The sequence below is a fragment of the Helianthus annuus genome, chromosome 7 (assembly GCF_002127325.2).
Source record: "Helianthus annuus cultivar XRQ/B chromosome 7, HanXRQr2.0-SUNRISE, whole genome shotgun sequence".
Classification (NCBI taxonomy): Eukaryota; Viridiplantae; Streptophyta; class Magnoliopsida; order Asterales; family Asteraceae; genus Helianthus; species Helianthus annuus.
In genome coordinates this window covers 133,678,089-133,749,969 of record NC_035439.2, presented here as the reverse complement: position 1 = coordinate 133,749,969, position 71,881 = coordinate 133,678,089, and the positions used below count along the sequence as shown (strand labels likewise).

The 71,881-nt window shown below is 36.5% G+C and overlaps 4 protein-coding genes and 4 long non-coding RNA genes across 45 annotated transcripts; 3 read left to right on the top strand and 5 right to left on the bottom strand.

The window, feature by feature from the left end:
- The first annotated feature begins 13,525 nt into the window (after positions 1-13,525).
- On the top strand, positions 13,526-17,074 carry LOC110936175. Of its 3 annotated transcripts, none has more exons than XR_002589799.2 (7): positions 13,526-13,798; positions 13,977-14,049; positions 14,155-14,546; positions 14,767-14,927; positions 16,415-16,554; positions 16,642-16,728; positions 16,807-17,074. It is a non-coding gene; the product is annotated as an uncharacterized LOC110936175 (long non-coding RNA). The 3 variants fall into 3 exon arrangements; XR_004862798.1 differs by lacking the exon at positions 13,526-13,798 and having other exon boundaries at positions 13,806-14,049; positions 16,807-16,856; positions 16,964-17,059; XR_004862797.1 differs by lacking the exon at positions 13,526-13,798 and having other exon boundaries at positions 13,806-14,049.
- A 2,133-nt stretch (positions 17,075-19,207) lies between these two features.
- Positions 19,208-20,706, bottom strand: LOC110936173 (UDP-glycosyltransferase 90A1). Its single transcript, XM_022178515.2, has one exon. It carries the CDS (start codon positions 20,673-20,675, stop codon positions 19,275-19,277), a length of 1,401 nt encoding a protein of 466 aa, XP_022034207.1. The 5' UTR covers positions 20,676-20,706; the 3' UTR covers positions 19,208-19,274.
- A 10,296-nt stretch (positions 20,707-31,002) lies between these two features.
- LOC110936172 lies at positions 31,003-34,013 on the bottom strand. The gene is made up of 6 exons (XM_022178513.2): positions 33,617-34,013; positions 32,712-32,976; positions 32,506-32,612; positions 31,779-31,911; positions 31,503-31,697; positions 31,003-31,408 (listed from the first exon to the last, which is right to left on the bottom strand). Exons 2-6 carry the CDS (start codon positions 32,967-32,969, stop codon positions 31,118-31,120), a joined length of 984 nt encoding a protein of 327 aa, XP_022034205.1. The 5' UTR covers positions 32,970-32,976; positions 33,617-34,013; the 3' UTR covers positions 31,003-31,117.
- Positions 34,014-34,112: 99 nt separating this feature from the next.
- LOC110936170 lies at positions 34,113-40,686 on the bottom strand. Of its 35 annotated transcripts, XR_004862778.1 has the most exons (15): positions 40,446-40,685; positions 40,093-40,210; positions 39,923-39,967; positions 39,762-39,827; positions 39,467-39,537; positions 38,710-39,349; positions 38,503-38,596; positions 38,369-38,416; positions 37,024-37,143; positions 36,846-36,927; positions 36,579-36,750; positions 36,348-36,492; positions 36,173-36,274; positions 35,979-36,083; positions 34,170-34,523 (listed from the first exon to the last, which is right to left on the bottom strand). It is a non-coding gene; the product is annotated as an uncharacterized LOC110936170 (long non-coding RNA). The 35 variants fall into 35 exon arrangements; XR_004862771.1 differs by having other exon boundaries at positions 37,024-38,416; positions 38,710-39,378; positions 40,446-40,686; XR_004862776.1 differs by having other exon boundaries at positions 38,503-39,378.
- Positions 40,687-49,362: 8,676 nt separating this feature from the next.
- On the top strand, positions 49,363-50,880 carry LOC110934555. Of its 2 annotated transcripts, XR_004862760.1 has the most exons (5): positions 49,363-49,660; positions 49,745-49,819; positions 49,895-50,046; positions 50,137-50,389; positions 50,841-50,880. It is a non-coding gene; the product is annotated as an uncharacterized LOC110934555 (long non-coding RNA). The 2 variants fall into 2 exon arrangements; XR_002588433.2 differs by having other exon boundaries at positions 49,745-50,046.
- A 233-nt stretch (positions 50,881-51,113) lies between these two features.
- Positions 51,114-52,412, bottom strand: LOC118480449. The gene is made up of 2 exons (XR_004862759.1): positions 52,021-52,412; positions 51,114-51,943 (listed from the first exon to the last, which is right to left on the bottom strand). It is a non-coding gene; the product is annotated as an uncharacterized LOC118480449 (long non-coding RNA).
- Positions 52,413-53,659: 1,247 nt separating this feature from the next.
- Positions 53,660-58,817, bottom strand: LOC110936169 (formate dehydrogenase, mitochondrial). Its single transcript, XM_022178511.2, has 6 exons — positions 58,651-58,817; positions 55,530-55,701; positions 54,901-55,441; positions 54,249-54,373; positions 54,056-54,168; positions 53,660-53,974 (listed from the first exon to the last, which is right to left on the bottom strand). The coding sequence occupies exons 1-6, from the start codon at positions 58,744-58,746 to the stop codon at positions 53,861-53,863; spliced, it is 1,161 nt and encodes a 386-aa protein (XP_022034203.1). The 5' UTR covers positions 58,747-58,817; the 3' UTR covers positions 53,660-53,860.
- A 9,006-nt stretch (positions 58,818-67,823) lies between these two features.
- Positions 67,824-69,758, top strand: LOC110934554. The gene is made up of 3 exons (XM_035975300.1): positions 67,824-68,397; positions 68,455-68,757; positions 68,989-69,758. Exons 1-3 carry the CDS (start codon positions 68,209-68,211, stop codon positions 69,487-69,489), a joined length of 993 nt encoding a protein of 330 aa, XP_035831193.1. The 5' UTR covers positions 67,824-68,208; the 3' UTR covers positions 69,490-69,758.
- The last annotated feature ends 2,123 nt before the right edge of the window (positions 69,759-71,881 follow it).

Here is a 71,881-nt window from a genome sequence, read left to right as displayed (position 1 = left end):
TCAACATAGATGGCTGGTCAACATAGCGCCATAAGCTACGCCGCTCGCCGTAGCTTACGGCGATCATTATAGCTTTACGGCACCAACATACTGTCTTACGGCGGAGGATTTGTGAACCATGGGGGGCCGTAGGCTACGGCAACAATAATTCTTCTTTTTCTTGTTTCTTCTTCAAATCACAAATTCTTCAACTTTTGATTCCGCCAACTTCTAGCATTCATCTATGCTTCCTAAATCCCGCATCTTGAGTACTTTAACACCTGCAACATCACACATCTAGTGGTTACCAAGTTCAAGCAATTAACCGTAATAAACATGGAGTGTGCATAATATTAAACCTTTTAAGGGTTGTCCTACGGACCACACGTCATCACGCCCCGCGTAAGCCTTCCTTAAGTCTTACGCGGCCCACGATAGAACAAAAAAAATGAATTTCTTGGTTTTTCACAAGGATTAGGGTTATAGGGGTCCGGGTTTCTACTTACGGAGTGTTGTGGGACATTTTTGCAGGTCCTTACAAGTGCGCAAAGCAAAAAGGGATCAAGTATACTCACAGATAGCGTTTAACAAGTAAACACTCTCTTGGATTGAAGGGAGCGCTGAGAGAGATTAGCCTGAACAGGTAACGATAACATAAGCGAAGAACGGCGCGTAAAACGATGCAAAAGAACCAAGTATCGAACGGTAATCCGATCAGATGGCAATCCGATCGGATGGTCATTCGATCGGATGTCAATCCGTTCGGATGGTCATCCGATCGGATGGCCATTCGGTCGGATTGACATTCGTTTGGTAAGGATGTGTTTGTGTATGATGGCTTTGAAGTTTACGTTGTAGCATTTTGAAAACAGAGAAGTATCTCTACCTTTCAGGACGTTCGATCGAAAGGCCGTTCAATTGAACGGTTGTTCGATCGAATGGCGATCCGTCCGGCGAGGTACTTCTCAGAGAACAAGTTCACAGCAGGATCGTCATCCAATCAGATGGTCTACCGATCGGGTGGCAATCCGTTAGAATTGACTTATGCATTGAACATGTTGAAAATTGTTTTAGTGTTGAACCTCAAGTGTAATCCGATCGGATTGCAGTTCGATCGGATCGCAATCCGATCAGATGGCAATCCGATCGGACGACAATCCGTCCCGCGATCTGACCGTTTTGCAACTTAAAGATTTGTTAAGTTCTGGAAGTTTTGAGGTTTGCTCAAGACGATATGAAAACTCATTAAACAACAGAGCCCTATCAAGACCCCAATGATCCGATTGAACTGGAGTCACCCTCGTCCGATCAGTTAAGTGTTCGTGACGGTTGTTCATGTTTAACCCGGAATCAGTTGTCTCTTAGATAGAAATCAGATCTTGAACCAACACTTCACTAAGAATGAGTAGAAGATTAGAACGAGCTCTGATTCTATCGGTTTTGAGTGCATTGAGTGTAAAAAGAGTTGAAAGAAAGTTGGAAAAGTGTATTTCAATCCTTTTAACTTTGACAATGTTTAGATCTATGCGAAAACTTTGTTTAATCATGTGGAAATCCTTCAGATCTGAGTTGTTCTTGGTGAATGAGGCCAAAACTTGATGTTCATAAGAACTCTATGATGACATCATCCTAGAACACCTCAAATCCACTGATTTCACGGTTAAAAGTTAAGATTCAGAGGTGGAAAAGATGAAGAAGTGTGTTTAGATCGTAGAAGTACAAGATTTAGGTTGGAAACTTACAAGAATCGCGAGAAATCGAGAGAAAGAAAGTCTTGAGTGCGGCTAGTCGAATGAGAGAGCTGTCACATCAAATGATGTGACAGGAGGGGTATTTATAGGTTGCCAAAAAGGGAAAGGTGCAGAAGTGTCGAATAGGAAGTCACCGATCGGATGACACTCCGATCGGATGGCTATCCGATCGGATGGCCATTCGATCGAGTGGTCACTCGATCGAGTGGCTCCGTCGAGTTGAGTTTTGGCGTTTCGTTTCACGTGTGGAGCGTTGCGATGCGTTTGAACGAGTGTGCGATGCGATAGTGTTAGACAATATCTACGATTAGCTCAATCAAAACCCGCTATATCTAACATACAATCATCCCAAGTAAATTGCGTTTAGCGTCTACGATTCAATTGCGTTGCGATAGAGTTGCGATTGCATTTCGATTAATCACCATAAAACATAAACATAACTAAACATGCACAAGTAACACACAAATAGCACACACACACACACGTAAAACAATATCCAGAACGCATAATTCGAGTTGCGAATGCGATTGCAATGCGACTAGCGATAACGCGATAAAACATGCGATTAAACCTCGATTATTCACAGATACTCCACATAATACAACTAAAGCAAACAAAATAAAGATTCGGTTACAAGTCAAAGAAGTCAAATCAGTAATTAAGCATGGTGTGATAGATCGCAATTAGCAATCTTTTCTTCCTTTGACTTCAATCTTTACTTTGACTTTGACTTTCGTAACACGGGGTGTTACAACTGCTACGGTACTATATCTGATCGATTAAAACCGATCCGGTGGATGTTTAAGTGCTGCCTAAATTAGGCTATACTTTGTCACTCGTCGTGAGGGTTTCGATCTCGCGATTATCGTAAATGTTGTATTAAGTTACTAACCTAGTTTCGTTTTCATTGTATATTTAATTAGGTTTACCAGCTTAACCAGTAGGCAAGCTTTGACCGTTTAAACCTGCAATGTGAGTCATGCTATTTTTATTAAATGTTTTCAAAACCCTACTTGCTTTCAAAGTTATAATTACAGTGATTAAGTCTTTGTAATCTACAATTACTGCTGGTATGTGGGGTTTTGTATACACTACTTGATAATCTTCACCATTGGACAACGGGTTAGCCAATGTGTGATATGACCATAGTCACAGATCCGGTCGAATGATAAATACCGATTTGGGGTAATTGGTTGATATAAACATTGTAATAGCTCTTAATACTGTATATTATAACAATGTGTGTTTTGTATAAATTGAATGCACTCGCCAGTATTTTTCGCTGATCAAATCTTTTTAAAACATGTGTCAGGTAATTTACTGTGAAGAAAAGGAAAAGTGCCGCGTCGCACTCCAGCTTAAATAAAGTGGCTAAGTAAATAGAAATAAACATGTTTTCTGTAAAATAAAGGATTTCCCCAGTGAAATTCCTTTCCTGTAAATACGGGGTTTAATCCTGCAATTAATAAAATAATTCGGTGTTTTAAACCTCTGATATTATTTTACTGACAAACGATCCTGATGTAAATTTCGCCGCCAATTAATAAACACCGGTACCACGGGTTTCTGTCTCGCGGCTTCCGAACCAAGAAAACGGGTCGGGGTCGTGACAATAATCATAGATCATATATTCTTCATCCATTCGTAATCGAGTATTCAATTCGTAATTAGGGCAGCACGATCAGAATCATTGAGGAGTGTGGCACAATTAGGGTTACAAGAGGAACAATGGTAGGAGGAACGGTGATGATGAAGCACGGTGGTGATTCTAGTCGCCGTGACCAACGTAGATGGTGGTGATTCTGGTCGTTGGTACCAACTTAGGGTTACGGTACCTTATGACACGCGTTATTGAAAAGTATAATATATTTTCAAGGGTCCCTATTTACAAAGAATGCCACGCGTTCACATTGGTTCTCGTGGTTCTCACAACAAAGGGTGGTTCCTAACAGATCCTTATCACACACACACACACACACACACATATATATATAGGACAAAGATCCGTTAGGAACCACCTTTTATTGCGAGAACCAATGTGAACACAACCAAAAATACATAAAAATAGCTAAAAAACACACAAATTTTTTTTTAATATTTTTTATAAGAAAATCGCTACTTTAAGTAGCCAAAAAAAATTAAAAAAAAAAATTTTTTGCTAGTAAAAGTAGCGATTTTAACATAAAAATATTAAAAAAAATTAGATTTTTTTAGATTTTTTAGGTTTTTTGGGTTTTAGTTTTTAGCATTTTAGCTTAGGGGGGGAGTTAGGTTTGTTTTAGGTTTTTTGTGGGTTTTAGTTTTTAGCATTTAGCTTGGGGGGGGGGGGTTGGTTAGGTTTTTTTAGGGTTTTTTTAGGTTTTTTTAGGTTTTTTTAGCTATTTTAGGTTGTGTTTACATTGGTTCTCGCGGTTCTCGCAATAAAGGGTGGTTCCTAACGGATCTTTGTCCTATATATAATATATATATATATATATATATATATATATATATATATATATATATATATATATATATATAGGGTAAGGCATCTTTATTGCGAGAACCGCGAGAACCAATGTGAACACAACAAAAAATGCCTAAAAATATCTAAAAAACACACAAAAAAATTTTTTTTTTAATATTTTTTATATAAAATCGCTACTTTTAGTAGCAAAAAAAATTTAGATTTTTTTTTATTTTTTTAGATTTTTTTAGGTTTTTTGGGGGTTTAGTTTTTAGCATTTTAGCTTGGGGGGGGTTAGGTTTTTTTTAGGTTTTTTTGGGGTTTTAGTTTTTAGCATTTAGCTTTGGGGGGGTTAGGTTTTTTTTTTTTTTTGGGGGGGGGGGGGAGGTTAGGTTTTTGGGGGTGAGGGTAGGGGGTTAGGTTTTTTTAGCTATTTTAGGTTGTGTTCACTTTGGTTCTCGCAATAAAGGTGGTTCTCGCATGAACCTTACCATATATATATATACACACACTAGTTTGTAGCATTGTGTAGCCTTGGCATTAATGGTTGTACCTACTTGGTTTTCATTTTTTTCTTTATTTTTTTTACTTTTAACTTCAAATTTTTTACATCTTTTACAATTTAATCTCAACACTTTTTTCTTTCAACATGGTCCTTATACTCTTCACCTTTTACAAAATTTTCACTTTGGTCTAAATTTTACGAGTTAACATGCCGTAATGTGCGTGTATTGTTCAATGTTTTTAAGTCTATTCTTTCTGGTTTAATGGCATCGTCGCAACGCAAGAGTCTACATCAACTTAGTTATGGTTTTCTATGTGTTATGTTTCACGTGTGTGGTTTAACGTTTTGACGTCAGTTAGTTTGGAGTGTTCGAGGAAAATAAGTTAAAAGTTGAAAATGGTGTGATACAATTCGTAAATTAGGATTATTATCGGTTAAATAGTGAAAGTTAAGTTTATTTAAATCCATTAACCGTCGATTATTATGTTAAATAGTAAAAGTGCATCATTGTCTAAAACGTTGGAACTTGAAACATAACGAAGAATCAAAGACGGTGTGTATAGAACTCTCGATCAAAAATTATATTTTTAAACTAGGATTATGGTTATTCAAAAAGTAATAAATTAAGAGGGTTTAAAACTTCATATTAATAAAATAATATATATTTTTATCTATAACTAAAAGCTTAATACTACAAAATCTTAGATTCAAAAAAGAGTTAAAAATTATTAATACTATTAAAAGTTAATTGTATTAAAAATATTTAAAATCATAAAATATCAAAACTTACTATAAAAAAAATTATTTATCAACGTTAACTTTTTCGGTGAATATTTTAGAGTGTAAATTATTAAACATAATTTTTTAAAGGTTGTGATGTGATGTAGAAACAAGATTAATTATAAAGAAGGATCATAAGAATCTAATACATGTGGTCGTAAGAGCCCAGACATTTTCTGAGTAATTTTATTTGTAGTTTAGCCCAAGTAGGGGCCTCAATATTATTCATGTGGGTCTAAATATTTTTTGGTCTGAACTTGAATTATTATTATTATTTTTTTTTTTTTTTTACGGCTAGATCACCCGGTTAGGTTTTTGGCCTTTGATCACCCAGGTCAGGAGTAGGAATCCTGTAGTTGACATATTATTGCCAGTTTGAATCGATACCACAGTTCACTCCCCTCAACATTCGACCCTGAGACCTCTCGGACAAGAACCTCACATAAGCAGGTAAACCTTCTCACCTCTCTCCAAACCAATTGGTATGCAGATCATTAGCAGTCTTGAATTATTTATATCTCTAATTCTTTTGCAAACTTAAACCAAACCAATTAATTCTTCAATAAATCCATTAAATACAAATAAATTAATAAAAAAATGTGGTTAACTCTCCGGCCTTGCGTAAGTCAATAAGTTATTATCATGTTAATGTTTAAGAGAAACTAAGATGATGGTACTTAACAAACGATACTTTTCAACCTAACAGTCTGATTTTCTTGTAAAAAAGTTCTTTTAGACGTATAAGGAACGAATGTACATTAAACAAATTCTATGATGACCCTTTAGTTAAAACGTTCTGGTTCTGTAATTGCATATATAACATAAACTTATATCTTAGGACCATTTAAAAACTATCAATCTCAAAATTTATAACTTAAATTCATTAGGTATTAGCCCAATACACATTTTAGTTTAAATACTAACAATAATAACTAATAACAATGAGCGGTAAAAAAATAGTTTACACTTTACATTATCTGTTTTGTTAAGGCCTAAGGACAGGTTTATTAGAGTTCAAACAGGGCATCTGAATTCTCAGGACCGACCCTAGTAAGAGGGTGGTAGTAGGACTTTTATGCCCACCATTAAAATTCCATAATGTGAAATCTATATAACCATGTTATGAAGAGAGGATCTTCAATGGACTCCAATATATATGTACCCCCCCCCCCACACCCACATTAATTAAAATTATGTAGTCTCCCATTAAAATTCCATAATGTGAAATCTATATAACCATGTTATGAATCTTTGTTTCTCGATGTTTTCTCACATTTTCGATAAAACTCTCTCGTCAATGATCTATATAACCATTAAAATTATGTAGCCCTCCCCCCTCACAATTAATGGTCTCTAATGGTCTATATAACCATTAAAATTATGTAGTCATCCATTAAAATTCCACAATGTGAAATCTATGTAACCATATGAAAAGTGGATCTTCAATTGTCTCCAATATATATTGTACTCAATATATATATATATATATATATATATATATATATAGACCCATGTTATATGGCCTCCAAGATATTCAATGGTCTTCAATATATGTGGTCTCCAATATACAAGTAGGGGTCTCAATATTATTCATGTGGGTTTAAATATTTTTTGGTCTGGTCTTGAATTATTTATATCTCTAATTCTTTTGCAAACTTAAACCAAACCAATTAATGCTTCAATAAATCCATTAAATACAATCAAAATTAATAAAAAATGTGGTTAATCTCCGGCCTTGCGTAAGTCAATGAGTTACTATCATGTCAATATTTAAGAGAAACTAAGATGATGGTACTTAATGAACGACACTTTTCAACCTAACAGTCTGATTTTCCTTTTTAAAAAAGTTCTTTTAGACGTACAACGAAAGAATGTACATTAAACTAATTTTACGATGACCCTCTAGTTAAAACGTTCTGGTTCTGCAATTGCATATATAACATAAACTTATATCTTAGCCCCATTTAAAAACTATCAATCTCAAAATTTATAACTTAAATCCATTAGGTATTAGCCCAATACCCATTTTAGTTTAAATAACAACAACAACAACAACAACGAGCGGCAAAAAAAAATAGTTTACACTTTACATTATCTATTTTGTTAAGACCTAAGGGCACGTTTATTGGGGCTTAAACAGGGCATCTGAATTCTCAGGGCAGACCCTGGTAAGAGAGTGGTAGTAGGACTTTTATAACGACCATTAAAATTCCATAATGTGATCTTCAATGGTCTCCAATATATATGTAGTCCCCCCTCCCTTTAATAGGGTGGTAGTAGGACTTTGTATGCCGACCATTAAAATTCCATAATGTGAAATAATTAATGTCACACCATAACTGATGGCGGAAACATCGGCGCGCGGCACTGAGCGAAACAGATTGTCCAAGAGATTCCATAACAATTATAGTTACCAAATATTTAAGCATTACGTCCTATACCGTAACATATAAAGTAGCACAGTTATTACAGACAAATTGTTCTCAAAGACAAATAAAAATTGTTCCGACAACTCATAAATTATTTAGTTTGTTTCTAGACTCCCCTAAGCTTGATTCCATAGCAGCTAGCAAGCAAAAGCATCCTAAACACATGTCACATAGGTCAAAATAAAGTCAATACACATAGTGTAAAGGTGAGCATACAAGTTTAATAGTATAATAGTAGCGAAAGCGAGTTTACGCGTAACCAGCATGTAACACGTAGTAATGCGAAGCAAGTAGGTTATCGACAATGAAATATGCACAGACGTGACTGCGAGTTGTAGAGTGCGCAACACATATCACCACTGTGATACGTGAAGTAATACCCTTAGCAACCCCCGTCCACGACAGGTGTTGAGTCCAAACTATAGTACTATCGTTGCTAAGGTGTCAGGCAACAATCACTGTGTAAACATAACATACAAGCATTCATCGAATAACACGTATAACATGCGAGAGCGGTTAGCGTATAATAAGTGTTTGCGTTGTGTGATCAATGTGATTTAATATAAGTAACGTATGTAACACCCAAAAGTGCGTAAAGCAAAAAGGGATCGAGTATACTCACATATCGTGTTTAATGAATAAACACAGTCTTGGATTGAAGGGAGCGCTGAGAGATTAGCCTGAACACAGTACGACAGTATAAGCATTGATCGTGCATAAACAGTGCGTTGGAGTGAACTGAGTGACGAAGGGTCATCCGATCGGATGGCCTTCCGGACGGATGGTTATCCGGACGGATGACCATTCGCTCGGAGGGTTGTCCGTTTGAGATGGACGTGTTTGTGTATGATGGAACTTTGAAGTTTGCGTTGTAGCATTTCAAAAATCAAGAAGTGTTTCTACAATTCAGGTCATCCGGACGGATGACCGTTCGGTCGGATGGCCTTTCGTGGAAATTGATCTTCTTTAAAGTTTTGTGAAATTTGTGAAAAAGTTTAAGTGTGGAAAAGTTACAAGTCACCCGATCGGACGGCAATCTGTCTGGTAACCTATTCGTTTTGTGAAACTTGTAAAATTTGCTAAGTTTAGAAAACTTTGCGGTTTAATCGAGACGGTATGACTACGTGTCAAACAACGGAAACTCCATCAACTCTAAGTCATCCGATCGGATGGGGTCCACCCCGTCCGATCAGTAACTGTTCTTGAAGGCCTTCATGTTCAACCCGTTAAATCAGTTATCTCGTCGATAGGAATTAGTTTCTCAGACCGACACTTCACTAGAGAATGAGTTGAAGGCCCGAACGAGCTCAGATTCTATCGGTTTTAAGTAAAAGTGAAAAAGGTTTGAAGAAAAGTTTGAAACACTTTGATTATGTTTAGATTTAGGTGAAATCAGTGTTTAAACACTGTAGAAATCCTTTAGATCTGAGTTATCCTTGGTGAGATGTTGTCACACTTCAATGTTCATAAGAACTCTATGATGACATCACCCTTAAACACCCCAAATCAGCAGATTTCATGGTGAAATGATGAGATTTGATGGTGAAAAAGATGAAGAAGTGTGTATAGATCAAGAAAGTACGAGATTTGAGAAGAAAACTTACAAGAATCGCGAGAAATCGAGAGAAATGTGGCTAAGAAGTCGAAGGGTCTGAGGAGAGCTGTCACATCACTGTTCATGATGTGACAGGTGAGTATTTATAGGGGTAGAGGAGAGAAAAGAGGTGTGCAGCGATGGGTCGAAAGACCTTCCGATCGGATGGCCATCCGATCGGATGGTCCTCCGATGGTCATCCGGGCAGATGACCATTCGATCGAATGGTCCTTCGATCGGATGGTTTGTGCGAGTTGGTTTCCGACTTTTCGTTTCGTGCGTTGAGCGTTGTGATGCGTTGCGAGTAAGCGATGCGATAGTATTAAACAATAGTTACACAACTAACCTAACTAACATACCACCACATAAGTAACCTTGCATTTCCAGTTCGCGATGAGATTGCGTTGCGATAGTGTTACGATTGCGTTTGCGATTAACATCCCACAACAATTATAAACATGCACAAGTAACACATAATAGCACACACACGTAAAACAATATCCATAACCTTTAATTCGAGTTGCGATGCGATAGCGATGCGATATCGTTAAATAGATTAGCGATTAACTGCAATTATTGCATTTACTCCACATAATACAACTAAAGTAACATAAACTAGAGTATCGATTACTAAGTCAAATAGTACAATCAATAATTAAGCAAGGAATGACAGATCCAATTAGCAATCTTTTCTTCCTTTGACTTTGACTTTGACTTCAAAAAGTCGGTTGTTACAATTAATGGTCTCCAATGGTCTATATAACCATTAAAATTAGGGTTTTTTGAATTATTTTCGGTATCCGCTTTTTGGCGTTTTTGATACTGGTAAAATACTATGTGAATTGGGGAAATATGTAATGATGGTATTAGAAATGAGAAATATGTAAATATTCATCTAAAAAGTTAATTAAGGGTAAAACAGTAATTTAATAAGAGTAATTTTAATGAAAAGGAGAAATATGTAATATATATGGTTTAGGAAAGGCGAAAATGTAATTGAATTTTTTGTTTGGGTAAATATGTAATAAACCCTCTTAAGAGAGAGAAATATGTAAAAACCCCTTAAAATTATCCCCTTACATTAGAATTCCACAATGCCCCCACCCCCAATTAATGGTCTCCAATGGTCTATTTAACCATTAAAATTATGTAGTCCGCTCTCTCATTAAAATTCTATAATGTGAAATCTATATAATCATGTTATGAAGAGAGGATCTTCAATGGTCTCCAATATATATATATATATATATAGTGATCGGTGCATTTTAGGTAGACTCTAGTTCATATTAATAATAATTAAAATGCATTGATATTTGCTAAAATTATGGTTCTTTGATGTGGTTTTATTATCATACGGGTTAAGGTGGAAACAAGTTATAATGATCAAATTAAAGATAAAAATAGATATTAATAATTAGCCACCAAAAAAGTAAAACTACATAATATTAAGTAATATTCATATTAGATATTTTATGTATATAAATAATATAAATCAAATGATTTGTTGTGATGTAATTTAAACAAAGAAAACTAAAATTAACATATGACCCTTTTGTGCAGGTATTCGATGTCAATTAATTTGACATATGGGCATGGGCTAACTGGCAATATAGATGAAAGTGGGGAATTTATTAAGAGGCATCATCCTTATTTTATTGTGACAAAAATCGGAAGTCAAGGGGACAATTAGAAGCGGCACATGCAAGGATTTTGGAGGAGATTTTTGGGCCGACATCATCATTGAGGGACACAACTATTGGGCCGCAGTTGGGCTTGGCAAACTTTTTACATGAACAAGAGGATTTATTATAAAAGATTATTATCAGCCGTCAATACGGGGGAGGGGGGTTCGATGTGCAGCCGTCAAGATCGAACTCAGGGACGAATTAGATTATTCTCTCTCATTCATTCAAGCTAGTCAATGGAATCTAACCAATCCGGGATGACAACCGAAGCGGCAAAGATCAACATGAGCGGCTAAATCTTTTTATAACTTCTACTCGGATGAACTTTTACGTTGTTTTACATTAATTCTTGTTTGCGGATTCGTATAACTGGTACGGCTTGACCACTCGTGTTGGATTCTTGGTAAACGTTTATTGTGTTTGAATTATTTGTCATTTATTAAGCGTATTGGCAACTTTCTTGCGTTGTTAGCGGGTTGGTAAATTGGCGGGTAGTTGATACAATTGAACGGGTTATTAGGTGGTATAGTGAATCTTAAAAACTATCCTTGATAACTAATCAGATTCATTAATTCCGAGGCCATGTCTATGTGGTGTTTTGAATCGGTAAACAGGTTTTGATGTTAAACGGGTAATTGGGATTCCGGGTAGATGTTATTCTTTCTCGTATTGATTACACTTTATTAATTAGCTTTCTAGTTTTTATAATCAAATTCACAAAACCCCCCAATCTAGTTAATTTAGCTCTTAGTTAAAAACGCGACACTGACCACAAATTCCCCGTGGATACGATACCCTACTTACGCTATCTACGTAGCTTATTTAGGTTTTTGCATGACCCTTACGACAGTCATCATATAACCCCCCTTGTAAGAGGGTGGTAGTTGGACTTTTATGACAACCATTAAAATTCCATAATGCCGACCCTGGTAAGAGGGTGGTAGTAGGACTTTTATGCTGACATTAAAATTCCATAACGTGAAATCTATATAACCTGCCCCCCCCCTCCAAATTAAAATTCCATATTGCGAAATCTATATAATCATGTTATGAAGAAAGGATCTTCAATGGTCTCCAATATATATGTACTCCCCCCCCCCCTCACATTCCCTTGTTTGTGTTTGTTTGTTGTAGTTCGTAGCCATGAACATCTGTAATGAAGAACTAGGATGTCTCTCAGCCACGGAGAAACCATTTAGCCCATAAACTTTCGTATCATCTAAGTTGCACATGATATAAACAATTAATTGAAAACCGAACCAACCATGGAATTTGTCATCCTAAGGTTCACTAATCGGACCATCCAAATCAGTTGGTTATGTTAAAAAAATTGAATGACATATCATTTTAATCTTGCAATATGTATGTGTAAATGCGTGTGAGAGATAGAAGTACATTAGTAATGGGTTAAACTCAATTTTGTGTTTCACTATTATACACTAGGTTATGGCTTGAGAAAGTTATTTACATTTATCATTAATCATTAATATATAAATAAAATAATACAAATAAATTGATCATAAGTGTATAAATAAAATAAATATGGTTTATTCTTAAAGAAATATATAGTTATGTGTTCAAGGTAGGGTATACAATTTCTTTCAAATTCATTAAAATTTTATGTACTCATTCTTGAATACCCATTATGGTAGAATATTCGTGTGAGATTTTCTCAGATTTTGCGCGTGTGATACATGTTCGATTTCTCCAAGCAAAGCTCTTCGCATCGCAATGCCTATTGTCAAGCTCGGCTCAAAATCTAACTTGGCATACTAGTTCGGGGTGGTAAGTCATCATATGCAATGACGGAAAGAATCTAATGTAGTAGCTATAAAGCATATACTCTTAACATTTACAAGGCACAACTTGCCTCAGCATAATATGTACACACTCGATATTATTTAATTCGAGAGTGTGTGGAAAATGATCAAGTAATAGTTGAGCATGTATTCGGAGACGAACAAAGAGCGGATCATTTGACTAAGGCGCCAGAAAGAACCAAGTTCAAGGAAACAAGGGTGTTACTTGGTGTGGAAGACCTATCATATATGACTTAGAATTTAAGGGGTTGATTTTTGGCGAACTTCATACCCAAGTCCCATAAAAGAGACTTCCTAATCGAGATAGGATTAGGTTGTGTAGTTTATTATTAATCTATTATATATAATAAACATGATAAATAAGGGCTTATGTGGCATTAGATAAGAGCTTGGAAAATGACATGACATTTGCTGAGACAACCTACTTTTTGGTTTTGGCTCCAAAATTTCGGGTCTTCTTTTTCTTGATATGGACATACACGGGATCCGAATTTTGACCCGGGTATATATTGTTTCTAAAGTTTTATTTTCATTCAAGAACACGACAGAACTCTTTTCTCTCTATCTTCCATCTCAAAACCCTAGCGCAGCCATGTCTGAAGTGGAGGTTGCTTGAAGTAGAGGTTGCTTGAAGCGGATTTTTACGGCGGCGGATAAACACTAATTAAATGATTCTTCTTCACTCCGATTATACCTTAATCAAATGATTTCTTCATTCGCCTCTCTCAGCTCTGAAACCCTAGATTCACAACTTCATCAACTGCTCTGATTTTGTTGGTTTAGGAAACTAAAGATATCACAAATCTTTTGTATAAATTATATCCCTAATCTATTTTTTCATCTTCTTTGATTTTAGGGCTTTTACTTCAAAACGGGCGGATGTTCACTGTTATTAAAAAATCTATAAACAATGTTTTTTTTATGTTGATTAGATGATGAATTGTTGATTACTGTTATTAATATATGAATTGGCTTATGGATGTACAGGATGACAGAGAAATTGTTGTGAAGAACCTTTCAGAGACATCAAAATAGGGGAATAGAGAATTTACAGATGAAGGTTTGATATTGTGCTCATAATGCAGAGATGGTTTTTTAGTTTTTGTTATGTTTAAACCACCAATTTTGATGACGATGTTGATTTAATATTGTGCTCATAATGCAGAGACGGTTAAGAATGGCCACAATAGGGCTTCGATGGTGGCGCCTACAGATGAGATTCAACTCACCAAAGTTAAGAAATCCCTAAGTTGCATTTTTGGTTATTTTGATTTGTTATTTTTTCAAATTTCATCTCCATTTTTAATTTGTTGTTTATGATGCAGGTTTTTTTTGCATATCGATTCTCTATTTAATGTCATGATTGTAGTGTTAGTTTGTTTTTGGAATCATGAAGTTCTAGGTTTGGAGTTGAAAGTGAACTCCCATTAAGTTCACAGCTTCAAGATATGATCTTGAGCCAGAAGATTACCATCTTCACAAGCATTGTGATATCAGAATAATAACAAGAGGTCTAATGTCTAATTGTTAGAAGAAGACTATAGTCGTCAAATTGTAGTAAGTTGCCAACTATTGCTATTCAACAGGTTTCATCTTACTCTTATGTGTGTTCGTCTTTGAACTTTATGTTCTTCGAAAACTATTTTTATAATACCACTAATTTAGGATTGCTTATTGTTATTATGAATTGATAAGTTTAACATGGCCCTGATCAGATATTCTTGAACATTATCAGAACTTAAGCCTGCATTAGTAATATTGATTTTTACATTTGCAGGGATTAAAGTTTTTTTAAAGATTTTGTTTGTGGGAGATTGAGGTGGAGGTGGATTAGAGAGAGGTTTAAATGGAGTGTCGATGGGAAGAGATAAGCTAAGAAGGAAGACGATGGAACACAAGGCTTTGAACTTGCAGGAAGTAGCTTTTGGTGGTTTAGTGGTAAGTTTTTGAATCCAATCATTAAGCTTTGATATGAATTTGTAGTTATACTCTCACTAATTTGCCGCATAAAAGTATTAAAGATGGTTGCAAAGAGAGGAAGTCAGTGTTTAATTCTCATATGATTTCTAAAATAGATTAGGGCTTTTATAGTTTATCAATTATTCTTTGAGACGGATGAAAATCCAAGTAAGTTATAGCATTATTAGGGAGTGTTTGGATTAGCATTTTTGGAATTTATTATTGAGACGGATGAAAATATCTATGTATTAGTAGACATGCCTGTATGGGGAAAGAAGCGGTGAAAGCATCTGTATCGGTTGAATAGCTTGAGCGTAAGTCTCTGTGCGTCAAAAGTTGTCGAGAGACAGAGATTGAATGGTATGGAGAGATTAAGGTTAAATAAACTTTGAAAGATGCATCATTAAGAAACCAAATTTATGTTTTTTATTCAGAATTTCATTCGGGTCAACTTTTAATTCCTGGTTGTTTTTGTAAATTTGATCATGCAATTTGAGATGCAACAAATAAGGTCTCACTACTCGCAGCTGAATAAAGGTTAGACACTAATTGGTCGCTTAAATTTTAATCGCCGGTTGTTTTCATAAATTTGATGAGTTTATGATCTTAGTGTGTTTAGGTGAGCAAATTCTTGAAGTTTCTAGGGCTCATATGGAACCCACTATCATGGGTTATGAAATTGCAAGTGGGGGAGTAAGAACTAAGAACTCTACTTAAATTCAATACAAGTTAGTCAAATTTGATAAAGAATCAAAGTTTTTTTTATTTTATTGCTTTATAGTAAATTTTATGGATTAAAGCAAGTAAGGTCTTTTTTTTACAAATCTCTGTCTATTTGCCATTGAAATAGTAACAGATAGTCGTATTGCAAACGGGCCAAAAGCAACTTAATTATGAATTTCAAAAAATAAATGAAAACATGTCTTAATATGTATTGAGGGTTCTCTATAGGAGGATTCATTCAAGATTAGTGCTCTGAAGTGTGAATATTTATTTGTATGATGAAAAGGTAGACTTCAAAATGCATAAATGATATGTGTTTGAAAACTCATAATTTTGGATGATGTTAGTGGAATTATTAGACCTTCAAGGTGCAACACCATATCAAAATATTGTTGTGGAAGTAAAGATATTTAATTACTAATGGGTTACTTTATATATGCATAATATCATTGTTTCTTGGTCCTCCAAGCTGTGGAAAGACAACTTTGTTGCTGGCCTTGGCTGGAAGCCTTGGAATATATCACCTTATATTAAAAAAAAAACATCCCATTCTTTTATTTTGAAGTTCTTTTTCAGTACTCGGGCTAGACATCACTTTAAGCTCGAAATCATAGTTTTTCTTATAGTAATTATATAACAAGAGCAGTTGGAAGCATTTGCAACTTTCTATCCATTTATAGTGAGAAGCCAGTATGTTAATGTAGTTACATTATATCATATCGATTTTCCTAATCATTTTATAGGTGAAAAGTGTCGCCTTTGGCTCTTATCAGTTCGCCTGTATGTTGTTCTTTTTTTGATCTGGTCTACTCGGGGGAAAACATGTTGCTGGTTGTTCAAAGCCATAGGGCCCATAACCTACTTGTGGATTTTGTTCGTAAAGGTTCTAGAATCTTATACTTTTTCAATTAACAATCTGAATTATCTTGATTGATTATTTTTGGTGGTAACGGGTTCTTGATTTTTGAAGGCATCTTATGTGGAAACAAGATGAAGGCAAACTTCTTCCCGTGATAGAGGTGGCAAAAATTCAGTAATTACAGTAGATAACATAAAGGTCTGTCTATATTCTGTTATAATTAATGTAAGGGTTTTACCTTGTATCTACTAAATGTCTGTTATTGTTTGTTTGCAGGTTGATATATGTGTATTTGCTTTTGATGTCATGCTTGCTAATGGGGAACAGTAATCATCTTGATCCTGCTCTTAGATATTTTATGAATTTTTAATTTTAATTCACTAAACTGTAAAAATGATGGTGGTTAAACTTTTCACATGCTCTTTTATGACAGGTTGTTGGGTTTACCTTTGCGTCAAAGAAGAAAATGTGAGATTACTAATTTGCATATGTTTTTATAGTTCATCTAACGAGGCCTAATGCATTAGTGTTACTCTTGATTCAATATTTTACTCATAGGTATGGTATGGTTTGATTAATTTTAAATAGAAATGAATCAATGTGTGTTGAAATTTTTGGTTAATGTAATTTAAATTTTCCTACCCGGGTGATAACCTAGTTTAAATATAAATGTAATTCGAGTTGTAGTCTAGTGAAATAGGTTATTTCTATAAATACCGGTTCAAGGTTAATTATTTTAATCAAGTTTTAGAGAGAGATTTCTTGATAATAAAATCGTTTTGGGGTTTGGCCAAATCAATTCAACGTGTTACACACTATGGGTCGGCCTGCTTCCTTTTGCCTTCATTGTATTGGACATATATGATATACACAAAGACAAAGTTGACACGATTCTTGAACAATTTCCCAACTGATCACGCTTGTTAAATCCATACTAATTAAGATTATTGAATCCTTTCAAGCCACTTGACAAATTCCATTAGTGAACCGCTGGCTGTTTGCGGATTTCAGTCAATTTAGAAATTAATTAAGTTCTGGCATGTGGGGGTCTCATGACTGACTATAAGCAGTGCAGATACATAAATTCCGTACTCAACTATTCCGAGTCAATTGTCTGTTTTAGTAACGCATTTTTATTGTAAATGATTTATGATATATTTTTAAACACTGTAAATTATAGCCTCAACTCTACCATTGTGTTTTCAACAACCAGCATTTCCAATACAGTTGGAAACTGTTAATACGAAACATTAAGAGAATGACGTAGATAGATGTCAACTTATTAAAGAGGATATTTGTGTATCTGTAATTGTGTCACACACACAGCTTAACGGTAACTATTTCTAGACTTAAAAGAAAAAAAGGCATGCCACTTTTAGAAATTTTTTAATGTCATTTTTTAAATTATTTTAATCACTATTTACATAATCTAATTAGAACTATTTTTATGTCATTTTCTAAATTATTTTAATCACTATTTATAGAATCTAAATAGACATCAAGTAGTGTAAAAAGGTTTCCTTTGCACGTAATCAAATGATAACCTCTAAGCAATCACTAGGTTAAGAGGTTACTATTTGATAATGTGACGTCATACTAGTTTACTCGTAGGATCAGTTAGACCAGTCGAACTGGATTTAAAAACCGGATTACATCATAAATAGCGTAATTATTTAAAAAACAATATTGCACATATAAAAAAATATAGAAACTATAAAAATTTCATGATACTTATAGTTTGTAACAACTTAAGATATTGAAGTAATTAAATAAAAATATACTAAATGAACCATAAATTGAGGGGCTTGATTTTGTAGAGAATGCCTTAATGTCACATGTCACGTAACCACCCCATGACAAATGGTCTCATTATCTATTCTACCTTACCACACATCTAACTATTTGAGTTCACTTTCCAGCGACTAGTGTTGTTTTTGTTTAAGTTTGCTGCTTGTTTTCTGGTCGCTACTCTCATCTCTGTGAAGATCCTGCCACTCTGGCCCTGACGACGCTCTTTCCGACAACATTTATAGCCGAGATCTGCTTCTTTCCCGTCTAAAAATTATGAACCAAAGAGAAATAATCTTGCAACCGGCCAATCGCCTTAGCCGGCCCACCGGTCGACGCCGACCGCTCCTAATCGGCCGGTTATTATACCAACGAGTGAACTATGCCTAACCAGACCGCCACCTTTGTCGATCTCCGGTCCGACCCGTCCAATCTGGCTACCAAAACACTGACTTAGAGAGACAAACTTTTGAGTTAATCTAAGGGAAAACTTGATTAGTTGATTGTGAAGTTACGTGGAAAGAATCCACCTGTCTCAGGTCTCAACGAATATTCAAACTTACTCCAATGGTCATATGTCACCAATGCAACTCCTCTAATTCACGTTACCTAACATATCATCAGGTTCGTCCCTGATAATTCATGTAAAAAACATGCCCTTAGGGCTTAACGAAATTGGGTATTTGGCTTACTAAAAGTCTAAACCTAATGCCCGGCTAATAACTAATCTAAACCATAAAAATAGTTTTGTAAGTGGCCATATTTTGGTGTTCGTATGTATATACCCTATTAATTTATTTATTTTTACATATACATATTAGAGTTTTTTTTAAAAATAACGTGTCCTGACCGGTGGTTCTCCCCGCCCACATTCGGGCCGGCTGTTTCATAACAAACTAAAATAAACTTTTGAAAATATTAAGTTGCGACGTCTTGTACATACATGAAGTAGAAAGTTACGGTGATAGTGACTTGGTTTGAAGCTCAACAATGAGCTCATTCAAAGTCCGCCATGACGAACCACCCTCTTTCACCGCCTCAACCGCGGCGTCGCTAATCTCCTTCACCTTCTTCCTGACCTCCTTCCCTTTCACACCTTCCATCAACTCCTTCACATTCTTCTTCAACCCTTCCCATTTCACAAAACCTTTCACACTCCCATCACAAGTTTCCACCCTCATCCCAATCTTCATTTCTTCCACCACAAACTTCGCGTTTAGCGGCTGCTCAGCCGCCAACGGCCATGCTAGTATTGGCACACCCGCGCATATACTCTCCAACACAGAGTTCCATCCACAATGACTCACAAAACCCTTCACACTCTCATGCTCTAATATCTCTCTTTGATCCACCCATTCTCGAACCACAATCCCTTTCTCCTTCACTCTCTCCTCGAACCCATCATCCGGCCCGAAACTCTCTTCACTTCTTCTCACCACCCACAAGAAATTAACTTCAGATCTTTCGAGCCCGAGCTTGATCTCTTCTATTTGATTTATACATATATCCGCTTGTGACCCGAATGCCACATATAAAACCGGAACCCCGAGCTCAAGTAATTTTTTATCTAGCCAAACCATCCATGATGGTTTCTGGTCAGACAAACTTTCTTTCTTTATTCGTTCTTGCGCAAGACATAAAGGACCAACAGACCATGATTTTGGTGCTGAGTTTGAGTTCCAATACTCCGCGTACACGGGTTCAAGCTCGAAGAAGCTGTTAGTAACCAATCCATAGCTTTTTATTGTAGCAACTACTTGTTCCATTCTCCATTTAAACAAAGGGCTGTCGCGGTCTGTTGCATCATCACACTCGAGTCTAGTTGCCGTCATCCATGGGAATTCTGGGACAGTGACTAGATCGGTATCGGTTTTTCCGTCAAATAGGTGTGGGTTGAGGGAGATAACTCGGAACATGGTGATAGCGAAGTTGCTCATTCCATAGTAGACGAGCCGTGGGATATTGAATATATTTGCTGAGTCCAGTGTCCAGCCAAAGAAGCCGTCTGTAACCATGAAGGTGACCGGAGTTTCCAATGCTTGGATCGCTTGTTCGAAGTGCGATTTCATTAGTTTTGTGGACGAGACGAAAGAATAGAAGAGGGACGAGGAGGGGAGTTTGTCTACGCTCTCTACGCCCGAAGGGATGCCCGGGATGTTATCAGGGAAGGGAAGGGTGATGATTGTGGTGGGTGTGTCGGAGAGGGAGGCGGAGACGTATTGGCGGTTGGCGGGTGTGGTGAAGAGAGTGACGGTGGCGTTACGGCGGAGGAGGAGGCGAGCTAGGTCGAGGATTGGAATGGTGTGGCCTTTGGCCATGAAAGGAAACAAGAGGACATGAAGAGGTGTAGAGGCCATGTACGTGTACGTCGAAGAAAACAAGAAAAGGTTGTGTCTATTACTTATTAATGTTAGCTTAGTTTATATAGACCAATGAAAATGACTAGTATTTTCTTGATCACATGCATATGCATATGACATTCATATAAAATGATATACTTCAATTACGTAAGAATAAATATATTATTCTTTTAATATTTAATTTTAGCTATTATAATCATTTATATTATATAGATCAAAATATATTAAAACCTATTATATAATTAGTTGATAATTGTTGATGGACTATATTACCATTATTAACTAATTAGGTTTCCTCTTACGGTGTATATATAAGGAGATAACTAGAGAACTAAAAAGCTTATACAATTAATCATAACATCACAATCATAAAATCGCCCCATCTCTCTCTCCAACCGAATTCCCCTTTGATTCGGTTCTCACCATCACAACTTTACTCCCTAAGGAGGAACCAAATCAAGCTGACAACTATGTCAAACTCAATGGTTGCATCTCTGTCTGGATTATCTGCTGGCTTGTCTGTTCTCACAGGTATTTCTTTTATGTTTTCCATTGGGGGGAGGGGGTGGTCATCACTTATCACGCACTCATCACTCACAACATCCAATCAAGTTCCGCCATGTCATCAACCATTATTCCATCACTCACAACCTTTTTAGTGGCAATGGTCATCACTCACAACACCCAACAATAAACCCTCACACCCCTCACATGGTTCCCTTTATCACGCATGAATTTTTTCACGGAAATAATATATCACGCGTTAAACAATTTGGTGGCGGTGGAATTTCACCAACTTCCACGCGTTAATAATTTCCATCACATACAACAATATCACCGCCCCCACTCCCGTTACTCATGGGGGATAGGCTGAGACGAAAAGAGAATCGAAGAGAGAGAGGATGTCGACGACTGAGCTAGGGTTTGCAGAATCGTAGCTCTGATACCATAAATGTTTTTGTATATTTCTGTGTGTTTTACATTGAAGAATAATGACCCATTATATAATATATAGGGTTGATTACATAACAAACTATCCTATAAATATGGAAACTAAATAATTATACACAATACAATATATCTGCTAAGAATAGCTTTGCAGCAAACTTATACGATTTCTTAGTGTGTTCAGCTACAACGCCTGACGGCCCGCCTCTAAACTGAAAATGTGCCTTTTCTGATCAGAGACCAACTCAGGTATGGTATGTTATTCCAATTTCATGCCCCTTTTGATAATTTGTTTTAGTTTATTTAATTAGGGATTATGGTTTACCAAAAAAAAATCAAGTTTATGATTGACTGCTTGAAATTTCGATGGGAAATGAAAAAATATTTGACCTGACCCTATAGCCTTATAGGATTAGCATGATTCTACAAAGTCACGGATGTGATATCAAGGATATGGCTAATGTGGTTGGGTGTAACACTGATAACATCTCGCTTTCTTACTTGAGTATCACAGTGGGGACCATTAAGAATAGAATTAGCAACTGGGACCCAATTGTTGAGATTTTCGATAAAAGGTTGTCGGTTTGGAAATTTAAAACTATGTCTATAGGGGGAAGGCTTATTTTGGTTAATTCTGTTTTGGAGAGTCTTCCTATATATTACTTTTCTTTATATAAAGCCCCGATCGGTATAATTAAGATTCTTGAAGCTAAAATGAGAAAGTTTCTTTGGGCGGTATCTAGTGAAAATAACAAAATGAACTGGGTGGCCTGGGACTGGGTCACTTGGCCCAAGAAAAAAGGAGGGTTGAGTATTAACAAACTTAAAGAAGTTAATGAGGCTCTGCTGTTTAAGTGGGGTTGGAGATATAGGGTCGAAAATCAAATTTTGTGGAGGAAAGTGGTGGAAGCTTGTCATAGTAAAAACAATCAAAGAGGCTTTCTGCCGTTGAATGGTAATTATGCGGGTTGTTGGAATAACATTCTGAAATTGATTTCCAAAATGAAATTAAATGGGAAGGGTTTAAATCGGATGATTCTGGGTAAAGTGGGGAACGGGGTTGATATTCATTTTTGGATAGACACCTGGGTGGGCGATCTTCCTTTCATGGAAAGATGGTCACACCTGTTTGTTTTGGATTCGTGTAAAACTTACAGAGTTACGGATAGAATTGCCACGGGACATGGAAATGGCGGTTGTTCTTGGAATTGGGTTAGACAACCCGAGTCTGATACAGAGCTTAAGGAATGTCAGGAATGTCAAGATGTTATCAACATGGTGAGATTGTCCGACGATAAGGACTCGTGGTCATGGAACGTTGACAGTCAGGAAGGTTTCTTGGTGAATTCAGTGAAAAAGGCGTTAGTTTTAGATAGGGGTCTCAGCCATCTTCCTAACTTCGAATGGTGCAAATAGGTGCCCCTCAAATGTAATATAATGGCTTGGATAGGCTTGCAACCAGAGTCAATTTGAGAAGAAGGAACGTGGATATTACTTCGGTTATGTGACCTTTCTGTGATGAGTATGAGGAAACGGTGGATCATTTATTCACTGCATGTTCAATGGCTATTCGGGTGTGGGCGGCTGTCAGTGCTTGGTGCAACATTCCCCTGATCTTCGCTTTCGAATTCAAAGATTTAATGGATATACATAAAACTCTTCAGGTTGGAAAGAAAATGAAAAAGATTATCCTTGGGTTGGTAATTATTTCGTGTTGGTGTATTTGGAAATGTAGGAACGAGTTGATCTTCAATCAGATCAGGAGAAGCCCACAAGAAATTATGATAGAGATTAAGAGGGTGTTTGGGATTACGTTTTGAAGTGATTATTTGATTATTGCGTTTGTAAAACATAAATAATCTAAAAAGTGTTTGGATGAAAAAGTGATTATCTGCCTCCAAAACGCAGTTTTGGAGAAGCATGTACCTACATGCTTTTTCAAAACGCAGTTTTAAAAACGCAAAATCTATTTTTAAAACGCATGATCTATTTTGAAAACGCAACACCAAACACCCCCTAAGTCGAGAGGATTTTGGTGGATTAAAAATAGATCGTCATATAAATATATTAGTTGGAAGGAATGGTGTAAATATCCTATGAGTATGTTGTAATTTGGCCCTTTACCCGTTTGGGTCGAGGGTGCTATATTGTTTGGCATTTTACCCGTTTGGATCGGATGTGTGTTTTAATGAAGTTTTATTTAAAAAAAAAACATATTATATATATACTCTTTGATAGAGACATATCAATAATAAATACTAATAATCAATGATTCTAGAAAGTCACGAATCATGCTAATCCCATGATGATTGAGCAATGATTGAGGTCATATACATCGAATTAATATTTACTATAAATAATAACTAATAAACGTAGTTGTATTTTCTTGATCACATGCCTATCACATTTAGGGGCGGAGCTAATGTATTAAGAGGGACAGCACGGACTACGGCTTAATCCTGTATTTGTAGTGTATTTTTTCGGTTTTTTTTATACAAAGGATACCCCTAAACAAATACGAGGATATCCTTGAATTAATGGGCTAGCTCCGCCACTATTCACATTCACAAAAAATGGTATACGTCAATTATTCAAGTTGAAGTGCAGAAGAGGGGTCAAGTAAGGGGTCGGGGCGTTCCACTTTTCATTACTTACCACACCCAATCAGCTTCCGCAACGTTATCGAACTTCATTCCATCACTAGTGATGGATTTTAGTGGGAGTGCCCATCACTAGTGATGGATTAACCCATTCCTTGCGACCATCGAACTTCAACCCATTCCTCAACCGTAACATCCCCCTTCTTCACGCGTTATGTCGAACGTCCAGTGCCAAAGTCACTAAATGGGTAAGTCGTCAATCCCTAAAACGGACTATGTAATGCTATGTAATGTACTTTGTTACGGGCGGTACAACGCGTCATGAGTTCCACGCGTGATAGGAGTCAGCGGTGGCGGTGTTCCACGATGGTCCCACGCACGGTCACCGTGTCATCATTGAGCCTCCCGTCTCCCCTAATGGGGACACTTGATTTTGGATAGCTAGATGTGGGTTGTTTTTCAATAACTAAAAGCTTAATACTACAAAAACTTTGATTCTAAAAACAATTGAAAATTAATACTATTACAAGTTAATTGTATTAAGAATTTTAAAATCATAAAATATCAAAACTTACTTCTAAAATTGTTATTTATGAAATTAAACTTCTTAGAAAATATTTTAAAGCATACATATATTTAAATTAAATTTTTGAAGGGTTGCGTTGTGACTTGTGAGGTAAAAAGGCAAAAGTGAAGGATCACATATGATCTAACACATGTAGAAAGAGGGTGGTGGTAGGACTATTACGAGACCATTCAAATCCTATGATGTGAAATCTATTTAAGGGTGGAGGGTATCGTTGCGGTGAGTTTGATCGGGGAGGGGGTTGCTGAGCGGGGAAGGGGTGCCGGCCTTCAATCGGTGAGCGTGGAATGGTTAAATCGGTGACTACTCACCGCTGCGGGAAGAGGAGGGAAGGAGGAGAGAGGGGGTTTAATGGTGGGTCTCAACCCCTTTCAACCAATCACAATTATTTTTTTTAAATTCTTTATCACTCTCCAGATGTTTGAACCATTGTCAGTGATTGAGTGCAAAATAGAGAGTAGGATGGGGACTTGACATGGCATGACATTATTGGCTAGAAAATAACTTAAACACCCTAAAGTGATTGAACGACTCCCTCTACCCTAACAACCAAGTGAAGAGGATCTACAATGGTCTCCAATAGAAGGTTGTGGTATGACCGAAATTAAATGCAATGACTATCAATTGTGTTTTTTTTTTTCGAACGGGGACTATATATTCAAATATAGGAAGACGGGGCCAGCCGAGATTTATGTATACAAACAAATATTTAGGGTGCACGGGGCGTTCTTCGGGGAGTGGTTCGGTGAGCATAGTCACCGATCGGGAACACCGCCGCCATCCAAGCGGGGACCCGAATCGGTGATAGGTTTCGGTGTGGAGTCACCGCTTGAGTTTGGCACGATTGTCAAAAAAGGACCGTTGTCAAACGGTCGAAATTTAAAAAAAAAATCAATTTTCTTTAATAATATAAATATAAACCAACCTAAATCAATTTTTTTACCACACTCACCACTCTCAAACTCACACCATCACTCTCAAACTCACAAATCTTTCAAATACAACACAAAATGGATTCCAAGTATCCGTTTCTTTCTACCCTACCCGACTTTCCCGACGATGGAGATGCATCGTCAAGCGATACTAGCTTAATTTTCTTCCAAAATCTCATCCAACAAGCGGAGCTACTAGACACGGCATTGTGAGGGAGGCCATGAGACACTCATGGCCGATTATTTTGTTGAAAATCCAAAATTTAATGACGATACTTTTCGTCACAGATTTCGTATGTCCAAGTCTTTGTTCCTAAAAATTGTTAGTGACGTGGAAGCGTATGACGAGTGGTTTAAAGAAGGCTTAGACGGGAGAATGAAGAAAAGTTTCACGCCGTTGCAAAAGGTTACTTCGGCGATTAAACAACTTGCAACCGGTAACCCACCAGACGAGGGGGACGAGTATTTAAATATGTCTGAAAGGACCTCTCGTGAGTGCCTTGAATATTTCTGCGAGACGGTCTGTAAAAGGTATGCCGGTGAATTCCTACGTAGACCAACGAGCCACGACATTGCGCTATTGTATCAGGCTCATGAGGAAAGGCATTACCTACCTGGTATGTTGGGTAGTCTGGATTGTACACACTTCGTCTGGAGAATGTGCCCCACAGAATTGCGTGGACAATACATGAGAGGCGATCATCAATACCCGACGGTTATGTTAGAAGCGGTGGCGTCTCAAGATTTGTGGATTTGGCATGCTTTTTGTGGCCCGGCGGGTTCACAAAACGAAATCAACGTGCTGCAACAATCTCCATTATTTCTTGCTCAACGAAACGGAACGGCGCCAAATTGTCCATTTCAAGTGAACAACCACTTATACAAACGTGGGTATTATCTTACTGATGGGATCTACCCTACCTGGTCCGTGTTTGTGAAGTCTTTTCCATATCCACACGACCCGAATGAAAAAAAGTTCAAGAGGCAACACGAGGCCGCAAGAAAAGATGTGGAATGGGCGTTTGGAGTGTTAAAGGCGAAGTGGGGAATACTAAATCGTCCAATGCGTTCGAAAACGGTGAGAAAGATAAGGTCCATCGTGTATACGTGCCTTATTTTACACAACATGATTATAAAAGACGACGGAAGGGCGATAGCACCGGTACATATTCAAGATCCTCCAGTCGAACCCGTCTTCGATGATACAGCTTATACGGAGCTCATTGACGAAGACACGCATTGGAGACTAAAACACGATCTCGTTGAGCATCTCGGAAGTTTAGATCTGTCTCACCTTGAAGTTGATTCGGACGACGAGTAGTTTGTTTTTATATTTTTCTAGTTTGAATGTAACTTTTATTTTTCTAGTTTGAATGTAATTTTTTTTTCTAGTTTGAATGTATTTTTTTTTTAATTTAATGAAATGTCTTTTATTTAATTTTTATTTTTATTTATATTTTTTTAATTTGTAAACATGCATAATTTTACAAAAAAAAAAAAAAAAAAAAAAAAAAACCCAACTCCCCTAAGAGGGGAGTGCCGCCATCAAAATTGGGTGTTAGGGGAGTTTAAGAGGGGAGTTGACGTGGCACTAGTTGATTGGTTGGGCGTAAGAGAGGGGACTCACCTCTTAGGTGAGTGCCCCTTACACCCTTAGAGATTAATGATAATTTTATAGATATGTTGATTATAATTGTAATTTTTCATTGTAATAATGGGGAATGATCCACTAAAAAGTGGATTTTGCCTAAATAGTCTAAGAAGGATTGTAATGATGACATGTGTCACTCCTAATAAGTAGAAAAGAAGGGTATTTTGGTCCTTATAAATTGGAGTAAAAATGACATGTGGCACCTCTTTTGTTTTTATTAAAATACAACAAAACATCTAGTACAAAAAAATTTAGCACAAAAAATCTAGTACAAAAAAATATAGCACAAAAAATGTAGTACAAAACATATAGCACAAAAAACTCTAGTACAAAAAAAATATAGCACAAAAAAATCTAGTACAAAAAAATATAGCACAAAAAAATTCAGCAAAAAATGTAGTACAAAAAAATCTAGCACAAAAAATTGAGAAAACAAAATTAAATCAAAAAAATTCAGCACAAAAAATTTAACACAAAAATATAGTACAAAAATCCAGCACAAAAAATGTTATACAACATAGAAATACAACACATTTTAGTGGGTTTTTTTAGCCTTCATATTTTATATACCAATATGGTACTCAAATTAAAGATAAAAAAACGCTCGATTTTATGGTCAAATTTTTATGAAAAAATAGTGTCGTATAAAAAAGTTATAAACGTTTAAAAAACGGGGGTGAAATATGCATGTGCCTTGCATGTGGAGAGAGAAAGTCCATAAATAGGATTTTCTCAGGATACCCTTGCACTCCTCCTTTCTCCTACACTTTCATCTTAACCATTGATTTGAAAAATGAATGGTTAAGATTTCTTCTCATTCTATTTAAGCAAAATAAACTTTTTATTTGATCTTACCCCTAGTAATCATATATAGTTTCTGATCATTAATATAATATATAGTTTCTTTAATTTATACACGTCTGATTTATGTAAATGTTATCTACTCTAATTGACACAGTCAGAGATATACAAATTATGCAAGTTCTTGAACTCGATGACCTCTAGTGTTTCCATTGCGGATGACTTCTGAGCATACATATGTATTAGCTTGACTAGTGCTAAGATCGTGGGGTATGGTGGGGCTTGGGTTGAGGTTTGGGTTGGGCATTGGTTGACATGTGGAATTTCAAAACCCAAGTATTCAACCCACTTTTGAAGGGGGTATGGTGGGCGTGGCTTGGCTGGCGTGACCAAGCCACATCAGTTTTTTTTTTAATATATATATATATATATATATATATATATATATATATATATATATATATATATTTGTAACCAAAAACTACATAAACATACAACATAATTATTAAAATAAACATACAAAATAATTATCAAAAAAAAAACCTATCATTCTTCGTCGGTTTCGAACCCAGGAATCGTTGAAACATGTTCCACCAAATCAGATCGAAGGTTGTGATGTATATCCCTTGACTTTATAAAAAATTCATTTGCCGCTTTATCTTCGTCTATTACGTTAACTGGTTGGGGGTCATCATCATCATCATCATCATAGTAGGTCACGACCGCTCTACCTTCATCCTCCAAAATCATGTTGTGAAGAATGATACATGTGTACATCACGTTTCCAATCTGATCCTTGTCCCATAGTCGACAAGGCATTACCAATATTCGCCACCTTTTCTTCAAAACACCGAATGCTCGCTTGACGTCTTTACGTGCAGCCATTCGGACCCTGTTAAACTTTAATCTCTCTGGATCTGCGGTACTGTGTCTTGTGAACGATTTTACGAAAACCCCCCACTCTGGGTAAATCCCATCAACTAGGTAGTACCCGTACACGTACTCAACCCCGTTTACAAAGAAAGTTCATTTGGGTCCTATACCATTTACCCGATCATTGAAAAGAGACGAGTGGTTTATGATGATAATATCATTATGTGAACCTGGCATATCGAAGAACGCATGCCATATCCAAAGATCTTGGGATGCAACAGCTTCAAGCATGATGGCTGGCACCCCGTGAAATCCACTAGTGTGAGCGCCTTGCCACTGGGTAGGACAAAGTTCCCAAGGCCATTTCATACAATCTAAACTACCTAGCATCTCGGGTAGCCCATGATAATCTGCGTGATGTTCCAATATTTGTTGCATGTCACTGAAGGAGGGCTTTCTCAAATATCTTTTCCTATAAAGTTCTAGTATACACGAACAAAAGTTGTGAAGAGTTTCTCTAGCTACACGTGCAGACATTTTTAAATAGTCATCCATAATGTCCGAACTATTGTCGTACGCTAACTGCTTAAGTGCGGCCGTGACCTTTTGCCACGTACTAAATCCTAATTGCCCGGTTACATCGGGTTTTTGTTGGAAATAAACATATTTCTCCTCAAGATCTCTAGATATCCTTAAAAATAAGTTTCTACTCATACGAAAACGACGCCTAAACATTTTTTTCATCATACTTAGGTTCCGCTTAGAAGTAATCGCTTACCAACAAATCGTTAGCGGTGTGCCGTGAGCGATGTACCTTCTCCTCCGTTTAGGTTGTTGAGTCTCTTCCTCATCGTCTTCGTCTTCCACGATAGCTTTCACCACCGCCGCGATCGTTTGTAGAAATATTTCCGCACCATCGTCAGATGATGATGACGATTCACTATAACTTGAAGAACTCATGGCAATATTGTGTTTTATGTGTTTGATATTGTGTGAGAAAAATGTTAAATGTGGTAAGTATTTATAAAGGAAAAAAGATTTTTTTTTTAAATAGCCCCCAACGGCTAGCCCAACGGCTAGTTTGAATGGGTCATTCACAACCCGCCATGTCACCCTGCTCCTCCGCCCCACGCCCGGCTTGAAACCCAAGCCCCAAGGGCCACGCCCCAACCCAAGCCCACCCGGGGTGGTGCCTTGGGCGTTTTCCCCCAACCCACACCCCATACCCCATGGCCTAAGATTCAACATCTAGAACTCGCATTTGATTTTATACAAACCATTAAATGTCCAGTTTGTTGTTTATTTTGATCACCAGCAAGCCCACCAAAAAACATAGTCAACATAGCTTTAGAATTAAAGGTTGTTGTGGTTCCAACAAAGAGTGACCCAACAAACTACAACAACATAAAAATAAATAGTAGCTTTTGGGCATCGGAAATGATATAGCTGACCCATTTAACCAAATGGGTGCAGCAATTATTCGCGCTTGTCACGCGGGTGAAAGAGCATGTTGAGCTACCATATCATCGTCTAGGATAACTACGTTGTGAAGATTTGGAAACATCAATGGCATAGAATTCCTAACAGGGTTCATGAGCGAGTGGTACTTAGAACTCATAGCTTGCAGCTTTGCAGCAAACTTATATGGTTTCTTAGTGTGTTCAGCTACAACGGCTGATGGCCCGCCTCTAAACTGAAAATGTGCCTTTTCCGTCGAGTGTCTTCAGCTGAATAAGAACTTTGAACTTACTCTGCCCTCACAAGCCTTTATTGAACTTTGAAGCGAGCATAAGAACCCGTTCTACCCCGGCCAAAATTTTTTAAACGGAACCTTCTGACCCGACTTGACTCATCCGTTTTGCTTGGTATAGTAAGCGATTACATGTTCGCCTTATGTGTTACCCTTTAAATAATTGGTAGAAGTATTGTGATGTGCTTGCAACAACTTTAATTGGTGATATATATGAATTGTGCATATATTAAATTAAATCAAACAAATTAACAAACCTTTCAAGTGATGTAAAAATTCATTTTACATGTACCTAATTCTATGAACCCACAACATGACCCTCACGAGCCATACTAGTCACACGAAGGACCGCTTGTGCACTTAACTTCGACAGATTAGATTCACAAAACCGCTCCCAAGAACATACCGATGGTTCCTCAGACGGAGCGTCCGGTTCTGGTGCCAAAACGGGGGACTTTTCGTATACGGTTTGTAGCTCCAACAGGAGTGCACGAGCAGCCTCTCGTGATTCGGGTAACTGGTCACTCAACTGGGCTGCCGCTGTTTTGATCAACTTGTCGATCCCATACGCTTTCATTTCATCCACACCCTGTTCAATTTTAATCAAGAAAGAAACGTTTTATCGTCAAGCGATGAAAATTGATCAAGAATAAACATGATCATGCAATTACGCAAATTATTACCAGTCGTCGGACACTACGAGAAAAGCACATTGACGCTTTTGCCCTGATACGGGGATTGCGGTTTTTAAGATACGGTTGTAGTTTCGGCAACAGCAGAACCGGCGAGACCCATGTTGTTAAAGCTACTAACGCCTTTTCAGCAGCATCGCAGACAAACCGTTTGTCTTGCGAGGATTTGAGAAGAAGTTGTACAAACTGAAATCAAGTTCAAATTCGAATTACTTAACGAAAGATCAAACTCGATGCAGAAGCAAAGAAAATCATCGAAATGGTTACCAGCGGGTCCAAGAAATCGATAATCTTGTCACCAAATGCTTTGAACATGTCGGCACAAGTCATAATTCCAGTTTTACAAACAGCACTTCTTGGATTCTTGAGGGATTTCACAAGAAGAGAGATTATTGTGTCCCTGTTCATCAAAATATTGAATTAATGAATAATAATATAAAGAGAAAATCACGAAATTAGACATCTGACTCACCCACTTCACCAAAATGAACATGGATTGCGTCTGGGGTAGACGCAATCCCTGATCTTTGCGTTTGGCAGAGACTCGTACTCTTCAGCCAATAGAAACTTGACACGTGTCATCATATTTAGTTTTTTTTTTACTTTTTCACCACGATTTTTTGACGAGCATAACTTTTTCATACGTTAATATCTTTTTAAAAAGTTTACACCAAATTAAAGAGAATTTTATAATCTTTAATTTGGTGTACTTTTTATAAAAAAAATACTATCGTATGAAAAAGTTATCCTCGTTTAAAAATTGTGGTGGAAAAGAAAAAAAAGTAGGCGCGGAAACCAATGGCGCAATCTCATATGCAAACTTTGAGTCTCAGACACAAGCTCTACCTTAGACGCAATAGCCAGGGATCGTGTCTACCACAGACGCGATCAGTGTTCATTTTGGTAAAGTTGACTGGTCAATGTCTATTTTGGTCCCTTATATAAATCATCAGAAAAAAAAAAATTAACTAAGTCGAAAACTAATAAGGCTCACAGTATATCTTCCAACGCATCCTTGTGGTATATCGATAAACGCCGGACATTGTTAAGCGCCTCACATAGCAAAACCCAATCTTTCGATTCCAATCCAGGTATAAGCATCTAAAGATCGAATCCGAATTATACCATAAACACTTAAAACAGCTAAATGCTAACACCACATTGGTGATTAATATTTATATAACTAAATAACTAATCTACCTTTAGACTCGTATCAATGTCTGTTAGATCATCCAGTTTTTCGGATTCAATGTATTCTACTTCAGCAACCATTACCTCCACGTTGCCATTCACTACTGGTTGGACCGATGATTCGTTGTATTCAACCTGTTTACCTTCAAGTTTCCCGTTGGAATGCTCGATATACGATTTTGCAAAGAAGATGTTACTGCTTGAGCTCTCACTAATGGTTTCGGATTTAGATAACAAATGATCTCTAACTGCAGCTTCTGATATCATTGTTTAACTGAAATAAATTGAATATACGTTGCATAAGGGAAACAAGGATTTTTGGTAACCAACCCGGCCCGTAGACCTTTCTAGCTGATAAATAAGTTGGATGATTCTTGGATACTTTAACTAGGTATACGTTTCCAAATCCTTTTTGTTTTGGTTTTACTCAGTAAATCGCCGTTAAAAAAAAAACTGAATATTAACCCTAGATCCTATAAGTTATATCTTACATATTTATAATCTAGAATATTATCATCTAACCAAAACTAAGATGTTGGGATGAGCATTTAACACGGACTACCGGTACTAATAGATTCCAGTACGGTATTCGGTACCCACTTTTCCAAAATTTCGGTACTGGTATTTTCAGTATTAGTACCGGTTCAGTACTAATAAGATATAGAGAGAGAGTTTTGCAACGAGTACCGGTACCGCTTAGGTACCCACTTTTTCCAAAAATTCGGTATTGGTATTTTCAGTTTTGGTACGGTACCGATCTCATCGCTACTAAGATGCATGAATCAATGAGAAACTAAAACGACATTTCTAAAAACATTAATACTGTAACAGATTCAAAACAATTGTGAACCAAATGCATTTATTTCAAAGCAGGTACAATGATAATTAAAGAAGAACGGAAGAATATACAAAACCTTGAATTTAATGTTGATTGATCTAAAACTGAAAACCTTAACTGGATGTAGAAGATAGTCACATGTAAAGACAATCAGTTGACTGGTTTAGAGGTTTGGAATCTGTATGTATATAATATATTGTGTGTAATTATTTTATTTTTATACACACATGTACAAGTACCCCATCCCCCAATTATAAAAATATTGGTGTGAAATGATGAATGAAAATGGTGGTAATTGTTGTTTATGTAGAATTGGTGTTAGAAAGAAGAAGTCAAGTTAGCCGGCCTATGCCGGCAGAGTTTAACAGTTGTGATCATGATGATGATGTGCTGTCTGTCATTCTCAGTTTTTGGAACATGAATTTAAGTTTCGTATTCGACAAAATCCAACATGAATCAAGTAGTGGGATTCCTTGTGTCTGTGATGGGGTATTCAAGGGGTATTAGTTTGTTATAGAGTAAACTAGTCTAAGTCCCCGTGTAATACACGGGTGGCTAAACAACAAAAAAAATATACTTTAATACGTAAATACTTTATTACAGGTTTGTTTGAATATTAAGATAAATAATATCTTATAAAAATTAATTAACGATTACATTTCATATTAATTATCATGTATACGTCTATAAATAATTTTTTGAAATGAAAGAAATGTTGTATTAAATCTATAAATAACAACAAACGACACTAAGTAGTGTGTGTCTGAAGAACAGTTTCTGCAATCTCTTTGAGCACTTGCCCACTTGCATAGTGATGCCTACGTACTGGCATGTATACATCTGCACCAGCAACCAGTTCCCTCTCAATTTCGTCTGTCTTCCGTAACGTAAAATAAACGGGCTTTCAACACAGCTCACATCTTGCCTATAGTTTAATTAAAGACTCTGCAACTGGTATCGTATCAAGCACTCCAAAGCTCATTCTGTAAACCGTACATATAATATTCAATCATCAAATAACAGTATATTATGTGGTTCCTTTTACATCAGATAAAACATATTAAAAATATATATGAGCATATTTTAATATAACATTTAATAAGTAGTGTGAATCGCTATCATAACCCATTATCCATATGGATCAATTAGTCTTTATCTTCAGCTCTTTGAAAAAAAAATCCATTAATTAGAAAAACACCGGCAGACTTCTTTTGCAAAGTGATCACCTCATGCAAAAACAATGTGATGTAATTGTGTACGTTTGACTACAAACTTTCTCACAAAGTGGCTTATCAATGAAGAAAAGAGAACATGCATCGAATAACAGGTGGTCGGAAAAACTCACCGAGGTCGTAGCCGTATCTTAATCATCTAAAGATGAATCATCTACTTATCAAAGTACCAAATTAAAAAAATAAAGTGTATTCATATTTAAAATATTAACTACTTATTTTAATACTAAATTAAAAAAAATGTAGGCTAATCAATTAACTTGACTCACCTTTTTTAACCCGTATCCAAACTACCCGTTTCACCATTACACAACCCGATTCTCTGGTCTTTAATTTTTCCAAGACATTCGAAAAATTGAATTTTTTTCTTTAAACTACCCGTTTGACCCAAACTAATTTTGCTCCAAACTCATATTGACCCGAACTTAATTAATATTTTTTTTAAATGAGCCGAACTCATTTTGCTCCAAACCTGTTTAAGCTGAACTCATTTTAATCCAAACACATATTGACCCGAACCCATTATGACCCAAAGTCGTTGCTTTAATCGGTGACTCGCACCTGCCCGACCCGCCCAATTTGCTAGTTGGTCCAAATAGTTTCCTTAAAAGTTACATGCAAAGTAAATCTTTGTTATGTACTAAGGTTAAATAACTCTCACATTAATGCCGAAGAAGCCACAAAAGCATTTCAAATAATTCAAATTATCATTTCCTTATATTGCAAGCTAGAATACAATATCACCATAAAGAGCATCTAGTTGAAGATAATTTCCTTAGCAGATTATTAGCAATGGGGATGGAGTTGGTGTTCAAATGACTACAAATCACCAAACCTACAGAAACTTTTGCTGGATGTTCAGTTGCGATTTGTAGAAAAAGGGGTTTAGTTAAGAATTCCTAACCTTATGAAATAGGCTTACCCGTTGTTTAGCTACTTAAGATTTAAAATTCTTTATAACTATTTCTTTGATGAAAGTTGAGTGGTGGTAATGAAATTTGAGACGATTCTTCAATCCTACGTAAAGTCTTTTTACAGTCTTGCCATTATTCCGTTTCGTAATGTGTACGGGCTAGATACATAAGAATTTGTGTCGTAATGAAACTTACGCAAACTTTTTTGATACTGAAAAATGAATTTTTTTTATTAAAATCAAATTCAAAAGATTACAGGAAAATAAAATACAGGGTAAAGCATGTAGCGTACCATTTTAATGGCTAATGAAAATTGCGTTGAGTGAAATGAACATGTGCCAAATTTATCCACACGTCTGCAGTTTGGACAAATACACTTGCAACTGCAGTTTCTGGCCTATGATTTTCAAAGAAAATATAGAAAATAAGACATTAAGCATTTTTGTTAGCTACAAAGCATTTGTGAAAAAAAAAACTATAACTAACCAATGTAGTGTAAGAACCTCCTTTGCAATATGAAACTAACCTTTTCCAGCCAACACCACACCACCACCATTGGTAGCATACATATTAGTTGGATACCAAAATCTGTATGTCATAATGATTTTTTATAATTATATACCAGAACTAACTTATGAGTAATGATCAAATTGGCATATACCAGAACAAATTCGGCAATATAGAAGAGCTCTTGTTCAATGAATCCATGGATTATCATAGCTGGTGAGTCGATACGTAGGCCACATGGCAGAAGTGCACTTTTGTCTCCTGTCACATTAAATCGAGATATTACAACGCGTGATCTCCTGTCACATTAAATCAAGGTATTACAACGTATGAATTTATTTAGTTGCCCAATATTTCTATTTGAAATAAAAGATCCAAACTGTACTTGATACCAGAATTCTTGTTTAAGGTTATTGAAGCCAGGTCAAGGATTTTCTCAACCCCAGCACTATCAAGACCTTGCAATGAACGAATATATAACTAAATGTGGTTACCATAATTAAAGCAATAAGATGTAAAAATATCTGAATGTTAGCACAACTTGACAACATAACAATCTGCATAAATAGGTAAATGGCATGAGTGTGCTAGAAGATCTTTGATAGGTCTTAATTTTTTTTTAAAATAAGGGCTGGGATTTCACATTCTTCACCTCCATTGACCTTCACCTTTTTCACATCATTGGATCCTCAATCTCAGCCATTCTAATAAATTTAGCTGGAGGCTGGAGCACGCTTCAAATTTGTAAAATGTATAAATGTTAATATGAATTCAAACTGTGAAAATAATATTATTCATAAAACTTTAAAGAAAGCAGGGAAGACAAAAACCTCATTAAGAGCCATCATTTGAATCCTCAGAACCTGAACCATCAACCATCTTTTCTACTAAACCCATTTAAGCGGCTTGTGCAACTGTATGCAACCGAACCTTTTTAGCATCTTCATTGCCTAATTTCATCAACCAAGTAGTTAAAACAATGTAGCAATACAACACTTGTTTGTTCTAAAATTGTAAATGTGGCAGTTTCAACCTGTATAACGATAAACGTGTTTCTTTTGTCCTATCTGTATTCAACCTTTAACAAAAATACTTTTGCAGCCATTTAATTAAAAAAATGCAGTTTTGAAAACCAATTAGTTTCACCCTTAAACTTAGAATAATACCTCCATCGCTATTCTGTAACTTCTTTTTCTAAAAATGACTCATTTTAGCTCGACCCCATTTTACTCATAGCCTTTTGAATAAAAAAATTGATATTTAGCCATAATAGCTGTTTCGATTTAACTTGTTTGTTACCCTTACCCCTTTTGACCAAACCAATCTGATACTTTTTTAAAATGGCGACCTTAAATAGTTAAACGTGTATGCAAGTTCAGTCCACCCAAATCTATTTAGACTAAACCCAAACTTGTGTTAGGCAAAACATGTATAAAGATGCAACTTTAACAACATTTAAAGAGACCCTAGCCATTTCAGCAACAATTTTATTCATTTTATCACACATACATGATTTTGAAAAATTGATTTGATAAAAAAAGTAGAATAAGACTACCACGCACGCCAGTTGCCATCACAAAAAAACAAAGCAAATGGATCTATTTTTTTTACCTTTTTCTAGGCCAACTCCATATTGCCCTTACCCATTTGGACCCAAAACAACATGATTTTTTTCCAAAACAACTACGCTAATTCAGCTATCTCCTAACCAGCTTTGACCTGAACCTGTTTTGTTACCCTAAACCCTTACCCGTAACTCATTTATTTCATACCCGTTCAGACCCGAACTTATTTTATTACCCGAAACGCTGACCCCCAACTCATTTCTTTCATAACTTGATTTGACCCAAAACTGTTCTGTTCAAAAACGGGTTGGACGACTTCTGACCCGAACACATTTTGATCCGTCAACCAAACCAGCTGACCACCCCAGTTTCGCTGGATTACTCCGACCCTTATGCAGATGAACGTGTATTAAGTCATGAAAACAATTTTCAATGAAATAAGAACAAAACCTATAATATCAATATCAAACTGGTATTAAAACAAACCATCAATTGTAGCTTCTCAGTGTATGTACACCTTTTGAATCAAATAACATTAAGATGGATATCATATGTGAAAGTGAAAGACTTTTAAAAGAAGTAAAGAAATGTGAAAGTGTATAGTGTATACCTATCGTAACCTTTGCTTCTTAACTGGCCAATTCATTCTCTAGATCACCTAAAGTTTTCATAATTCAATATGTACATATTGAACAGATAACATCAAAAAATCAAGCAATAAGATCATAGTAAATGAAAATGCACCTCCCAAAAAGCAATATCACAACGCACAGAAGCTTATTTATATCAATTTACATCAGTGCAAGAACCCAGTCAAGGTTGAAGCAAAATCATATTGCTGGTGAAATAAAAAAGACATACTTATAAGATTTAATACGAAAGTGAAGATCTAATACTCATTTATATCAATTTAAAAACCAGTGTCGTCGACTGATAACCTAAAATACGTACCAGCATAAGAAGATGTGAAACACAGAAGGAGGTGCGAACCGCTCTGATGAGCACAAAACCAATATTGTTGGGCCAATACACGGGTGATAAAGTGTACAAAACCAAAATATGTTTAAAGTATGTACAAAACCAATATTGTTGGGCCAATACTTTAAACCAATATGTTTAAAGTATCATCTTTTCTTGGCAAGCAAACGGAACCCATTTGTCAAAACCAAAAGCTTAGAGAGGGGCTAAACACCCTGCAACGTAAACTCGTTAAATATCAACAAATATAATAATAAACCTGAATTATTGATGAAATTACAAAAACCTAATCTACAAACCGTACAACAAATCATCAAACATCATAACGAAATTCACAGCTAGCATGAAATTAACGATTATATTAACAAAAATCTACCACAAAATTAATAATTTGAAGCGATGTAATTGATAAATTTTACCTAAAAACCGATGCAAGGAATAGAGAGATTATGAGAAGAAATTATACGGACTGGATTGAAACTTAAAACCCCAAATAGCAATGTAATTGATAAACTTTACCTAAAAACCCGTAGTTATGATAAGAACACTTAGTGGCTAAACTCCACAAACTCGGATAACATTCTCAGCCTTAATCACTTTGTAATAAACTATTCTGCAAGTAAACCACTCATACTTTTCATGCTGCAAATTTAAAAAGATGATCAACTGAAACACAAAGACACACAAAGATTTTGCATATTATCATGCATTAAAACAGGTGCCATTATACCTTTCCATCCACAAATTCATGGGTTCTAAGCATTTTGTTATCTTGTTATTTCTCCGCTGTCAGGCTGCAACCTGACCAAATAATTAAGCATTTAGCATCATGAGATATTCATTAAAAATAGAATTCATTCTTGAAAAAGTATTCAAACTTGATTGCAAATGTAGAATCATTTGACATGAAATTCAGTAAACTAACACTAGCATGCCTAGGCGGATTATAATGTATAGCACCTAAAAAATGGAAAGATCAGAGAGATATTGAGAAGAATTATATGGATTGGATTGAAACCCAAAACCTCAAATCGTGTGTGTAGTTCCCAATCCCCTTTGAAGACTTGTAGCCTGCTCAATCGATCATCTATCTATAATCAAACAACATCTCAAACGAAATAAACATATTATCAAACAACAATCAGAGGATTGAATCAACTAATTAGATTAACGAACAGAAATATACCTACACAACAATCAACGAATGAGTCACCATCGTTGCCCTCGGAACCTAACACCAGCAATTATATGTGTGATGTAAAGTAACAATCTATTAATCGTAATCTAACAAACCAAAAAAAAAAAAAAAACAGACCAGAACTGATAGAACAATAATCTAACAATCTATTATCGTACCCTAAATCCCAATCGTTTCCATCAAAATCGAACCACTTACTACATGCTGAACCATCAAAATCATCATGACCTCACCGGCGGAACCTACACCCGCAGCCGTCATGGTCTCAGAGAAACCCTAGACCACCAGCATCAAAGAATAAGAAGAAAACATATTCGTTCACAACATCAAACATTAAGAAGAAAACATACCTTGATTTGGGGTTTATGAGAAATACAGCGATGGACATGCAGAGATGTATGAAATTGAAATTAGGGTTTTAAGGATTCATTAACATACCACCAATTAACGGATTAAACTTCAACTTTAAGATAATAGATAATATAAGAAGCAATTGCTTGACAGCACTCACCAATGATTCAGATTTGCAGATGATGAAAAAAAGATGAACATGAAGGAGAATACAATTCGCGTTTGAATCCTCTGGTCAAGCATAGAGAGTATATAAGCCATAATAATGGAAAGGTCTTCGTAATTTTGGAGAAGATTTTCAACTGATTGATGATTGATTGCAGTTTCCATATAAAGTTTGGAGAATGTCTAAATTCATTTTGCCCGCTCGTGAAAGTGAATAAGAAAGGAGATAAAGGAAAATGGCGCCCAAATAAACAATTATCTGGCTAAAGAGATATGCCACATCACATGGTCAAATGGTCAACATTATTTTGCTTTAGTATAATAGATAGATTACAAAGTATGTATGTCATTTATTACAAAGTATGTCCTTTATCTTTAATAAGCTCAGAAAACATACTCGATGTTTGCAAACTCTTACATATTATGTCCTTAAGCCCTAACTCTGTTATTTTTCATGGTTAAATTAGACCAAGGGTATCCCACATAAGGGTATTTTGGTAATTTTATTAATTTATTAAAAGTATATAAAAACACCATCCACCAACACCCACTTGCCATCACACCACACCTGCAACCACCAACACCACCACCCACCTGCCACCACACCTGCACTATCACCACCGCACCTCCACCACCATCAACCACCGTACTTCCATCATCACCACCGAACCTCCACCACCGCACCTCCACTTCTGCAAAACCCCCCACCAACGGACAGAAAATCAAGCAGTCGACGACTGACTGGCCGGAGATTCATACATTCAAATGAAAACAGAGTGCAGATTGCAAACAAAACAACATAACTAATAATCATCATCAAATGAAAAATGCAATCGAAACTGTAAAAGGCGCATAATTACCCCTTAGATTCATACATTCAAAACACATATGCAGACCATACAGCTTCGATCTCCTCTCAGTCTCGATTACAGCCAGCCGACGACTGACTGGCCGGAGCCGGTTTTTCTTCGGCTGCCGGCGGTGCTGATTTCTCTGGCTACACACCCTCATCTAAACCCCTCCTCCTCCGACAACTCCCACCTGCAAACACCCCCCCTTCTCGGCTACCTGGTCCGACCGGACTCCGGTGACATCGGAGACATCGGATCCAAAAGAATCTGAGATGAACAAGAACGGGGGCCTTTATTTACCGTCGCACCACCGCCGCCGTGCTCGCCGCTGCCGTGGTCTCCTTCTCTCTCACACTTGCCACCACAGCCACACACCACCTGCCCCTTTATTTGGTCTGCGAAGACGGCGGCTAGGGTTTCGATCCGAGAGAGAGAAAGAGAGAGAGGAGGGGTGAGTGTGGGAGTTCTTGGTCGCCGGAGTTGGGCGGTGGTGTTTCACCGGAGAAGAAGACCAGTAGGTGGGTGGTGGGTGATGGGTGGTGGTTGTGGTAGGGTAGTGAGAGAGAGAAGAAGGTGTTTATATATATATGTGTTTTGTCTGTGTATATATATAATATATATTTTAAAATTGTTTTATTTATTGTTTTTTATAATGATTTATTTTAACATTTTGGATAAACTGACCAAAATACCCTTATGTGGGGTTGACTTAGTCAAATTTAACCTTAAAAACTAGCTGTGTTAGGACTAAAGGACGTAACATGTAAGGGTTTGCAAACATTGAGTATGTTTTCTGAGCTTATTAAAGATAAAGGACATACTTTGTAATATATGACATACATAAAGGACGAACTTTGTAATTTACTCTTTGTTATATGTTAAACGGTTATTAGATTTTATCACCCCCAATTATTGGCTATCGGCTGCTGCCATCCCAACTATCATTTTGATGCCCGACGCAAACCCATACCCGGCATGAATCTGAAAATTGTTTCAAACACATAAATCGGAACATGACACACATCAGCAAGTCGACACAAATACGACATGTTTAATTGGAAAAAAAAAATTATTTCTTTTGCATGTAAATAGTATAAAACTAGTAATCTGCCCCGCGCGTTGCGGCGAGTTTCGGTCAGTATTGGTTCGGTAAGGTCACGGTATTCGGTATAGCAACCGACAGAGATATGTCCTAAAGAATATCGACACATGTTTTTTTATCGACTGAAAACCAATAAAAAATATTTTACATCGGCATGTAGCGTTGTTGTGCTTTAAATTGCAAGTGGTTAGAGACTTTTACATAAAGACAAATAAATTAATAAAATAATTTAATTTGGAATATAGCCACGAATGAGACATGAATTCAAGCAATGAAACTATCAAGGAACTGAGTGGACATTTAATCGGCATTAGGTCTATTTATTACACTACCGTTAATATACATTTTTAACTCATTTACTTTCAATACCTTACGTTCATTAACTTATCAAAATTAACTATGCATTTGTATTTTTTCAATAATAGTTTTGTAAAGAAATGTGTATTGGAGTGAACAACAACCAACAATGAAATAACAAAGAAGCAAAAAATATAGCAAAGGTTGCATAAAAATAAACCAACTTTTTTACAGATGTATAAAAAAGTTATTAAATCTAAAAACATGTAGATAAATTATTACGTATTCAAACATATGTAAAATTATAAATTGAATATTATTAAAGGGTCCTAATATTAATACATGGTAGAAACTTATTTACACATGGTGTATACGAGCCGTATACAGTTATACGGCCCGTATATAATAAAATAAAACTAACAAAGTCTATGCCTTCAGACTTGTCAGTTTTTTTCATTCCATACGGGCCGTATAACTGTATACGGCCCGTATACACCATGTGTAAAGAATTTGTCTGGTCGTATACAATGGATACGAATAACGTATACGGGCCGTATAACTGTATACGACCCGTATGAAAAGAAAATTAGATTTTACCCAAAGTATTTAATGGATTTAAGGCGTCAATCACACGAGACATTATACACCCGTTAGGTTGTCAAATCTTTCTAAAAGTAGAAAAAAATAAAACTTTAACAAGTAACAAAGATTGAAAAACAAAAAAAACGTGTCGTATGACTGTAATAAAAAGGAAGGGTGAGGCATTTGATGAGAGTTGTAAGGAGAAGCGTTTTAATCACTTGTTTTCAACGGGGATGTAATGCAATGATTCTGCTAGTGGTCGGGCTTCCAATGCTTACACAGGGTGATAAACAACGCTGATATGAACCCAAACCAACTGCTTTGTCTTGAGTCGTCGGGAAAACTTTTCCTTAGGGGAGGGTGAGTAGTATGAGTCTGAGTCCATTGTGGTTCGTGAATGTTTCGAATCATCATAGAAGACGTGTCGGGTTCTGCTAGAAGAGTATAAGGATTTTGTTGGTTTGTTTCCAAGTAGGGTTTAGAATGTTTGAAGTATTCTTGGTTCAATACCAACTCTTCTGAAAGACAAGAATACCACGTTCATGTATCACAAGGAATGACCGATCTAAGGCAGAGAACCTGATTTAGATACACAAATTCATCACCGGTTTCTACAGCACAAGCACATACACAGTTTGTGTAGAGATCTTTACGTACAAATTTGCATTATCCTTACGGTTACAAATGAAGTATTAAAAGATGTTAGTTTCTTGACAATATGGTTTCTCGACAAATGAAGTATTATCTGTCATTGCTACCTCTTCGGTTGGTAAAAGACATAGGATGATTTCTAATACAGGCTCGTTTAGAGAAGCGTTGGGATTCAAGGGTTTATGAGTAAAATATGGTAGTTTATTGACAGTATGGTTTCTCGACAAATGAAGTATTATCTGTCCTTGTTGCCTCTTCGGTTGGTAAAAGACATAGGATGGTTTCTAATACAGGCTCTTTGTCAGTTGTGGTTGATTTATAGGAGGAGGTTATGAAACGAATATATGTTTATGCGAATTCACAACATCCTTGCTTTATTCTCTTTAATCTATTAGAACGATCCTTGTTTTGTCACGTACATGCGTTTAATTCCCAACATCCTTATTGTGTCAGACTATCTCACCTCTTTTTCTCTCTCTAACAACCTAGACCCAAACCACCGCAATCAACCATGTTCTGCGAAAAAACATCATCTGTTCATCATTGTTCTTGAAGATGAAGATGAAGATGAAGAAACGAGGGTTTATTCTCATTAATCTATTAGAACGATCCTTGACTTGAATTTGTGGATTTCGGTTTCGGTTGGGTCAGAAAAACTTAACAAGAGAATCAACTAAAAAAGTACAATTGATTACTCGGTCGAATAACCGGTCCATTAAAGTTGAGCTTCCTGATGCAATTTTCACAGTGGTACCAATGTCCTACTACTACAATCCTTCCAACGCCTGATTCCGATACAACCCTCGATGTTGAAACCGGTTTTACCTCATGAAAAGGAAAGAGTTAACATTCTGATTCAGATTCAGGAAGCAGATGTTTATGAGTGAAAGAGTTAACATTCTGATTCAGATTCAGGAAGCAGATGTTTATTAGTGTTTGAGAAACTAACAAGGTAAACCTGAATTTTCAAAATTTTAGATACTTACTTGAACCGTTAGTAATGCTAGATGTCATTTTGGCTGAACCACAACCTATTACAGCACTGTATGAACCTGTGTTTTGAAAATAGGCTTTGTTCTTCGTTTATTGGATCGTTCTAATAGATTAAAGAAGTTTTTACCATTTTTTACCATGCGTATATGGGTCGTATACTGTTTATACGGCTGTATACGATTGGTAAAAAATATTTTTACCGATCGTATACTATGTATACGATGATTGTATACGGGCCGTATATTGTTATACGGCCCGTATACTATGGGTAAAAAATGGTAAAATTGGTTTATTCTCTTTAATCTATTAGAACGATCCTTGTCTTGAGAACCTGATTCTGATTTAAACAATGGAATTTGTGGATCAACAGAATAACTGAAAAGAACTCGCCATTCTCTTGCATCTATATATGTTGATTGTGGATTTAACTTGCAAGAATTGTGTCTGTCGCATGGACTCAGACTCATACTACTAGCAGAAGAACCTGGCACGTCTTCTGTGATGATTCGAAACATTCCGAATCACTAGCAGAAGAACCCGACACGTCTTCTGTGATGATTAGAACGATTCTTGGTTCAATACGAACTAAATAACTGAAAGACAAGAATACAACGTTCTATAGCACAAGTTCATCACCGGTTTCTACAACACAAGCACATACACAATTTGTTGGAAGAACCCGACACGTCTTCTGCTAGTTACTCTTTTCTTCGATTTCAACAAATCTTTCAAGGTCTTATGTGATGGACGATTTCAACAATACGTTCACGAACCACAATGGACTTAGACTCATACTACTAGCAGAAGAACCCGACACGTCTTCTGTAATGATTCGAAACATTCACGAACCACAATGGACTCAGACTCATACTACTAGCAGAAGAACCCGACATGTCTTCTGTGATGATTACAACGATCCCACTCACAAGTTGTTGATACATATCGTCCGGTGATTGTTGATACATGGAAAAACAAGGACCATTCACCTCTTTCAACCTACCAAAACACCAAAATCCGTACCGGTGATTGTTTATCCATACTATTCTTCATAGCCATATTCCCACTCAAAAGTTGTTGATACTGAGCTTCCTGATACATATCGTTCGTAAGAAACTTTTCGTGCACTGAACCTTCAGTTGGGTACTCTTCAATCTTCTTGAGTATTTTTCTAACTTTATGCTTGCATCCACCACAGTGAATATTAACTTTGAGTGAAAGAGTTTGGAAACCGGACGGTAAAAACGAAGTAACTGTTGGAATTTGTGGATTTCGGTTGGTTCAGAAACTTAACAAGAGAAACAACAATTGATTTCTCTTCATGTTACGGAGAATGTTCTAGAAATTGAAGGAAAAGGAAAAGATTTGTTGAAATCAAATTCAACAGAGATAACTTAATACAACCGGTCAAATCACACACTATATAAAGATTACAGAGGTTTTTACCATTTTTTACCATATGTATACGGTCAGTATACGGTTTATACGGCCGTATACGATTGGTAAAAAATATTTTTACCGATCGTATACTATGGGTAAAAAATGGTAAAAATTGGTTTATTCTCTTTAATCAATTAGAACGATCCTTGTTTTGAGAACCTGATTCTGATTTAAACAATGGAATTTGTGGATCAACAGAAATAACTGAAAATAACTCGCCATTCTCTTGCACCTGTGTCTGTCACATGATAGAAGACGTGTCAGGTTCTGCTAGAAGACGTTCATGTATCACAAGGAATGACCGATCTAAGGCAGAGAACCTGATTTAGATACACAAATTCATCACCTGTTTCTACAGCACAAGCACATACGCAATGAAATATTAAAAGATGTTAGTTTCTTGACAGTATGGTTTCTCGACAAATGAAGTATTATCTGACATCATCTGTTCATCATTGTGTGAGATTAGCCAAACGAGGATGAAAGATACTCAAACCATCTGATCCCGTTGTTGCAAACTCCTTTAATGTGAGATTCTTCAAGTTTGCAAATTTTGAGAAAATACCAATGTGTTTGTCAGCTTCGTCAACACACAAAGGAAAAGATTTGTTGAAATCGAATTTGACAACTATGACAGCTTATTAAAAGTAGCAATCACCTCCAATCATTTCCAGATGTCGATTGTTGAAAGTTTGAACTGATTATTTGTTATCAGGTGAGTTCCAAGCATTTTATCGTGTGTTGTAATTTTAATGAAGCAATGAAGATTGAATATGCACTACGGTTTTTTCTCTTCCGGTTACCAGGCCTATCATTTCCGTCTATGTTTGGTTTCCTCAACGAAGAACCATCAGCCATTATCTGCCCTTTTTCCTTTGGTTTCTGGTTGATTTTGAGGGTGAGGGTTTTGCATTGATTCCTGCGCTCAAATCATCTGCTTCCTGAATCTGAATCTGAAAGTTAATTAGACCCCTCAAGTTGTCATTCGTAACAACTAAGCGTCTGGAGAAGAGTATGTTGGTATAGGAGAGTTGAACCCGACACATCTTCTGTGATGATTCGAAACATTCCGAATAACTAGCAGAACCCGATCCACTTACATTCGAATAACGCTGAGAATCCACAACGCTTATGGCCAGATTCTTTCCTTCAATCTTGGCAAAATCAATGTCTGCTTGTTTTATTATCACGAAAGTACTGAACAACCGAGATAGGCACAATAACAACAACAGCTTTCCATGATTTGGAGACTGATCGGAATCGAATCAGTGATTTTACTGGAAGCCGTTTGATTATTTCTTGTTTTATTATCACGAAAGTATTGAACAACCGAGATAGGCACAATAACAACAGCTTTCCATGATTTGGAGACTGATCGGAATCGAATCAGTGATTTTACTGGAAGCCTTTTGATTATTTCCTCTTGGATCTCGAAAGGCACGTTGTCTGACATCTTGATTTTGATTACCAACTCACCATATCAATTTCTAGGTAGTTAACAACGCTAATTAGAAAAAAAAACGTGATTCATATACATAACGGTCTCTTTGCTTCGTCCACTAGAACTATTTGTGTATGCATTCTTTTGGTAGTTAACAACGCTAATTAGAAAAAAATCTGTAAAATTAATCATATCGATTGCTATAACAGGATGGATGTGACACACACAGATAGATAAGCTGTCACAGTTGTCAAGCCTGTTTGTCGGGTTTCCAATGCTCACACAGGGTGATAAACAACGCTGATACGAACACATGTGTTTCGAAATAGGCTTTGTTCTTGGTTTAATGAAGTTACACGTAACATCTACTTATATTCAGATTTAAACAATGCCCGCCTCAACTGAGATAACGGACATCTATCAAGCTCAAAAAGAAAACTTGTGTTTCCCATAGTCACAAAAGATTGCGGTTTGTATTTCGCATAGCCACCGTTTCCATAGTAAAAAACGGTTGCGGTTTGTAATTCCCATAGCCACCGTTTCCGTAGTAAAAAACGGTTGGGTTTGCACATTCAATCTTCAATACTTCATTAAAATACCACTAGTAGAAGAACCCGACACGTCTTCATGTTACGGAGAATGTTCTAGAAATTGAAGGAAAAGGAAAAGATTTGTTGAAATCGAATTTGACAACTATGACAGCTTATTAAAAGTAGCAATCACCTCCAATCATTTCCTGGTCAAATGACACACTATAAAGTTTAAAGTTATCGTGTGTTGTAGTTTGGAAAGATGACCGAATAGAGATCTGAATAACAAACTGTGGAGAACTTGTTTGTGTCGTGTTCTTCTGCTAGTTACTTGATCAACGGACTGATCGGTAACGTTACTCTACTTGTGCTCCGATTTAAGCGGCGTGTTCCGATCAACGTTGTTTAAAGGTGATGAAGAGTTTAGAAACCCTAGAATGATGGTGTTTTTACGGGAAAAAACGTGATAATTGAAAAACATCCATATATACGGCCCGTATACATTTGGTAAACATCAAAAACCTCATAAATAAATCCATTCAGCCGTATAGTTTTTATAAATCGTATACACTTGTATACGGCTCGTATAACTATATACGGGCCGTATATAGTAAAAAAAAAAAAAAAAACATTCTCTGCGCATTTTCCTATTCAAAAACATTCTATACGGGCCATATTACGCTAGGGATGTGAAAATAAGATATAAGGGGTGTGGGAACAAGGCACCCCTTATTAAATGGCCTATAAGCAAGGTAGTAGGAGGACCTAGGCAAACAAAAGAAGAAAGCATACGGACCGTAAAAAGAGGAACTATTATAGTAAATGTTAACGACTTTAGATTTTAAGATAGATAGATATAATTATATGAAAGAACAATTAAAGAACAATGTCGGTGCATAGGTGAAAGTACAATCTTACCCCTTTCAAGCAAAGTACAATGTTACCCCTTTCACTACATCTCAAATAAACCCTAGCTGATCTCCTGCCAACACAGCCGCTCCACTTAACTCCGGCGCTTGGATTCCCGACGACACCCACCAGCCGAACACCACCCCCTGTCAGTTGCAGAGCTGACCACCACCATCGGGTGGTGGTGAGTGACGTTTGGACCCAGAAGTGAGAGAGATCAGAGAGAGAGGAGAGCCGACGTTGTTCGAGCGGCGACAAGGCTGAGAAGAGAGAGAGGCATATGGACGAGAGAGAAAGAAGGGCGGCAGCAGCACCGCCGTACACGTCGGTGGCCGGCGGCGGTTCGGAATGATTTTTTGGCGACCCGCCAGAGAAGATGATGGTGGCGGCGGTTTTGTTTCTCCTGACAGCTTCACGGTAAACCCCGTTTCCTTTTTTATATCTTTTCGCTTCCTGTCGGTTTTGTTGTCCGATGATGATAATAGTGGTATTATTTTGAAGATGAGAGGTTGAAAGGGACTGACGGTGCGTTGATTCGTGTGGTTGTTTCGAGCTCGGGTCAGGTTAAGGATCAAGGTCAGCCACGGTTCAGGATAACGTTTTGTGTTTTTGTGCTAGCTTTTGGCTAACTGTTTAATTTAAATTCGTCAGTTCAAAAATTTGCAAAATGTGGACTTTCTAAAAATTTGCAAAATGTGGTATAGAGGAGATTACCACCAACCTCCTCCTCCTGTTGTTGCCAGTGATAGAAGGACTAACCAGCTGGACCTCAGTCTGCAGCCAATATATTCATGCTACTGGAGGTTTATATTTATGTTGTTCTTGGTGTTTTTGGATCTCTTTGGTGTTTTTATATAATGGAAGTTTATAAGGTATCATCTTGCATTTTGTAGGCTTCATGATTTGTCCTCGGCTCTCGAGCAACCACAACAGTATTAATTACACTTGATGACGATCAGTAGCGGAGCATGAACGAAAACGCGGTGGGGGCCGGACTCTCAAAATCCGTATGAAGGTTATGGATTCATCAACAAAAACATCGGTGTTCAAGGTAGTGGAGGACATAAAAGAAATAACGTTTTGGTGGGTGACGAAGTGGTCAAGGCTTCAACGGAATCACTTTACAAAAGGGGTGTTCATTTACTGGTATTCCTTTTTGATTTGTATCATGTTTCACTGGTAGTTTTTGTTATACTGTGTCCCTCCTTTTAGCTTCTTGCCGATAGAGGGGTAGTATGTCTTTTTGGTTTATAATAAAGTGCTTTGGTTGTCTATTCAAAAGATAAATAAAAATGTAATCCCAATTTTAGACATTTTTTTTGTTCTAATGCTGGATCCTTTAGCGAATGCATTTGATTCTTGAAATATTTGTGCCCTGTGATCTTTGACACTTTGATTAAAATTTTTATGTTACATTTTAGTGAGAAATATGATATCCACATTTTTTATATTACATTGAATGCCTCTTCGTGTGATTTACTTTGCTTTGACAAAGTGATTGGGCAATATACTCATGCTACCATGCTAGGAGATGGTCGCCTAATATCACATGGCAACCAGTAGGTTTGTAATCTGTTTTGGGTTTGTTTTCCTCTAGGTGAAATGCTCTAAAGGAACCACAAAACTCCACCAAATCTAAGTTATTTAATTATGTTTCAGATTCGTAGGATTGATAGATGTAAACTGAGTATACCAATCTATTACTGACTTGGTTATTAGTTGCTAAATCATGCCAACATAATTTGAAATTAGTAGTCGATTAGTTGTTTTTATTCCTTTGTTTGTTATTTTTTTGGGCTTTTCAAATTAACTTTAGTTTGTATTATTGTGTATTGAATCAGCTTGCAAAGCTAGGATGAGATCGTAGGTGTCACTTCAAGTTATTTTTTTGGTTTATTTCTTTCAAAGGTAAATTCACATGTCATCATCGTCACGCGTGTGACTTGATATCGCCGCCGCAACGCGCGGCGCGGGTAAAAAACTAGTTTACTATATCTTAAAATGAAAGGTCGGTGCACCAACCAAATTACAATATTGCCCTTTATTATGAAATTACTGTAATGTCCTTCCTTTTGCTTCTTCCTTTTTTTAATCACTCATTTCTTCTTTCCAAGAAACTTCCACACGCTTCCAGTTACTCCATCTCCCTTTTCAAGAGTTTTGCTCTACTTTCAGATTCCAGATAGATCATGGTGGAGAACGAGCACCACCACCAGCAGCAACTGCTAGAGGCCCTGCTTATGCACTTGCTGAACAACTTCTGCAGCTTAACTACTGCATCCATTCCAACCCTTCATGGGATTTGTTTTAAACTTTTTAAATAATATTCTTGAATCTTGAATTTTGAATCTTTAATTTTGGTTTGTAGGAAGTGTTTAAATGATGGGTATCTTTGCAAAAGGTTATTAAAGTTCTGATTTTTTTTCCTTTTTTTTTGTAAATGAAAGACATGTTTCTTTTTCCCCTTTTAGATCTTCTTATAAACCCTTTTTTTTTTCTTGAAAAAGAATGAATTTTTATTTTAGTTATAAACCCTCTTTTTTCTTGAAAAAGAATAAAGAGTTCTTGCCGGCCGCTGACCAACACAGATCAGAGGAATACGATATCTTGATGGTCCCGCCGCCTCCATTGCAACTGCCAAAACACACTCGAAACCACTGTGCTACCAGTACTACTCCATCACCGTTAATAGCATAAGCCCTAAGACAACAGGAATGTCAAACGCTGAAAACAACAAAAAATGTTGGTGGAAAAAAAAAAGAGATCAGGAACCTTACCTTGGGTCTTCTAGAGAGAGAATCTTACGGTTAAGGTGATAGTAGTTCAGATCTGATATTTAATAGAGTTCTCTACAAAGTGAATGTGGAGTCTTTGGTAGAGAATGGGTAGAAAAACTTTCTAGAATCTGAAAGAGAGATTAAAGATGGTGGCATGATGGCGGTGGTGTCAAGGAGGCGGAGGTAGGTGTTGAGACTGTTGATGTAATGAGAGGAGAGAGGGGTGAGGGCTTCAACTTTATTCATCTTTCCAGTTCATATATTCAACTTTATTCAACTTTACTAAATGACCAAGTCAAATGACTACTCTGTGATTTCTTTCATCTTTCCCACTTCGTATATTTTTATTCATTTATTGATCAAATATGTTTAGTAATTGGTTCAATACTTGAAGTCCATCAACAAAAATTAAAAAATCCTATGGTATGTGTTTGAAATTTCTATATTATAATTGAAAACCATACGATTAGTTATTTTTTAATAAGTTATTTGATAATAACTATTTTTAAGGTAATGCCACCTATGAAAACGACCTCCCAACGTTTGGACAAATTTTTTTCCCGGGAACAGTCAAATATAATATGTTTTCATGCTTATTTTTATCTACTTTTTCGGTTAGTCTACATTTTGACGTAAACTGTGTTTAGAAACGAGTCGGACAAATATAATATGTTTTCATTCGACGGAGAAATTCGAGTTACTGTACGTTTTGACGCCGCTATGTTTTGATGCAAAGGTGTGGTGGTTAGGTGGAACCCTCACTAAATAAACAAATACAGATTCGATTTTGTTTCTTTTGTAACTACAATGCTTATATACGTTATATTGAGTTAAATCTGATACGTCTTAACGCATCACATCACATAACATGCCACAACGTATAAACGACTATGACGTTGCCGCCGCAACGCGCGGCTATGGCAACAATCTAGTTTACAATTAAAATCATATATGTATAGAATAGAATAGATACGTTTAAACTTTGACTTATCAGTTTCGCTAAATAAGTTCCACCCCAAATCGACCCAAACCAGTTAACATTTTAAAATATTTATGAAAATCATAATAGTTAGAATTATTAAAACCTCATAAGAAAAAAAGTTTATAAAAGTTCATAAGAAGACCAAAGCTAGGAGCCACTCTATATGTTCTTCGGGTGGTGGGTGTGAATATAGATGGCGTGAATATAGATGGCAATACTATGAACAATATTTTAAAGTTAGACGCCCTCTTGAACAGGGGCGTGGCGACTGCCTCATCCATCTGTCCAATCCACATAGATGGGATGGAGATGATGGATCATCTTTTGGTGACACATGATTTCGCGAGTATGGGTGGCCTTATATATGGGCATGGGGCAAGCTTCCTCACGACATATGCCTTTCTGATGAAAGAGATCATTAAGTGATGAACCAGTAAGAGGTCTGAACCATTAAGAACTCATTAAGAAGAGCTGAAACAAACAAACCCCCAAGACTAAAGTCATATTTAAATAGTCAAAGTTGATTATTTTATATCTGTGACAACTCTTTATTTAAAAATTGCCCTGTTGATCAGTGGACCTGGAGCTTACACCCCTGAAGGTCTCAAAGTCGATTTTGCCACAATTCTCACTCTCATCCTCAGTCCAAATTTCATAACAGGTCATAAGAACCATTGATTGACATTTGTAGTCAGTCAAACATCACAAAAACCATAGAAATTCTTGCCATTCAGTTTACCATAACGGCATAACCACACCTCACTGATACAAAGTGATAAAAACCAAAGCTTTTCTAAAAGCTCCAACTCAACATAACTTATTCAAAACCACAACTACATACTACTCGAACCGGACAGATCAACGGTACTGGCTTGCCAGTTCACCCTCCTTCACAATGTAATGCTGGGCCGGAAAGTCTTCTCCCTTAAAATAATTCTCCAGCATATCTTTCACTCCAGCCGCATATCGCAACTGCACAGTATCCATTTACAACATATTCCTTTTCAATCAAGTTGACCATAAGAATCATTTATATAACTTATATGAACAAACCTGTGCGTCAATGGTTGTTCCAGAAATGTGAGGGGTCATAGCCTGATTTGGCATATACCGCCATGGGTGATCTTTCGGAGCGGGTTGTGGGTACCAAACATCTCCACTATAGCCTGAAACCAACGTTCAATAACTAACAGTTGACTTTAACTGAACTAACGAGCGTAAACGATGAATTTATTTAAAAACTTGCCTCCGATGTGACCACTAGAACAGCCATCAGCAACGGCTTGTGTATCCATTATAGCTCCGCGAGCATTGTTAACAATGAGAACCCCTTTTTTCATTTTAGCAATTTTTTCTTTGTCAAACATTCCTCTGTCAGATGACGCACGTTATATAACTAATGTTACCGAACAAAACGAAAGTAAAAGATGTCATATTATATAAAGAGTAAAATGCCATTTTCGTCCCTGAGGTTTGGCCAGTTTTGCGACTTTTGTCCAAATGGTTGTTTTTCCGCATCTGGATCCAAAAGGTTTGAAATCTTGCTATTTTCATCCGGCCCGTTAACTCCATCCATTTTTATCCGTTAAATCAGTGATATTTCCGTCTTTTTTTGTTAATTTAAAGGGTTTTGAATACTTGTACATTATGCTAAAGGTTTATACATAAAGCGAAAAAGACCGAATTGCCCTTTAAATTAACAAAAAGGATGGAAATACCCCTGAATTAACGGAGAAAAATGGATGGAGTTGACGAGACGAATGAAAATGGCAAGATTTCAAACTTATTGGATCCAGATGCGGAAAAACAAACCTTTGGATGAAAGTCGCAAAACTGGTCAAACATCAGGGACGAATATGGCACTTTACTCTGATATAAATAAATAAATAAATACTCACTTGGTTTTCTCTGTTAAAGGTGTGTTGATGACAACTACGTCACATTTCGGGAGCATTTTATCAAGATCTTCCTCATAGCTTGCACCGATTTGATTCTCCAACTCCGGGTCCATCTTAATACGATCATGGTACAAAAGATTGCACCCGAACGGCTTCAACCTTTGAAGTAAAAGTCTACCAATCCGTCCACAACCAACGGTGCCAACGGTTTTCCCTTCAAGATCATAAGCTCGGTAAGCAATACCCGCAACATTCCAATCCCCATTAATAACCTGATGGTATCCAGGTAAGAAGTTGCGAACGAGAATGAGGATTCTCATAAGTTCATCTTCCGCAACGGAAACAACGTTGCTTCCGGTAACCTCGGCAACGGTTAACCCAGCATTAGCAGCGGCCTTGAGATCAACATGATCAGACCCGATTCCAGCTGTCAACAAAAGTTGCAGATTCTTTGCTTTTTTAATCCTTTCGGCGGTGATATAGCCAGGGTGGAACGGAGTGGTTATGATAACGTGTGCATCGGGAATATGTTTCTCTAGTTCTGCAACGAGAAATGATGATAAAAAGTGAATCGATATACGTATACTTGTTAATAGTTGTAAATATCGGAAATTTGGCTATGTACTCACCACAATCGGGTCCCTCTTTGTCATCAGTGACTATGTACTCGTGGCCTTGTGATTCTAACCAGTCGCGAATGCCCAATGCGTTCTCTACACAGCCCATAAAATTAGGATTCATCTTAGCGTACTCGTGTGCCTTGTAGAAAACACCTACAATCTTCTTTTTCCCTGAAGAAGACTGTTGCAATCCGCAAACACAAAAAAACAATTTGTAAGTGACTCGTGAATTTCAAAGTCTGTTAATCAGATGGTTAATCGGAACATTCATGTTACAGAATACTATAGTAGAATTCTTTAGCCACAAAATTAATCTTACATATATTATTCTGAAACTAATATTTATAAATTTACAGTACTTGTTAAGCTGTTCAGGCCCTTGATCAAACACACAAAAATGAAAGTGAACGAACTCATTCGACTCTTTTATTTATTTATTTATTATCAATGTTTTAAAAACCGGTAAATACCGGCCGGTTATACTGGTATTACCGTTTCCAGATGTAAATCCGGTACGAAACACCCTGGTATATAAGTAAAACGGCATAAGGTTTGTACCGGCGGTAAAATCCGGTATACCGGTTTGAAACGTAATACCGGTACCGGCCCAGGGTTATTTTAGTTTGGGTTGTTACTTATTTTTATTATATATGTTACTTATCTTAAGTAATTTTTATATATTATGATTATTCGTAACTAAAAGTTCTTATTTAATATTGTATGAAACGAAAATAGTTGATGTATTCAACACTCAAATGAATTAAACATATCGTACACTTTCATTTAAAAGAGCTTGTTGAAAAATTGAATGATTTTCGATTATCTTTTGGATTATTTTTTATTATGGATTTACTTTTGGTTCATCTTTTAATATCTTTAATATGTAATCATGCATTTTTGGATTAACTTTTGAGTTGTTGTTGCAATTTATGAAATTATAGAATTAGCTAGTAAACCCGGTTGAACCGCTCGGTACAACCTGGTTCAACCGGTTGAACCATTTTTTAGCCTAATCCGGTTTGATTAAAAAACCGGTTTTTAAAACATTGTTTATTATTCAAAGCACATACATTACAATAGCCCTAACCATCTATTTATACTCATTATAATCCTGAACAAACTTAAACTCTATTAAAACATATAAATAAATAAATAAATAAATCAACTAGATAAACATATCTAATAAACAACAATTATCCCTAATTTAACTATAAAAGACTCAAGAAATAATTCACCAAAAATTATCTATAACCCTTTTGATCTTTATCCTCCTGAATTCAAGATTAACGTCTTCATTATAGAGAAACCGTTAAGAGACATGTTAGTTTTACCCACCCTACTACTAACATTGTCGCAGTAGTAATTTAACCTAGCACGAGAGGAACCATCAAGTTACACAACTGGCCATCGCTCTTGGCTGAAAAGCCAGTGGTGCGAAGCTACCATGACACCGTCACAAGACAGGTTAGTTTTACCCACCCTACTACTGACGGCTTGGTTTAAAAAAGCGCGAAGCGCTCCGAAGCGTTTTGGTTCCAAAAGCTTTAAGCGAAGCTTCAAGCGGGAAGCGAGAGCTTCACGTATACGAAGCACTCAATATTATATATAATTATATATAATGTTAATTTTATATATATGTATAAAAAATAGCTATCCATATTATATATATGTATTTTATAATGTTAATTTTGTACTTTTATGCATAAATTAAAAAGTTTAAGGACCAAATGTAACTACTGAAGATAGAGGGGGTTAAATGTTTAAATAGACAAACTATCTTTACACTTTTTAAGTAAAAAGTTAGAAGTTTTAGGGACTGAATGTAAACTAATGAAAGATAGAGGGGTTAAATGTTTAAAAACCTTAACTTATAAAAACCCTAAAAACCTAAAAGACATATACGCAGCCGTCAGCATCTCTCTTCTTCTTCTTCCCCCTTCTTCCTGGTTTCCGGCTGAAAGAAACTCCGTCGCCGGAATTTGTCGCTTAAAAAATGGCCCAAATAGTGATCTGATTGGCTGGAGCGTCGCTTCACAGCTTCAACGCTTCACCGCTTAAAGCTCGCTTCAGCTCGCTTCATGTAATGCAGCGCTTCAGAGCCAAAAAAGCGTTTTTCCGATCGCTTCATCGCTTCATCGCCTCAAGCGCGCTTCAAGCGCGCTTTTTTAAACCAAGACTGACGGCATCTCAGTAGTAACTCAACCTAGCACGAGAGAAACCGTTAATTTGCACAACTGGCTATCACGCTTGGATAAAAAGCCAGTGGTGTGAAACTTGTGCGTTAGATTATTATTGAACGTCTCTAAGGGTATGTTTTGCAAAAGTAGTTGGTGGCTGGAAGCTGTAGCTTTTTTAGATATATTTGGGGTATGTTTGGCAAAAGTAGCTGGTGGCTGGTGGCCGGAAGCTGGTAGGTGGTGGCTGGAAGCTGTAGCTTTTTAGATATATTTGGTGTTTGGCATAGTAGCAGAAGCTTTTAATAAAATGTATAAAATGACCAAAATGGAGATAACTAAAAATTTAAAAAGTTTGTGCATTAAAAAGTTCATTAACTTTAGAGGTTAAAATAGTCATTTTTTCCCTAAAAGCTTGTACTCCTTCTAAACGGTACTAGTAGGAGTTCAACCAAAAGCTTCAAGCTCCTAACCTAAAAGCTTCAAGCTCCTTCAACCAAACAAACCTTTTTATTGAGTAGGAGTTTTTTCTTAAAAGCTTAAAAGCTAGAAGCTCCTAAAGCTACTAAAAGCTCCATGCCAAACATACATCCAGGCCAAAAACGCGGCGACTGTTAAGATTTCATAAGATATCATAAACCACTAACAATTTACAATTAAAAATTAGGTCACAGGTTTATGTGACAAAAAGTATATACATGCATACAGTCAAAAAAGCGAAATCACCAAAAGCAAAAACGCACAGTTGAAGATTTTAAGTTTATCATCTAAATCATAAACAGTAATATATCTAAATTCTCGCCGCAGATCAGCACAAAACAAAAATATTTAACATAATCGATCAACAGATATATATAGTTTTTTAGCTAAATTACTGATGAATAGAGTGAAAACATGAAGAAATTGAAATTGAGTAGGGTTAAAGGATAGAGTGGATGAAATTAAAGTGAGCTTACGTGAAGATCTCTGGTTAGGATGGAGGAGGAAGTAGCAGAGGAAAGAGCACGAGTAGCAGCGGCGGCAGAACGCTTCATCGCCATTGACATCGCCATCGCCGGAGTTTGTTGGAAGATGATGATCGAAATGAATGTTGTGGAGAGAGAGTTACAAATGGCATACGTCTGTGATGAGGCCCTTTAAATAATTAGAATTGGGAGAAAATAGATATCTTTAATTAATGTATCAGATAAACTTAATGATAATATTAGGACCCCTTATTCCCACACCCCCTAGATTTTATTTTCACATCCTTAGTGTATACGAGCCGTATACAAAATATACGGCCTGTATAGAATATTTTTAAAAAGAAAAATACGCAGAGAATGTTTTTTTGTTTTATTATATACGGCTCGTATATAGTTATACGAGCCGTATACAAGTGTATACGATTTATAAAAAGTATACGGCTCAATGGATTTATTTCTGAGGTTTTTGATGTTTACCAAATGTATACGGGCCGTATAACTGTATACGGGCCGTATAGATTGATGTTTTTCAATTATCACGTTTTTTCCCGTAAAAGCACCATCATTCTAGGGTTTCAATTATCACGTTTTTTCCCGTAAAAGCACCATCATTCTAGGGTTTCTAAACTCTTCATCACCTTTAAACAACGTTGATCGGAACACGCCGCTTAAATCGGAGCACAAGTAGAGTAACGTTACCGATCAGTCCGTTGATCAAGTAACTAGCAGAAGAACCCGACACAAACAAGTTCTCCACAGTTTGTTATTCAGGTCTCTGTTCGGTCATCTTTCCAAACTACAATACACGATAACTTTAAACTTTATAGTGTGTGATTTGACCAGGAAATGATTGGAGGTGATTGCTACCTTTAATAAGCTGTCATAGTTGTCAAATTCGATTTCAACAAATCTTTTCCTTTTCCTTCAATTTCTAGAACATTCTCCGTAACATGAAGACGTGTCGAGTTCTTCTACTAGTGGTATTTTAATGAAGTATTGAAGATTGAATGTGCAAACCCAACCGTTTTTTACCACGGAAATGGTGGCTATGCAAAATACAAACCGCAACCGTTTTTTACTACGGAAACGGTGGCTATGCGAAATACAAACCGCAATCTTTTGTGACTATGGGAAACACAAGTTTTCTTTTTGAGCTTGATGGATGTTCGTTATCTCAGTTGAGGCCGGCATTGTTTAAATCTGAATATAAGTAGATGTTACGTGTAACTTCATTAAACCAAGAACAAAGCCTATTTCGAAACACATATGTTCGTATCAGCGTTGTTTATCACCCTGTGTGACCATTGGAAACCCGACAAACAGTCTTGACAACTGTGACAGCTTATCTATCTGTGTGTGTCACATCCATCCTGTTATAGCAATCGATATGATTAATTTTACATATTTTTTTCTAATTAGCGTTGTTAACTACCAAAAGAATGCATACACAAATAGTTCTAGTGGACGAAGCAAATAGACCGTTGTTATTGTGTCTATCTCGGTTGTTCAGTACTTTCGTGATAATAAAACAAGCAGACATTGATTTTGCCAAGATTGAAGGAAAGAATCTGGCCATAAGCGTTGTGGATTCTCAGCGTTATTCGAATGTAAGTGGATCGGGTTCTGCTAGTTATTCGGAATGTTTCGAATCATCACAGAAGACGTGTCGGGTTCAACTCTCCTATATCAACATACTCTTCTCCAGACGCTTAGTTGTTACGAATGACAACTTGAGGGGTCTAGTTAACTTTCAGATTCAGATTCAGATTCAATTCAGGAAGCAGATGATTGGAGCGCAGGAATCAATGCAAAACCCTCACCCTAGTGCATATTCAATCTTCATTGCTTCATTAAAATTACAACACACGATAAAATGCTTGGAACTCACCTGATAACAATCAGTTCAAACTTTCAACAATCGACATGTGGTCCTTGTTTTTCCACGTCATTATGTCACTTTGTGTGTTGACGAAGCTGACAAACACATTGGTATTTTCTCAAAATGTGCAAACTTGAAGAATCTCACATTAAAGGAGTTTGCAACAACGGGATCAAATGGTTTGAGTATCTTTCATCCTCGTTTGGCTAATCTCACACAATGATGAACAGATGATGTCAGATAATACTTCATTTGTCGAGAAACCATACTGTCAAGAAACTAACATCTTTTAATACTTCATTGCGTATGTGCTGTAGAAACCGGTGATGAATTTGTGTATCTAAATCAGGTTCTCTGCCTTAGATCGGTCATTCCTTGTGATACATGAACGTTGTATTCTTGTCTTTCAGAATCAGGTTCTCAAAACAAGGATCGTTCTAATAGATTAAAGAGAATAAACCAATTTTTACCATTTTTTACCCATAGTATACGGGCCGTATAACAATATACGACCCGTATACATCGTTCGTATACATTGTATACGATCGGTAAAAAAAAATTACCGAGAGTATACGGCCGTATAACCGTATACGGCCCGTATACATATGGTAAAAACCTCTGTAATCTTTATATAGTGTGTGATTTGACTGATTGTATTAAGTTATCTCTGTTGAATTTGATTTCAACAAATCTTTTCCTTTTCCTTCAATTTCTAGAACATTCTCCATAACATGAAGAGAAATCAATTGTATTTTTTTAGTTGCTTCTCTTATTAAGTTTCTGAACCAACCGAAATCCACAAATTCCAACAGTTACTTCGTTTTTACCGTCCAGTTTCCAAACTCTTTCACTCAAAGTTAATATTCACTGTGGTGGATGCAAGCATAAAGTTAGAAAAATACTCAAGAAGATTGAAGAGTACACAACTGAAGGTTCAATGCACGAAAAGTTTCTTACGAACGATATGTATCAGGAAGCTCAGTATCAACAACTTGTGAGTGGGAATATGGCTATGAAGAATAGTATGGATAAACAATCACCGGTACGGATTTTGGTGTTTTGGTATGTTGAAAGAGGTGAATGGTCCTTGTTTTTCCATGTGCTTGTGCTGTAGAAACCGGTGATGAACTTGTGCTGTAGAAACCGGTGATGAACTTGTGCTGTAGAAACCGGTGATGAACTTGTGCTGTAGAAACCGGTGATGAACTTGTGCTGTAGAAACCGGTGATGAACTTGTGCTGTAGAAACCGGTGATGAACTTGTGCTGTAGAAACCGGTGATGAACTTGTAAAATGCTTGTAAAATTGCATCAACTCTCCTATATCAACATACTCTTCTCCAGACGCTTAGTTGTTATGAATGACAACTTGAGGGGTCTAGTTAATCTATTACAAGCTACAACACACGAAAACTTTACACTTTATATAGTGTGTGATTTGACCGGTTGTATTCAGTTATTTCAGTTGATCCACAAATTCCAACAAATATTTCACTCCAGTAGCTGAAACCAAACGTAGACGGAGATTATAGCTCTTTCACTCATCACAGAAGACGTGTCGGGTTCTTCTGCGAGTGATTCGGAATGTTTCGAATCATCACAGAAGACGTGTCGGGTTCTTACAACTTAAATCCACAATCAACATATACAGATGCAAGAGAATGGCGAGTTATTTTCAGTCATTTCTGTTGATCCACAAATTCCATTGTTTAAATCAGATTCAGGTTCTCAAGACAATGATCGTTCTAATAGATTAAAGAGAATAAACCAATTTTTACCATTTTTTACCCATAGTATACGGGCCGTATAAGAATATACGACCCGTATATAATCATCGTATACATAGTATACGATCGGTAAAAATATTTTTTACCAGTCGTATACGGATGTATAAATGGTATACGACCCGTATACGCAGGGTAAAAAAATTTGAAAATTCAGGTTTACCTTGTTAGTTTCTCAAACATTAATAAACATCTGCTTCCTGAATCTGAATCAGAACGTTAACTCTTTCCTTTTCATGAGGTAAAACCGGTTTCAACATCGAGGGTTGTATCGGAATCAGGCGTTGGAAGGATTGTAGTAGTAGGACATTGGTACCACTATGAAAGTTGCACCAGGAAGCTCAACTTTAACGGACCGGTTATTCGACCAAGTAATCAATTGTATTTTTTTAGTTGATTCTCTTGTTAAGTTTTTCTGATCCAACCGAAATCCACAAATTCAAGTCAAGGATCGTTCTAATAGATTAATGAGAATAAACCCTTGTTTCTTCATCTTCATCTTCATCTTCAAGAACAATGATGAACAGATGATGTTGGGAATTAAACGCATGTACGTGACAAAACAAGGATCGTTCTAATAGATTAAAGAAAATAAAGCAACCGAAGAGGCAGCAAGGATAGATAATACTTCATTTGTCAAGAAACCATATTGTCAAGAAACTAACATCTTTTACTCATAAACCCTTGAATCCCAACGCTTCTCTAAAAGAGCCTGTATTAGAAACCATCCTATGTCTTTTACCAACCGAAGAGGCAGCAATGACAGATAATACTTCATTTGTCGAGAAACCATAATGTCAAGAAACTAACATCTTTTAATACTTCATTTGTAACCGTAAGGATGATGCAAATTTGTACGTAAAGATCTCTACACAAACTCTTCTACATCTTTTAACCAATTGTCCATCACTTAAGACCTTGAAAGATTTGTTGAAATCGAAGAAAAGAGTAACTAGCAGAAGACGTGTAAGGTTCTTCCAACAAACTGTGTATGTGCTTGTGCTGTAGAAACTGGTGATGAATTTGTGTATCTAAATCAGGTTCTCTGCCTTAGATCGGTCATTCCTTGTGATACATGAACGTTGTATTCTTGTCTTTCAGAAGAGTTGGTATTGAACCAAGAATACTTCAAACATTCTAAACCCTACTTGGAAACAAACCAACAAAATCTTCTACATCTTTTAACCAATTGTCCATCACTTAAGACCTTGAAACATTCACGAACCATAATGGACTCAGACTCATACTACTCACCCTCCCCTGAGGAAAAGTTTTCCCGACAACTCAAGACAAAGCAGTTGGTTTGGGTTCATATCACCCTGTGTAATCATTGCATTACATCCCCGTTGAAAACAAGTGATTAAAACGCTTCTCCTTACAACTCTCATCAAATGCCTCACCCTTCCTTTTTATTACAGTCATACGACACGTTTTTTTTTTGTTTTTCAGTCTTTGTTACTTGTTAAAGTTTTATTTTTTTCTACTTTTAAAAAGCTTTGACCACCTAACGACTGTAAAATGTCTCGTGTGATTGACACCTTAAATCCATTAAATACTTTGGGTAAAATCTAATTTCTTTTCATACGGGCCGTATAACTGTATACGGCCCGTATAAATTATTCGTATCCATTGTATACGACCAGGCAAATTATTTACACATGGTGTATACGGGCCGTATACAGTTATACGGCCGTATGGAATGAAAAAAAACTGACAAAGTCTGAAGGCACAGACTTTGTTAGTTTTATTTTATTATATATGGGCCGTATAACTGTATACGGCCCGTATACACCATGTGTAAATAAGATTTTAGCATGTATTAATATTAGGACCCTAATATTAATGCTTTAAATACACGTAAAAAATTGAGGTCTTACTAGAAGCAGTCTTTCTATTCTTATTTTTACAGGATAGAAGTAAGACCGTCTACATCTTATCCACCTCATACCCTACCTTAGTTTTGTTATTGATGGAATTTACTGAGTATGATGATGATGAATACGCATAAAGGTTGTATCAAAAATTAAAGAAAAAAAGGTAATAAAAATGTTTACGGGTGTGGTTTAGATAATCGAATTAGGTGGCACTTAAAATCATAATATTCAATTTTTAAAGGTTTTAAAGCTAATCTCATATTGGTAAACTCAGTGGTGGAGCTTGAGTTAAAACTTAGCTGGGGGGCAGATTCTCAAAATCCAAATCGGTGGGCGCCGAACTCTTAAAAATCATGCCACATATCATTTTCACACTCCTACTTATAAGGACCAAAATGTTTTAGTACCAAAATGTCCTCATTTCCTACTTATAAGGAGTACCACATGTCATCATCACAATCATTCTTATCCTACTTAGGCAAAATCCAGATTTCACCTTTAGTCCCTAACTTTGTAAAATTACAGTTATAGACCTTTGATTTTTATTTTGTTAGGAGGTTGGGGTGGTGGTTCTAGGGTGAAGAATTGAAAGGTGGATTGGGTACAGATCTGGTGGTGGAGGTTTTATGGTGGTGGTGGAATTTTGTTGAACGAGAGAAAGAGATGTAGAGAGAGAGATAGAAAGAAAAGGGAGGGGTGGTGGGGTGGGTAAAAAGTGGGACCCATATGGGGTAACGAAATTGCAAAAGTTTGGGACTATAGCTGTAATTTTAGAAAGTTAGATAATAAAGGCGAAATCTGGGCAAACCACATGAACTATTCGGGCACTTTTCTCTTTTTTTTGTACTAGAATTTTTTGTGCTAGATTTTTTGTACAAGATTTTTTTGCTGTATTTTTTAGAAAACAAAAGGCATGCCACATGTCATTTTCACACTCCTACTTATAAAAACCAAAATGTTTTAGTACCAAAATGTAACACCTCGAAAATTCATGTCCAATATTATATCGACACGTGTCATGGACTTTAAACGTGTAAAGGACTGAATTAGAAGGGCTACAGTTGACAAACAAGGAAACTGCGTGAATATAAGGATCCAGAATGTCAACAATGGATAAATATATTTTAAAATAGCCCTACAAGATGTTTACACCTTCAAACGAATAAATCATGGATCATACGAAGCTAAATATGAAAGAAAGTGAGAAATTACAAACTACAGGGGCTAAAAGTGTCAACATGTGCAAAGTATACCTCTGAGTGACCTTTTGGCGGACCCGAAGCTTTGTAACGATAAAATATACTCACTAGAATATGTGGTTAAAATTTCATAAAGTTTCGTTATCGTATGAGAAAGTTATGATCAAATTCGTGTACAAGGGGTTAAAAGCGTCAACGTTGAATTTTGAGGCCTTATGAGTAGTTACAAAGTTAGTCAAGGACTTAACTAAGTTAGTAAGAGTCCCAAGACCCTTAAAAATCAAGTTAGAGGGCTGGAAATGCAATTTAGGAACTTAAAACCACGTAATAAAGGACCAGGGACCAAAACAGCAAACTTGGAAAGTTGATTTTCGTTCATAAGGGTGTCGCGCTACGCGAAGCCTCCTTAGGAGGCCTTCTCGTGACGCGAGGGGTCCCCAGATGCAGAAAATGTTGACAGCTGCCTGTTAAAGCCTTGTAACCGACTTAAAATGGTTGTTTTTGATTCTATGGGCTTGTTTGCTGGTATATTAAGGCCTAGGGACACTTGTAATGATCTGGAAACAACCCTAGACTCGTTTGGCATGATCTTAATGATCCAAGAAACCTATATAAAGCCATGAACTTTGGGTTTTCATTTGCTCATTCACTTGTAACCATCACAACTCACTTCTTGGAGATTCCTGGAGCTCAAGCATCTTTCCTAGTGATCATTAGTTGTGCTTAGGGGTGTGAATTTCTAACACGATCTGAAAACCCGACACGAACCTAACACGAAATTCACGGGTTTAGGTTTAGTCTAAACGGGTTCGGGTCAGTTTCAGGTTGAACCCGCGAACCCGGTTAGGTTAACGGGTCGGGTTCGGGTCAACTTGGTCGGGTTGGCGGGTTGACCCTTATAACACATTTATACTATATTATAGTTTTTTTACAATATATTTTGTGTCATAAATTAAATGGGGTGTGTATTTTATGCCATGATTATAATTTAAAAAGAGAAATTAACATAGATTTTATAATTTAAATATGATATTATTATATACATTTGTGTTTTTAAGTAAATTTAATTTTAATATATTAATTTCAGAAAAAATTATAAAATTCGGGTTGAACGGGTCGTGTTCGGGTCAACCCACTAAATTTCGGGTCGTGTTCGGGTTCATATGTATGATATGATTTTCGGGTTCGGGTTTGTGTAAATTTTTCGGGTTCGGGTCGGATTGAACCCGCCAACATGCGAACACGACCCGTTTAGCACCCCTAGTTGTGCTTAGGACTATTGTAAGTATGCTTAACCTCCTTTAAATCAGTTTTGCTTAGTTTATTAGCGTTTAGTCAAACCGTCGTAATTAAGGTTTGACTTCGTCATTAATCTTAATTGCTCCAGTCAAATTTCATTATGAAAGTGCCTATGAGTTGGTAATTATGTGGGCATTAAACCTCTAAAAGGTCACCCTCTGATTCCCACTCTAATTAGGTCAATTGTCGAGTCAAACTTGATTATAAAAAGTCAACAGAAAGCTAATTTTCAAATAAATGCATAATTAGCAATGTAGAAGCTATGCAACCTGTTTTGACATTAATATAACTTGGTAATTAATGTAAGAACATGTCTAAACATGTTCAACTCGACAATTTTTAGTTTAAGCTTGGTTCGGGACCGAAAGTTGCATAGTTTGACTTATGCTTTGACTTTCAGTTCTGACCCGTTTGAGCATGATTTAGGAATTCCTTAGGGCTCTAATAGGGCCAAGTTACCTATAAGTATAACCCTCTGAGATTATACAACTTGGTTCATTGGTTATCCAACTCATATGCATGATTCCGTTAAATGCTTAAATGTTGACTATTATGCCCTTTTGACCTTAAAACATGATTTTTGATAAAGTGAAAGAATAGAAACCTTCACTACTGATTTATAAACTTGTCCCTAGAATTTGACATCAGTTTGAGGTCTAGATTAAGAGTTATGCTCATTAGCGTAATTAAGAAGCTTTTAAGTAAATAAACCGCATAATTAGCATATAGCCTATCTAAACCCAATTTTTAATATCAAACCTATTACCCACTGATGTAATATAATATTTCGGGATTTTTAAGGATTTTTATTTATTTTTAGGCTGAGCATAACTTAGAGTTCTAAGCTTGATTCGGTAATTGCCGGTTTTGCCCTTTTGGGCTATAAAATAAGTTTTACAAATCCTTTCGACCCCACACCTTTTTCTACTGATCTAATATGATAAAAAAGTATTTTGAGCCTTCTGGAATAATAAAAATATCAGCTTTTCTTTAAAAACCCGGAAATGGCTCCAAATCGCCTTTTTAAGCGTTTTTAACGCATAGTATATATTAAAGGGTGAGGGTATTGGTACATCCCCCAAAAGTAATGACACACCCCCCCCAGCAGCCCCGTATAAGGCAATGAGGGTTGTATAGGGTTTGAGTGCATTAATTATGTCAGAAAAAGTAAAGTTATACGACCCTCATTGCCCTATGAGCGCTGTATAAGAAGGTGGTAGTTGGAGCATTAAACCCTATACGCCTCTCATTGCATTATACACTGCTCATTGGTACTATAATCTCTGAATTTAAGGTATATTGCTGACAAGACAGCTGAGTTCAGACTGAAAAGGCTGAAAAGGTGATCCGCATATACGCGCTCATGGCCCTATACGCTGCGTATTGTTTCGAATTTTTTCCTTTTACCCCAGCTTACGGGATTTATGTAATACAAATGTTCAAAAATCCCAAAAAAGTGATGAAAATGATAAAAATTTTCAAATAAACGGTCTGGTTAAATTAGATTCGAATCACGATGTCAAATTGGGACTTTGGATATTTTTTTGGTGAAATTTCGAATGAGTCATATGTCTTCGATAGCGTTTGGTTACCCGGCGTTGATCGAGGTGAGGAGGAGGTGGTTTCCGTGCGTCCGCAACACGCCGGAACTTACCATTCGCATCAGGAAGGGAGTGTGCGGTCCGTGGTGCCTGAATTGAACCAGGTAAAAAATTCATATTGTCGTTTTGGTTATTTTAGTATAACCATTAAGTTGTTTCAGGTCGTAGAGGAGGCGGGACCATCTTACGTGGCTCAAAGCTATCCGCAACAGGAAAAACATGCATACGGTACTTACCATTCCCATCAGGAAAAACAACGCAAGAAAAAGTCCGAGGAAGGTGCTTTTGACATCGAGGAAGACGAAAACGAAATCGAGAAAGGTGTTACACACTTCGAGGAAAGTGATCAAGACGAGGAAGATGGTGGTGGCTGGGACGATGGTGGTGGCTGGGACGATGGTGGTGGCGGGGACGATGGTGGTGAAAAGGACGATGGTGCTAATGACCCGAAAAAACAAGGAAAGGTATAACATTACCGTCACTTACGTGTTATTCGTTATGTATAATGTTTATTAAATTTTAGACAATTTTGATTTTGTATACGTGTTATTCGTTATGTATAGGTTTATTAGAAGGGTGCCTATTAGAATTTAGAAAAAGTTGATTTTGTTTACGTGTTATTCGTTATGTATAAGGTTTATTAGATTTTAAACAAATATAGTTTTAAACATAGTTTTAAATTACCGTTGTTTCAGGTATTTGCGACACTTCACGAGTTAAAGAATTGGGCTTACAAAACAGAAATTGCGAAAGGTTACGTCATTGTGACCCAACGAACGGTAACAAAGGGTGAAGATTCGTCAGCAAGGACAGTGAAGATATGGTTGCAATGCGACCGTGGAGGCACATGCAAAAGTAAAGCAACAGTTTGGCGTTCTGGTAGCAAGAAGATTGGGTGTCCTTTTAAAATGATAGGGAAACTAGACGCAAGTAGTGGCAATTGGAGCTTAGTGGTGAAGCAAAAGGATCATAACCATGAGCCTGCGGTATTTCTCGAGGGTCACGCGTTTGCAAGAAGGTTGACCCCAGACGAAGAATTATTGGTAGAGAGACTTTATATTCAAAACATGGAGCCTACGAACATACATTTAACCATAAGAAAACAAAACCCACAGAGCGTGTGCATTCTACGAGACATACAAAACGTGATAAAAAAGATTAAAGTCAAAATGTACGGTGATCGGACTCCAATGTAGATATTGGAGCAAATGTTGCATGAAGGAAGGTATGTTTACCACACCCGGGTGAATCCCGAAACAAATGCGGTCGAGGAGGTTTTTTTTGTTCATCGGTACTCGTACGATATGTGGCGTGCTTTCCCACATGTGTTGATGATTGATACCACTTACAAAACTAATGAGTATAGACTTCCGTTTGTTCAAATTGTGGGTGTGACATCGACACACAAGTCGTTTTGTGTCGCTCATGCTTTTATCTCTAAAGAAAAACAGGATAACTTCTTGTGGGTCCTATAGAACCTCAAAGGATTGTTGGAAGAGGGTATGGAACTGCGCGTGATAGTAACAGATTGCGATAAAGCTTTGATGAATGCTTGCGATAAACTATTCCCAAAAGCATCCAAATTGCTATGTCGGTGGCACATCTCACAAAATATTCTAAAACACACCAAGGCAAAATTTGCAACGGCTGAAGAATGGAAAATATTCAAGCTTTCTTGGTCTCGATTGTGTAATTCTCCCACTGAGACGCTATACAATTATAACTTTGAGCGGCTATTTACGCGACTGACTGACGACCATAGATCAGGTACGTATTATATTACAAACTATAGGGGCCTATTTTGACATTTTATGAAACTATAAGTTGAGGGACTTGTTTGAAATCTAAAGTATTGGGCATAAAATGTAATTATTGAAATCTAAAGTAAAAGGGTTGAAATAGCCTTGTTTGAAACTTATTTTAACTCTAAAATCTTAACCAAGTTAAATGTTGAATAAGAAATCACTAAAAAAAATTAACTTAGTTAACTATGTTAACTAGAATAACAAAAATGGTTAAAACCAAGTCTAGGGACTAAACTGTCATTTATTGAAAGTTATAGTCTAGGGGTTATTTTGACATTATTTAAAACTACAAAGTATTTGGGCATAAAATGTAATTATTGAAATCTATAGTATAAGGGTTGAAATTGCCTTGTTTGAAACTTATTTTAACTCTAAAATATTAACCAAGTTAAATGTTGAATAAGAAATCCTTTAAAAAAAATAACTTAGTTAACTATGTTAGTTAGAATAACAAAAAAGGGGGGGTTTCTTGTATAACCCGCCCCTTAGCAAGGATCGAACCCGGACCACTCGTGTAAAAGCACCCCTTCTTTACCAGTTTATCCTCCTGTCCAGGAGCTGATATATACCCTAACATTAGTTGTTTTATACTTTAAAAAAGAAGTTAACTTAGTTAACTACGTTAATTAGAATAACAAAAAAGGGGGGTTTCTTGTATAACCCGCCCCTTAGCAAGGATCGAACCCGGACCACTCGTGTAAAAGCACCCCTTCTTTACCAGTTTATCCTCCTGTCCAGGAGCTATTATATACCCTAACATTAGTTATTTTATACACTTCTTAAAATCCAACCGGGCACACACCTTTTATTTTATTTTGTACGTTTTTTATCGCTTTTATAAAAACTAACATTTTTATAAACTCATATACATCAAACCTGTTTTACTAAAAATATAAACTATAATTCTTTCCGGTTTTATCTAATTATTATGAATTAAGTTAGTTTTAATCTTATTAAATTCAATAAAAATAGTAAACTAATTTTATAAAACCTGAAAATTTTTATATAATTATTTTAACATCAGAATGATGTTCGAAAATATAAAAATGATATTTTTCCCAAAATTCGATTTTTAACCAATTTAATCCAATAATTACATAGTTGTATTTGTTTAATTAATTATTTAAAAATAGTTAATTTATCAAAAAAATTTTGTTACAATACAAACATTACAAATCGTTATATTCTGTTTTTTTTTTCAGGGGTTTTGGACTATTTGTATACTGTCTGGCTACTACCCTATAAAGAAAAGTTTGTTTCAGCCTGGACTAACACAAGCCCTAACTTTGGTCAACATACAACCAACAGAGTTGAAAGCCAACATGCTAAGTTTAAGAGATACCTTAAGGGGCCAAACAGCTCGCTCCACAGACTTGTGTGGCTTGTTGACAAAGTTGTAGAGTCACAACGCATACAAATAAACCTCACTTTTCAGGATAGCCGGTCCTTGAAAATGGGGGACCACATGATATCATTCTTAGATAACCTACGTGGTAATGTTTCCCTGAAAGCACTAGATTTGTTGCTTGTGGAGAAGAAAAAGATACGTACGTTGCTCGCAGCAGGGGGGACTTGTGGTCATGTGCTTTTTACGAGTTGTGGGTTGCCATGTGCTTGTCGGATGGAGTGGTGGGAAAATACAAGTAATAAAAACAGGCTTCAACCGCTTATTCTACTTCATATGAATACCCACCCCCGCCCTCATTTCTAACTATTGTTTTTAAAATACAGATTGCAAAATTCCTCTTACCGCCGTAGACAAATTCTGGACAAAACTAGATTT

Excerpts from the sequence above, each read along its gene's own strand:
- LOC110936173 (XM_022178515.2), bottom strand. The coding sequence starts at position 20,675 with ATGGCCTCTACACCTCTTCATGTCCTCTTGTTTCCTTTCATGGCCAAA.
- LOC110936172 (XM_022178513.2), bottom strand. The coding sequence starts at position 32,969 with ATGATATCAGAAGCTGCAGTTAGAGATCATTTGTTATCTAAATCCGAA. Across the intron at positions 32,613-32,711 it reads ACATTGATACGAGTCTAAAG|ATGCTTATACCTGGATTGGA; the intron begins GTAGATTAGTTA and ends TTCGATCTTTAG. Across the intron at positions 31,912-32,505 it reads GATGCGTTGGAAGATATACT|GGACACAATAATCTCTCTTC; the intron begins GTGAGCCTTATT and ends TTTGATGAACAG.
- LOC110936169 (XM_022178511.2), bottom strand. The coding sequence starts at position 58,746 with ATGGCGATGTCAATGGCGATGAAGCGTTCTGCCGCCGCTGCTACTCGT. Across the intron at positions 55,702-58,650 it reads TCCTAACCAGAGATCTTCAC|TCTTCTTCAGGGAAAAAGAA; the intron begins GTAAGCTCACTT and ends GGATTGCAACAG. Across the intron at positions 55,442-55,529 it reads CAAAGAGGGACCCGATTGTG|AACTAGAGAAACATATTCCC; the intron begins GTGAGTACATAG and ends TTCTCGTTGCAG.
- LOC110934554 (XM_035975300.1), top strand. The coding sequence starts at position 68,209 with ATGTCAAATTGGGACTTTGGATATTTTTTTGGTGAAATTTCGAATGAG. Across the intron at positions 68,398-68,454 it reads TGGTGCCTGAATTGAACCAG|GTCGTAGAGGAGGCGGGACC; the intron begins GTAAAAAATTCA and ends AAGTTGTTTCAG. Across the intron at positions 68,758-68,988 it reads ACCCGAAAAAACAAGGAAAG|GTATTTGCGACACTTCACGA; the intron begins GTATAACATTAC and ends CCGTTGTTTCAG.